Raw genomic sequence first — 72,089 nt, 5'->3', positions numbered from 1 at the left:
CACCTTGTACCTGGAAAAGCCACAGGCATGCAACGCCAGCCCTTAAGAGCAGCTGTGGGGGCTGATCCCTGCAAAGACACCCTGCCTAAGGTCATGGGAGCCCACCCTTTGCCCCAGTATGTCTTGGATGAGAGACATGGAGTCAAAGGAGATTATTTTGGACCTTTAAAATTTAATGACTGTGCTGCTGAGTTTTGAACTTGCATGGGGCCTGTAGCCCCTTTCTTTTGGATGATTTCTCCCTTTTAGAATAGGAGCATTTACCCAATGCCTATACCTCCATTGTGTCTTGGAAGTAACTAACTTGTTTTTGATTTTACAGGCTCATAGGTGGAAGGGACTAGCCTTGTCTCAGATGAGGCTTCTTTGGACTTTTGAGTAAATGCTGGAATGAGTTGAGACTTTGGGGGACTGTCAGGAAGGCACTATTATATTTTTGCAGTGTGAGAATGACATGAGATTTGGGGGGGGCTGGGGGAATTATATGGTTTGGAGGTGGGGCCTGGTGGGAAGTGATTGGATCATGAGGGTGGTTTCTAATAGTTTAGTATCATCCCTTTAGTGCTGTTCTCATGAGAGAATTTTTACAAGATCTGGTTGTTTAAAGGTGTGTGGCACCTCTTCCCCTCACTCTCTTCCTCCTGCTATGGCCATGTGAGATGTGCCTGCTTCCCTTTCACCTTCTGCCACGATTGTAAGTTTCCTGAGGCTGCCTAACAACAGAAGCTGCTATGTCTCCTGCGCAGCCTGCAGGAGCATGAGAAAACTTAACCTCTTTTTCTTATCAATTACCCAGTCTCATGTATTTCTGTATAGCAGTGCAAGCATGAACTAATATAGGTATATTGTTTTGTGGGCAGTTGTAGAAATACTGGCAAGAGCTAATAGTGGGTCTAACAAGATAATGACACTGGGGGTGAACAGAAAAGAATGGATTTTGAAAATACTAAGAATCAGACAGATTTGCCACTTAATGTGTGATGTTGGACAAGTTACTTACTGTTTCTTCCTTTGCTTATAAACATTTATGCCTCATGCCTATAATCTCAGAACTTTATGTGGCTTAGGCTGGAGGATCATTTGAACCCAGAAGTTTGAGAATAGACTGCAACATACAGAGATCTCCATCTCTACCAAAAATTAAAAAAAAATTAGCAGGGCATAGTGGTATATGCCTGTTGTCCCAGTTAGTTGGAAGGCTGAGATGGGAGGATCACTTTAGCCCAGGAAGTTGAAGCTACAGTGAGCTGTGTTTCTGCCACTGCACTGCACTATAGCCTGGATGACAGAGGAAGGGCCTATCTGTCTCAAAAACTATTTTTCATCAATTTCTTCTTAGAACTAACAGAAAATTGGTTAGAATGTGCATAATTCATCCTGTGAAGCCCTCAGTGATTGTCTCTTTTCCTTCCAAGAAAGCCCCTCAATACCCACATGGTGATCTCCATAGCACAGTTCCCAGGTCTACCTGCCATGGTCAGTTCTCCATTCTCCAACATTATGTGGTCCTAATCTTTCTCCCAACTTCCTAGTCCTGATACATCCACTTAATTCTCAGATTCCAGGTGGATGTCACCAATGATAGCCTTATTTACTAGAATATGTGCTTGATAGTTCTAATTGCTTGAAGGATGCATTTAGCTATTAAAGTAAGGACAGTCACAAAAACCCCAACAGGCTTTAACCTCAGAGCATGTAACTTGAAGCTACACGCATAAGCAGTGTGGCCTATGGACATGGTAGCCATGCATCCAGGATCTCCTGCAAGAGTTTGGTCATGGGCCCTGGGTTTTACTGGTTCAGAAAATATGGTATCTTTGGGCAAAAATCGCTGTCTATTTATTTATTTATTTATTTATTTATTTATTTATTTAAGATGGAGTCTCACTCTGTCACCAGGCTGGAGTGCAGTGGCACGATCTTGGCTCACTGCAACCCCCACCTCCCTGGTTCAAGCAATTCTCCTGCCTCAGCTTCCTGAGTAGTTGGGATTACAGGCATGTGACACCACACCCAACTAATTTTTGTGTTTTTAGTAGAGACGGGGTTTCTCCATGTTGGCCAGGGTGGTCTCGATCTCCTGACCTTGTGATCTGCCCTCCTCAGCCTCTCAAGTGCTGGGATTACAAGTGTGAGCCACTGTGCCTGGCCCTGACCACTGTATATTTGAATCAGCTTTACTGTCCACCATAATTACCCTTTTCTTTCATTTCTTTTCAATTTTTTTCCTTTTTCTCACTTTTACCCTTCTGCTGTATATATGATTGCCTCTAATGACACCCCCAAGGACCTTGACTTTTTTAGTTTGGTTTCAGGGTGCTTTGAAACCAGTTATCCACCAAGGTAGGCTCTTTGTGTAAGTCAATCCCTTTCCTGAAGTATGGCATCCTTCCTTTCTTGTCTCTGTGCTTATTTATGCTGAGATTTTACCCATAAAACCTCTGTGTCTGAGTTGATTCTGCTGAGCTGAATTCCCATATTCTCCAAGGAGTGCTTTCATTTTGTACTCTAGCCTGAACTTGGCACTCTCCTTCCCTCTCTTCTCCCAATTTAAAATTGTCCTCACCATGGACAATATCCAGCCTGATATCTTTCTTGCTTTTCATTATTACTTGAGTTACTTCTCCTCTGGCTAATTGGCATTTGTCTTAAATCTGAAGGTCACCTATATTCCTGGTTTATCTCTAAGTAGAAGTCCAGGAAGAAAAATTGTAGAATTCACTCTAGTATCCTAGAATTCTGAATATTTAATTTTTCTTAATTTGTAAAGGTAGTTAAACAATGTATATTGGTGGAACAATTCAGTGTGATGTATTTTCTGTGGTTTGAATGTATTCCGTCCAAAATTCCGGTATTGTCATTGTGATAGTAATAAAGAATGGGGCATTTAAGAGATGATTAGGCTATGAAGGCTCCTCTCTCCTTACTGGAAGTAAGGGCCTTATGAAAGAGGTGTCATGCAACATTCCACTAGCTTGCTCTCCTGTCCGTATGCCATGAGAAAACATGAAGTTCCTCCTCTCTGGAGGATGCAGCCCTCACCAGACGACCAAATCTGTTGGTGCCTTGAATCTTGGACTTTCTGGAGCCTTGAATCTGGAAGTTGCCAGCTTCTGAAGCTGTGAGGAAATAAATTTCCATTCATTATAAATTATTCAGTCTCAGTTATTCTATCATAGCAACACAAAAAGTCTGTATTCATTCAGGGTCATAAAACATAGTACAGGATACTTTTTTCTTTCTTTCTAAAATACTTTGGTTTCAGAGAAGTTTTAGATTCCAGCAAAATTGAGCAGAAGGTACAGAGCTTTCTTATCTGTCCTCTGTCCTCACATTCCCCACCAGAATGGCACATTTGTTATAATTGATGAGCCCACTTTAGTATATCATAATCACCCATCGTTAACACTATGTTTCACGCTTGGTGTTTTACATTCTATAGGTTTTGGTGAGTATTTAGTGAAATGTATTCATCATTATCATACCGTACAGAGTATTTTCACTGCCCTAAAATATCCTTTGTGGTCCATCGATTTATCCCTCCCCATCCCCCACGACATCTGGCAACCAATGATTTTTTTTTTTTTTTTTTTTTTTTTTTTTTTTTTTTTACTTTCCCCATAGTTTTGCCGTTTCCAGAATGTCATATAGTTTGAATTATATAGTATGTAGGATTTTCATTTTGGCACTTTTTACTTAGTAATATGAATTTGAAATTACTCCTTGTGATTTTGTGGCTTGATAGCTCATTTCATTTTAGCACTGAATAATATTTCATTGTTTGGGTGTACCAGAGTTTAGCTATCCACTCACCTACTGTAGGATATCTTGGTTGCTTCCACACTTTGGCTATTATGAATACAGCTGCTATAAACATTTGTTTGCATGTTTTTGTGTGGACATAAATTTTCAACTCTTTTGGGTAAGTATCAAGAAGCACAATTGCTAGACTGTATAATAAGAATATGTTTAGTTCTGTAAGAAGCTGCCAAACTGTCTTCCAAAGTGGACGTCCATTTTGCATTCCCACAAGCAATAAATGAGTGTTCTTGTGGTTTTGGATTTTCATCGTTCTAATAGGTGTGCAGTGGTATCATGTTGTTTTAATTTGCATTTCCCTGATGACATATGATGTGGAGAATGCTTTCATATGCTTATTTGCAATGTGTATATCTTCTTTGGTGAGGTGTCTGTTTAGGTTTTTGACTCATTTTTTAGTCGGATTGTTTGTTTTCTTATTGAGTTTTAGGAGTTTATTGTATATTTGAATAACAGCTCTTTATGAGATGTGTTTTTTACAAATATTTCTCTCAGTATGTGATTTATCCTCTCATTCTCTTCACATTATCTTTCACAGAGCAGAAGTGTTTAATTTTAATGAAGCCCAGGTTATCAATTATTTCTTTCATAAATATGCCTTTGGTGTTGTACCTAAAAAGTAATTGCCAAACCCAAAGTCATCTAGATTTTCTCCTGTGTTATAATCTAGATGTTTTGTAGTCTTACATTTTACATTTAGGTCTGCAATCCATTTTGAGTTTTTGAAGGGTGTGATGTCTGTGTCTAGATTCAATTTTTTGCATGTGGATGTCCAGTTGTCCCACTACCATTTGTTGAAAATATTATCTTTTATCCATTGTATTGCCTTTGCTTCTTTGTCAAAGATCAGTTGACCATATTTATGTGAGTCTATTTCTAAACTTGCAGTTCTGTTTCATTGATTTATTTGCTCTTTCACCAACACTATACTGTCTTAATTGCTATGGTTTCATAATCAGCCTTAAGGTCATGTAGTATTAGTCTTCCAACTTTGTTGTTCTCCTTCAATATTGCTTTGGTGATTCTGGATCTCCTGTCTCTCCATATCAATGTTAAATTAATCAATGTCCATAAAACTAAATTGCTGAGGTTTTGCTTGGGTTTCCACTGCTGGGGTTTTGATTGGGAATCCATTGATAAGATTGGAAAGAACCAATATCTTGACAATATTGAGTGTTCTTATCTATGAACATGAAATATTTCTCCAATTTATTTGGTTCTTCATTGATTTCTTTCATCTGAGTTTGATAGTTTTCCTCTTTTAGATCTTGTATATATATTGTGTGATTTATACAGAAATATTTAATTTTGGGGGGCCACTTCAAATGGCATTGTGTTTTTAAATTTAAAATCCATTTTTTTATTGTTGGCATATAGTAACATATGACTTTTGTATATTGACCTTTGTATCCTGCAACTTTGCTGTAATCACTTATTAGTCCCAGGAGTTTTTGTTGATTCTTTTGGATTTCTTACATAGATGATCATGTCATCTGTGAACAAAGACAGCCTTATTTCTTTCTTTCCAATCTGTATACCTCTTCTTTTTTTTCTTCTCTTCTCTTTTCTCCCCTTCCCTCCCCACCTTCTCTTTTCTTCCTTGTTTTCATTATCTAGCACTTCCAGTATGATATTAAAAAGGAGCAGTGAGAAGGGGCATTCTTGCCCTGTTCTGATTGTGTGGGAAAACTTCTCATTTCTCACCAATATGCTGCTTTTTGTAGTGAAACTTAATGACAGCTAAACAAATAAAGTAAAAGCCTTCTTTCCGCAAACCTAGCTAAGACTGCTACTGCTTAGCCACATTAACCTTCCCTCTGTATCTTTTAGGTAAAGGGAAATCTTTGTGGAAAAAGATGGAACAGGAGCATAGTTATACAATTGCCTTCCTTAAGCCCCTTATTCATTTTCACAAATATTTATTGTTTGTACACTATGTACTAGGCACTGTTCAAGGCTCTGGAAACAGTAAACAACAAAAAAGTTACCTCTGCACTTCAGGGACTTACACTCTAAAAGGAAGTAATAGGCAATAAATAAGCTATTAATGGTCATTATAATAGTGGTAGAAGAAGCTACCAAGGTGTTATGAGAGAAAATAATGGGGTGTGGACTACATGAGATTGGATGAGCAGAGGTCTGAGAATATCATATGGACTGATTTGCAAAGAGCCACAGAAAGAGCTTTCTAGGTAGAGAGAATGGCTTGTGCAAAAGCCCTGAGATATGAAAGAACTTGACAAGTTCAAGAGACAGAAAGAGGTATGACATAGCCAAATGGAGGTAGGGAAGGGGAGAGTGGCATGGAGTAAAATTGGAGAAGCAACAAGCCAAAAACTGAAATGAGAATAGAAATGCCTAGGCAGGTAATTTGGAAACTGAATAAAAGAGTGAAGTTTCCTTTCATGAGAAGATGGACATAATCAATCACTGTTGCTCTCTTTACACAACCCTTGCCCTTTTCCTCCTAAACCTGAAACTGTCTTGTCACCGTTGGTTTGCCCCACCTGAAGAGTGGTATATGAGTTGCCTTGTCTAACTTAGACCTTCTTCCATTGGTTTTACTCAAGCAAATTCTCTGTTTTGGAGGCCATGGGAAGACACTTTTCATATGCAAATAGGGTAATTATTCAACAAAAGTGGCCTAATTTAGTGTACACAAATATGTTAAATATTATCCAGTCTCCCTTGGGGTATTTTGCGATCAAAACTTTCCCTTTGGTTTATATATTCATGCAGATTTGAAAGCAAACAATCTGGATGATTCTGATTCATTTACATTCAACTCATTACCATGTCATTCTTTTACAGTGGTTTGAAGCTTAAAAACCTTTTGTGACTTATTTACCTAAAAAAAATTTGTAAAAGTTCTTTTTAACTCTTTTTGTTCATAAGAACAGGAAATATTATAAACACAAAAACAGAAAAGACCAATTCCAGATTTCAGTTTGCAACATAAAAATTTATGATGCTGGTTTAAGTTTCAAATTAGCCAAATGGATTTACACATCTATGATAGAGTGAGAAAATCAGACTTTGTTCACATGAACAATGGGTGTCTTTTACGTAGAGTAGAAGACTACAGCATATCATTGAGAGGTTAGAGTTTCACTCTGCTTATTTCTTTAATTCAGTAAGCTGTTGAATTTCAGAAGTACCAGACCTTTAGAGAAAAAAAAGTCATCAAATTACATACTGACAGTGTTTGAAGAGACACTGTAAAAGGCCATTTTATTGGGTAAGGCCCCGCTGTTCGCACGTAACACAGAATTCACTAGATAGGGCTTAAACAAAATAAGAAACTAATTGGTTTAAGTGGCTGAAAAAGTCAGAGGTAGAGTGAGTTTCAGGTACGGGAGAATTTAGAGACTCAAACAATGTCATCAGAACATGTCAAATACACAGTGTCAAAGACAGACTTCTGTATCTTTCCACCTCTGATCTTTGGTTTCCTCTCTTGTCTTCATGTGATGGGAAAATGTTTTTAAGTAACTTGAGGCCATGTACTCCTAGTTTCCTGAGGCCTGATGGGGGATTAAAATGACATGCACATGCTCCTCTCTCAGTAATTATATCAAAACTCCTTAGGTGTCTGATTGGTTCAAGAGTTCATTTATGAGCCAATCACTGTGCTTGAAAGCTGTGGTTTTCTGATTGCTCAGGGCCAAGTTATGTGCTACCTGGTGGAACTAAGGGTTTGAGTGAGTTCTACTTGAAGCACTGGGAAAGAAACAGGGGAGGAGATATTGGAAAGGAAACTTGAGGTATCACCCCCAGAGGAAAAGACAACAAATATTGGATAGTAAAACAAACAACCCAACCAGCAAACAAAGTGAAACAAAAATGTCCGTTACACACCTACTGCACCTATTCCTCTGATATTTGAATCCCTTGATTGGTAAAGTGAAATTGCCACCTGGATGGACATCCTAGCTTTGTCATAAATTGCCTAGATGATGTGGCCAAATCCCTTCACTTCCCTGTGCCTCTGTATCATTTCTAAAAGGCAGGGATTGAACTCAATGCTCTCTCCAAGTTTTCTTCCAGCTCTAAAATGGTAATGATCCCAAGCTTGCCAAATGAGAATGGGAAGATTCCCCTGGCCTAAGATTTCATGGAAAAGAGAACGGAAGCAGGCCCAGGTGCAGGGCAGAAAAGGGAGCCAGCAGACCCTGGGCCATAGAGTGAAGGAAGCAAAAAGAATTCTCAGGGGAGCAAGGTCAACTCCAGGACAGGACATCTCTCTGCAAGCCGAGGAGCACCCTCCAGTCACCGCCGATTGCTTTGTGAGCAAGTGCACTGGAAAGTGGTGATAGTTGCTATAGAGAGGGATAAATAGACTGTTGTTTGGTGCAATAACTTGGTTTCCACCAGAAAGTTTCACACTCAAAATAAATATTATATATGGCTCCCATCAGCAGTTCCTAATACAGAAAGATAAACATGTATTTTCTGAGGTGTTACAAGTGTTATAATTCTACATATCCGTAATCTCTCATCTAGAGGCTTTGAAACCATATGTATTCTGGAATTCAATTTTTTTTAATTCTAAAAAGCAAATAGAAAACATGTATCATTTATGATATCAAAAGTGGGATACAGCATAGCACCCTTTAATCATATATATCAATATTACTATAGTAAAATGTATGAATATTTACATTGAGAAAGATTACAAATAGTTTCCTGTTAGTTCAGGTCATGTTGAATTTTTTCAAGAATTCAGTTTCCAGAGTTTTCTGGATTCTGGAGTAGTGGACAAAGGATCTGTAGGCACCAAAGGTGATTGAGATCATCTTGGATAAAATAAGAGAGATGGAATCTGGAATGTCAATGAATACGTTGAATTGTTTTTATTAAGGTACATGGAATTTACCTCCTTGTCTTTTTCCTCTGTGCAAGTCTATAGTAGGTGTTTAATAACTATTTGTGAAATTCATACTTTCTACCCATTTTTGGCTCACAGGTTGTGTTTTCATCTCACTGTCTCACTCTCTCTACTGAATGGTCACATCACATTCATGAATGGCCTCTATAGCGTTTGATGGGTAGAGTGCTCTTCCTGGGTCTTTTACTGATTTTCATCAAGTCACATTGTATCTCAATCTCTGGAGGGTCCTGCTTGATTTCTCTCTTGGGCTACTTTCCCTCCATCAGCTCCTTGTGTATTGGTGTTCCGCTAGTCTTGTTCCTCTGCATATTTTTCATTGGTAAACTGCGTAGATTACTCATTTAGGATTTTTGTGATAGATAACCCTAAGTGGGTAATCTGTCACCCAGGCTGGAGTGCAGTGGCACAATCTCAGCTCACTGCAACCTCTGCTCCCTGGGTTCAAGCGACTCTCCTGCCTCAGCCCCCTGAGTAGCTGGGATTACAGGCACATGCCGCCATGCCTGGCTAATTTTTGGAGTTTTAGTAGACAGGGTTTCACTGTGTTGATCAGGCTGGTCACGAACTCCTGACCTCATGATTCACCTGCCTCGGCCTCCCGAAGTGCTGGGATTACAGATGTGGGCCACCGTGTCCAGCCGCTTATGTGCCCAGTCTTCTTTAGTCGGAACCGCTGGAATGATGCTAAGATCAGGAGTTATGGTTGACAAGATGTTTCCCAAATCAAATGTGCTAATGACTTACAGATCAAATTTATTATGTTCCCCTCCTTCTCTTTTTCTGCTCCGCTCCCCATTATCTCACAGACACACACACACACACACACACACACACACACACACACACACAGCATACCTCAGTGAAAACTATCACTGTCTATTCAGGTCCCCAAGGCAGATTCCTGAGTTATGAAGTTTTATCTATTGCACAGTACCTAGCTTATATCTGTCTTATGTATTTCGTTTTCTCCATCATTTACTCTGTGACTATCTTAATTCTGAACTTCATCATCCTTTGCATGAATTACTCAGTGGCCTCGTAACTCACTTTCCTGTTTCTAGTTAACACTCTCTATAATTCATTATCTCCATTACTTATTACAGACACTTTTCTCAAAAATCTAATCAAGTCATCACTCTGCTTCAAGTCTGTGACTTTCCTCACCCTCAAGATCAAGTCCAAACTCCATTATTTGATACTACACTCCAGGTCACCTGGCCTCTAATTTCTAGACTCACTTTTGGTTTCCATTCTGTGTCCCAGTCATAGGAAATTATTTATAACTCTCCAAACATGCTCAAACCATTTTGTCTTGTTTCTTTGCACATGGTATCCTCATTTTCTAAAACTGCTTATCCTCTCAAATAACTAATTAATTTATATTTATGATTCAGACTCAGCTTAGACACCTGCTTCTCCAGGAAGTTTCCAGCTGATCGTGCCCAAATGGAATCAGTATCCTCCTCTGCACACCTATAGCACTCTGTTTATAATCCGATTATAAATACTTGATGATGTTGATTTTCTTTCATAAGATTGCTGGCTTTATGTCAGCAGAGGCCAAGAAGTTTATATCCTCATTGTTTAGAATAATGTCGGATCCATTTTTGTCAATAAACTTTTGTTGAATGGAGGAATAAATGAGTACACACACACACACACACATTCACACTCCCCTTTGTTTTTATTTCCCTAAAGTTTGGATATTGGCTCATTAATGCTAAGAAATGCTGTTCTGATTGTTGTGATTCAAATTACTAGCGTGTCATTCAGATTAAGTAAAGTTATAAGCAGTAATAAACAGTCTCTAATTTAGAGGTCATATGGCCTCAACTCATTACACGGGCCCCAGGCAAGACAAGCCTACCATGTGCCTGGAATCCTGGAACATTTATAATATTTGATGACCAGCAGAACTTTAGATATAAAGACCTTAAATTTGTTTTATCACATTTAAAACTTTACATTTATGAGAAAAAAATACACTGTTTAACATCACAGGTTGATTTTTAAAAAGCAACTTCTAGATGAATATGAATTTGATTTTTCTTCTCCTTCCATATCAGCATGTGAAGGCCTGACTCTCTGAGCCTCTAAATCTTAAACACTCACCCTGACCTCCATGTGTCCCATCACCAAGGGAATCATTCCTTCCTCTACCTGCTGTCCTTGCCCTGGCCTTCATCTCTTCATGTCTGGAATATAGCACTAGCTTGCTGACTGTTCTGTCTCTCCTCCTTCATTCTGCTCCTACACATTGCAGCTTGAATAATCCCATTAAAATATCCTTAGGGTTTCAGTGTTGCACCAGAGGTTACAGAATAAAATATTAAGCCTATAGCTTATCACCCAAGGCCTGTTATAATTTGTTCCCCACCTCCACTGTGACCTCATTTTCTCCTTATCTCCATGTGAAAGTCTTTGGCTCATGCAAAGAGCACCTCCTTGAGCCTTTGCTTTCTTATCTGTACTGGTTAAATAATGACAGTCCCTGTCTCACAGCCTTGTCACGAAGACTGAATAAAACAATATATAAAAAGCCCTGATCACACAGTCCTAACATACAGTCAGCCCTTGATATTATTGTGACACGCTGTTAAAAATACATTTTACCCTTTTCTGGCATTCCCATTATAAATTCCTTGTTAATTAGGAGTGCCTGTGCAGTATTCCAATATCATTCTTTGTTGTTTAGGATTCTCTGAGAATAAAGAGTTTACTAACAACACACAGATACCAATCATTCATACTGAAAAAATAAATAAATGGCTATAACCAAGTTCTTTTCAATAAATTATTCCAGTTCTTATCCAAGTGATGGCATGCTTTTCTAGTCCTTAGTCTTGCTAGGTTTCACTTTGACTACCAACAGTTAAGCACCCCCTCAAAGGTGTTATTATCCTGAAGATCAAACAATCTGCCTTTTTAGCTGCTAGAGAGTCCCTTCATGGGCTAGCTCCATTACACCTTTGACATAAGAAATTGCAAAAATCTTTAGTTACCTCTGGGGCGGGATGGTGTATTATAAAACTATGCTTTGTAGTATTAAGGGTGGTCAGAGGATGTCACACCCAGCCACTGGTGTACCTGCTGAGAACATGGATGGGGGCTGGTATACTTGTTGATTCCTTATAAATGCACCCTGATTTAAATTTCTGGAAATTGGGCTGTAAAAATGATTCAGTACTGTATAAAGAGTACTGGACTTGGAATCTGAAAACCTGGCTTCTGAGATCTGTGTAGAACTAATGGTGTGACCCTTTAGCGTCAGTTTATTTCTTGGTAGAATATGAATAAATTAATATCTGTTTCCTTAGAAGACTGTTGTAAAATAACAAATCATGTTTGTGAAAGTGTTTTGTTAAAACCGATAATTTTATTTCTGCATCAAATTTACACATATAAAATGCAAGACAATATGCAAATAACCTAAGAATAACTTTTGGTACATTTCTGATATTTGCTGAAAATATATATATATATATTTTAAGAACCAAATTCGGTTCCTAAGAGGTAACTGCTACACATACTTAGAATCAACTGCAACTAGTAATGAGAACATTTTTTTGCTATTGTTTTTCATTATTTATGGTATTCACATTCCTAAAGGGAAGGAAAGTATGTGTAAGAAGATTTTATATAAAGAAAGAAATTTGAGAAAGAGGACTGTCTGGGGGGCCAAAAACCTCCAAAGTTGAATTTTTACCTTTTAATGTTGAAAACTGGCATGTTAGGTAAAAGTCAGAATTATTGGACTTATATTTGTATTACCAGAGCAAAGTAAAGGCTTAGCTACTCTTTGGAGGGAAGTCACTGGTTAGTATCCGGCTAGTTTGGTCAAAATAATGACAAAAACAGCAGCAGCAGCTCCTGCTTCATTTCTTACTTCTCAGTAAGATCAGAGCAATGATCATTTTGCCGGGGGAAAAACTGACCCAGAAATTATGAGACTTGCACCAAATCTTGTCATTGAGCCAAACTATAAAACAAGTTCTACCTGGCTCTAAACCCTGTGTTCCTTTTAAAGAACCACCTGATAAAGCTGGTTGTGAGAAAAACTGTGACTTCAATCAAGAAGGCAAAGACAAAAATAGAAAGTTTACTATAAGATGTAGCCTTCTTTCTTTTATTTTGCTCCTTGCATGGAATGTCTGATGGCCTTAAGCCCGTGTTGTTATTAATAACTCAATCACTGCTAAGGTTTTTTACTGAAAAGTGAAAAAGCTATGCCCAACCTCAGTAGAAGAAGCCAAGTTTTGAAATGGAGCCCAGTTTACATGTTCCGAAATTGTATTTTGATTAACAGAAGTATATTGCAAGGTGTTGAAAAATAACTTTTAATTATAACACAGTGAGTGTCTCAAGGACATGAAAGACACTGATGTTTTCAGTCTGATCCATCCTCAACCTCCTGCTTCATGGAAACTTGCATTCTGATTATATTGATCTGTGCTTTTAATTTAATTCTGATTACATTTATTGCCATCTGTGCTTTTAATGATTAAGCTTTGGCTAGTGCCTTAAAAGGGGCCATAGCTCTCTGCTATTATTTAGAACAGCATGTTATATATGGCTTTAAAATTTGGGTTTTCACATTACCCTGAGGAGAAGGGACTCAAGGGTACCTCATATTAAAATGGAAAATCTTTTCGAAGTTTCCCACCATCAGCAGCTGCCTATGGTCTCTAAAATGTACTCTGACTGCCCTCTCCTGGTTGGATGTAAGAATAGCAAGAAGAGCAGTTAGGAACATTGCTTTTTAATTGCATGCTCTTTGACGAATCTGAATTTAATAGAAATGGAAATTACCTAGTGATCAAAAGAGAAAAACAATAGTGCAGAAAAAGAATTCTCAGATGTGACTCTGCAGTGCCAACATAAATCCTGACTCAACAGATTCCATGAAAAAGCACCCCAATGTTGGACTAAAATCTTGCTTTAGGACCATTTGGTCAGTAGGGTTGTCCCACAGTTATCTATTATGAGTGGCCAGATCTCATGCAAGTTCTGGATAGGTTTGGTTTCAGCCTCATAAACAGTAGGTCAGAACCCAGTGGAAGCTGGGGGGCATCAATGTTGCATTTGTTTTAATTCATTTACGTATTTTGTAGCCTGGTGCCCTGTAGGGTGTCTCAGTGGCAGATAAAGAGACTGATATCGGGCTGAAGTGCAAAAACGGAGGTAGAAATTCATGGAAAATGTTCTGTTTTTCCTTGTAAAACACTCCAGCATTTCTCCAGCATTTATCTACCAAATTCATGGCTGTGATAAAACCTAAAATGTATACATCTACTCAACTCCTTACCTCTGGTTCAGAATTCTGATGTTTAAAAATGCTTTGGATACCAGTATTTCCTGGCCTTTTGGACCAGATTTCTTGGGTTTGAAATGTGTCTGTGCTGCAAGCTGTGTTACCTTCCATAAGTCCCTTAATCTCTGTGTCTTCTGTGGACAGCAAGCCACCCAGGCGCTGAGGCAAGAGACCGAGGACATGAGCTGTTCCAGTATAATAAAATATAAAACAAGAATAGTTATACCAGATATAGATCTTAGATATGATTATATATGAATATCATTAATCATTAGTTTATAGCAATTACTCTTTATTCCAATATTATAATAATCCTCGTTCTATAATCATAACCCAGGAAAAACCAGGCCATACAGAGATAGGAGCTGAGAGGACACAGTGAGGAGTGACCAGAAGACAAGAGTGCGAGCCTTCTGGTATGCCCAGACAAGGCCACCAGAAGGGCTCCTTGGTCTAGCGGTGATGCCAGCATCTGGGAAGATGCCCGTTGCCAGGCAGACCATGGCCTAGCGGTAGCGAAAAGTGTCAAGGAAAAACACCCGCTACTTAGCAGACCGGGAAAGGGAGTCTCCTTTTCCCCGGGGGGGTTTAGAGAAGACTCTGTTCCTCCACCTCTTGTGGAGGCCCTGATATCAGTCAGGCTCGCCCGCAGTTATCCGGATGCCTAACTGTCTCCCTGTGATGCTGTGCTTCAACGGTCACGCTCCTAGTCCACCTTCATGTTCCATCCTGTACACCTGGCTCTGCCTTCTAGATAGCAGTAGTAAATTAGTGAAAGTACTAAAAGTCTCTAATATGCAGAAATAATGGCGTAAGCTGTCTTTCTCTTTGTCTCCTCTCTCTCTCTGCCTCAGCTGCCAGGCAGAGAAGGGTCCCCTGTCCAGTGGACACGTGACCCACGTGACCTTACCTATCATTGGAGATGACTCACACTCTTTACCCTGCCCCTTTTGCTTTGTATCCAATAAATAACAGCACAGCCAGACATTCGGGGCCACTACCAGTCTCCGCGCGTTGGTGGTAGTGGTCCCCCGGGCCCAGCTGCCTTTTCTTTTATCTCTTTGTCTTGTGTCTTTATTTCTACACTCTCTCGTCACCGCACACAGGGAGAAGCCCACCGACCCTGTGGGGCTGGACCCTACAGTCTTCAGTTTCCACATCTGTAAAATGGTGATCATGAAAGCATGTGTTGGATTATTGTGAAGATTAAATGTGATACATTTAAAATTCTTAGATAAGCAACTAACACAGAATAAATGCTCAATAAATGATAGCTGCTTATGTTATTCTATAGTCAAAAGAGGGGTAGGATCAGTAACTTGTTAAAACCTCCATTCAGCAGAGGAACCATAAAAACGTTCCTTGCCACCAACATATCTAGTGTCTAATAGAGATTCGATGTGTCTAGTAGAATTACATTGACCTCAAAACACTCTATAGATCTTTGTTCCTCTCCTGATATCTACTGTATATACCTTCTTACCTAACTGTGACCCACGCAACACACAAATGGAGATTTTTTTTTCTGCTGCTGTTTTGAAGTAGAAGAAATTCTTCATTTAAAATATCTTCAGGCCAAGTATCCAATGAATAGCTCAAAATGTCAGAAGGGACTTGAATTTTTATAGGTTAATGGGAAATTTTCTGAAAGGGATTATATAGCTATTCCTTTTATCCAATGATGGACAGGAAGAAAATCTTCACTATTGAGGTGGTAGGGAAACACAAATTCACAATGGCCAGGCAATGGTAAGTACCGCTTGAGTACTCCACTCACTACAGAGCTCCAACAGGTGCTTGCCTTCCATTTAGCATCATTCCAGCGGTTCCAACTAAAGAAGACTGGGCACATAATTATGCTATATCAGATATGCACCTTTGCTCTTAAATTTGTTAGCAAAAATGGAAAAGGAATAGGAATTTCTGACCATTCTTTATTTCAGAAATAAAGAGATAGTTGTGAACTAGAATGTTGCCAGGTTAGAATACCGGGTCACAGAATACCTGGTAGCAGATTAGTAGATTATGAGAGTAAGTTGGCGGAGAGAAAGGAAGGTAAACTTAAAAATAGGACCTGCTACCTCTAAGTGTCCGTGAATAAACTGCTGTATGCTTCTGAAACGAAGCATTAGAATTCTCAGACTAGAGTGATCTAGCCAAGACCGTTGGATAAACTCTTCCAGGACAGTTGGGAAAACTTCAGCATTCATAGTCCTTAAGTTAAAAAAAAAAAAAAAAAAAGTAGTGTGTAGGTAAAGAAAGAAATAATGAGAAATAGCTGTGCACGTGCAATTTGGTTTAAAGTGGCCTCAAGTCTCATAGGACAAAGCACATACTCCTCACCATGACACAGAAGCGTCTTCATCATGGGCTCTTGCTAACAACTGTAGAGTCATCCCTACATCCGTCACCATCTTACCCTCCACGCTACAGCTGAATCGAACCACTTTCCTTCCTGAACACATCATCTCTTTTTCTTTTGAGCCTTTCTGAGTCATTCTGTCTGGAATGCCCTTTCCTTCTTTTCTTGATTGACTCTAATTTATCCATCAGATCTCATACATGTCATTCCTTACGCCAAGACCTAGTTAATTAGCCTTTCGCTGTGCTTCCAATAGCATCTTATGTTTATATCTAAAATGAACTTGCTCGATGTTAATTTTATGTTTATTTGTAAGTCTCTCTCCTTAGGGACAGTTGTTGGGTCTTATTCACCATTATAGCCCCATCTCTTGTACAATGCCTAGCCTAAAATATATTCTCAATGTATATTTTGAACAAGTGAAAGGATTCTCTTACTTTCTCTAAGAATCATGCAGAACTTCCACTTGAGAAGTTCTCCGAGTGGCGTTTTCACTTTAGTGGTGTGGTAAGCTTTGGATATTGCTTTAATGAAATGTTAAAGAGTCTAAAAGCTCTCTGGTCAACCACCAACCTAGAACTCTTTTCTTTTTTAAAAAAATTCTCACCAGTGTGTAATTTATCATTATTTGTATACATCAGCTGCCCCAAAGCAAGCTGACATTTAGCTTTAAATACAAACTGCTGGTATACTAAAGCATGTTATATTCCAAAAACATTTGTGCCAAATATGTGATTGCTGAATTTAGAACAGTAGACAATATGAGGAGCTTTGACTCACATGGTTCTTGAAACTTCATGGGGGTCTTTCACATTCATTGTCCCATTAAACTCTCACAATGGTCCCTTCCAAGTGGGGATTGTATTTTCCCATCTTACAGAGAAGAAGGATATTATGATTGCTTTGTAGTTTTCCCAGGCTTATCCAGTAAATAAGTGGGTGCCAGAGTTGACAGCCCTAAACTTGGATCTTTAAAGTTTTAAACTTGGATCTTTCATCTGAACTCCAGACTTTTACATCCAACTACCTTCTCAACATGGATATGTAAGGAATCTCAAACTTACAAACAAACTTGACATGTTTGTTACAGTTTGAATTGTGTCCCCCAGAAAGGTATATGGAAGTCCAAACTCATGGGACCCAGGAATGACCTTATTTGTAAATAGAATCTTTGCAGATGCAATTAAGTTAAAATGCAGTCATTAGGATGAGCCCTAATCCAATTTGACTGGTGTCTACATAAGAAGAAGAGACAGAGACATGCAGAGAGAATGCCAGGTGACAATTGAGGCAGAGATTGGAGTGATGCAGCTGCAAGCCAAGAAATGCCAAGGATTGCAGGCCATACCCAGAAGCTAAGAAGTGAGAGAGGATTCTATAAGAGTCTCAGAGGGAGCAAGATCCTGTTGACATCTTGATTTTAGACTTCTACACTCCAGAACTGTGAGAAAATACATTTCTGTTGTCATAAGGTACCAGATTGTGGTGTTCTGTTAAGGCAACCCTAAAAAAACAAATGCAATGTTCAAAACTTAATGCCCGATTCTCCTCCAAAACATGTTCTTTATGTGCAAAGTGACTCCCAAATGCAGAAGGAGCTGAGAAATCAAAGAACAAGACAGACAAATCCAGTTTGTCAGTAGAGGATGATTTACTAGGGATGTTATGAACAGAAGTGTACTCTTGGACAGCAGTAAAACAGGCAGACCTCCACATCATGACTCCCCAGACCTAGGGCTTGTGTACTATAGAGAAAGGGTGTACATGCTCAATAGAGACACTTAAAGACAACCTTCCAGAAGAGGCAAGAATGCTATGTGAATCATAGCCTATAGTTTGTGTGATAACATCAAGTTGGTTTTGATCTAGAATAGAATTTATGGAGAATACTATGGACAGTAAATAAAGTAGGAATCAGGAGGCATTTCCAGAACTGGGGCAACTCAAAATGTCAACATGGTGGATTAGTATCCAAGATGGGGTCACCTTTGCCTGCACACACCTCCTGCCATAGTCTCTTGTAAAGCAGTAAATGGTAACTTCATCCTTGGTCTTAATCTTGTTTTCTCTCTTTTGCTCACACTCCATACTCAATCTATCAGTGCATTCAATTAGCTTTACCTTCACAACATATCGACACTCTAAGCACTTATCACCACCTCCACTGCTGATACTGAGGTCTCACCCATCATCATCTCTCACCTGGTCTATATCAGTAGCCTCTTCATGAAGGTCCCTGTTCCTCCTTTTGTTCTCCTACCATCTATTGTCAACCCAGCAGCCAGCACTGTCCTTTTAAAACATGTCAGATTATACCATACCTTTGCTCAAAACTCTGAAATGGCTCCCCGCATCTCTCAGAAAAATGTAGGGTCCTATCATCTGAGGTCAAGGTTTTATGTGAGCTGCATCCAACCGCATAGCTTCCTGCCTCATCTCACACCACTCCTTTTCCTACTCACTTATTTCCAGATATACTACCTTCTTTGCTAAACTTGACCACATTACCATGCTCTCAAGTCAGTCCTTCTAAAGGATTCTTCCTTTTCCTAGACACCTACATGACTCCCTCCCTCAACTTCAGAATTCAGCTCCTTGCTTCCAAGTTAGGCTTCCTTTTCTAGCTTATTTAAACTTGCAACTCCCCCTTCCCTGGCACATCCACACTCTTGACCTCACTTTGCTTTTTTCCTTAGCACTCATGAGTATCTAATACTTCATGTATGTACTTTGCAATTATGTCTTGCCTCTCTCCTTACACCAAAATGGGAGCCCTGTGAAGACAGGGACATAATTTTCTTCACTGTCTGTCTCTGGAGCATATAGAACACATAGCACACATAGGAGTTCAATAAATATTTGCTGAATGAAGTGGATGAATGAAAGACCTCTTTTTATTATTATTATTATACTTTAAGTTTTAGGGTACATGTGCACAATGTGCAGGTTTGTTACATATGTATACATCTGCCAGGTTGGTGTGCTGCACCCATTAACTCTTCATTTAACATTAGGTATATCTCCTAATGCTATCCCTCCCCCCTCCCCCTACCCCACAACAGTCCCTGGTGTGTGATATTCCCCTTCCTGTGTCCATGTGTTCTCATTGTTCAATTCCCACCTATGAGTAAGAACATGCAGTGTTTGGTTTTTTGGCCTTGTAATAGTTTGCTGAGAATGATGGTTACCAGCTTCATCCATGTCCCTACAAAGGACATAAACTCATAATTTTTTCTGGCTGCATAGTGTTCCATGGTGCATATGTGCCACATTTTCTTAATGCAGCCTATCATTGTTGGACATCTGGGTTGGTTCCAAGTCTTTTCTATTGTGAATAGTGCTGCAATAAACATACGTGTGCATGTGTCTTTATAGCAGCATGATTTATAATCCTTTGGGTATATACCCAGTAATGGGATGGCTGGGTGAAATGGTAATTCTAGTTCTAGATCCCTGTAGAATCGCCACACTGACTTCCACAATGGTTGAACTAGTTTACAGTCCCACCAACAGTGTAAAAGTGTTCCTATTTCTCCACATCCTCTCCAGCACCTGTTTCCTGACTTTGTAATGATGGCCATTCTAACTGGTGTGAGATGGTATCTCATTGTGGTTTTGATTTGCATTTCTCTGATGGCCAGTGATAATGAGCATTTTTTCATGTGTTTTTTGGCTGCATAAATGTCTTCTTTTGAGGAGTGCCTGTTCATATCCTTTGCCCACTTTTTGATGGGGTTGTTTGTTTTTTTCTTGTAAATTTGTTTGAGTTCATTGTAGATTCTGGATATTAGCCCTTTGTCAGATGAGTAGATTGCAAAAATTTTCTCCCATTTTGTAGGTTGCCTGTTCACTCTGATGGTGGTTTCTTTTGCTGTGCAGAAGCTCTTTAGTTTATTTAGATCCCATTTGTCAATTTTGGCTTTTGTTGCCATTGCTTTTGGTGTTTTAGACATGAAGTCCTTGCCCATGCCTATGTCATGAATGTTATTGCCTAGGTTTTCTTCTAGGGTTTTTATGGTTTTAGGTCTAACATGTAAGTCTTTAATCCATCTTGAATTAATTTTTGTATAAGGTGTAAGGAAGGGATCCAGTTTCAGCTTTCTACATATGGCTAGCCAGTTTTCCCAGCACCATTTATTAAACAGGGAATCCTTTCCCCATTGCTTGTTTTTGTTGGATTTGTCAAAGATTAGATAGTTGTAGATATGTGGCATTATTTCTGAGGACTCTGTTCTGTTCCATTGGTCTATATCTCTGTTTTGGTACCAGTACCATGCTGTTTTGGTTACTGTAGCCTTGTAGTATAGTTTGAAGTCAGGTAGCGTGATGCTTCCAGCTTTGCTCTTTTGGCTTAGGATTGACTTGGCAACGTGGGCTCTTTTTTTGGTTCCATATGAACTTTAAAGTAGTTTTTTTCCAATTCTGTGAAGAAAGTCATGGGTAGCTTGATGGGGATGGCATTGAATCTATAAATTACCTTGGGCAGTATGGCCATTTTCACGATATTGATTCTTCCAACCCATGAGCATGGAATGTTCTTCCATTTGTTTATATCCTCTTTTATTTCATTGAGCAGTGGTTTGTAGTTCTCCTTGAAGAGGTCCTTCACATCCCTTGTAAGTTGGATTCCTAGGTATTTTATTCTCTTTGAAGCAATTGTGAATGGGAGTTCACTCATGATTTGGCTCTGTTTGTCTGTTATTGGTGTATAAGAATGCTTGTGATTTTTGCACATTGATTTTGTATCCTGAGACTTTGCTGAAGTTGCTTATCAGCTTGAGATTTTGGGCTGAGACAGTGAAGTTTTCTAGATATACAATCATGTCATCTGCAAACAGGGACAATTTGACTTCCTCTTTTCCTAATTGAATACCCTTTATTTCCTCCTCCTGCCTGATTGCCCTGGCCAGAACTTCCAACACTATGTTGCATAGGAGTGATGAGAGAGGGCATCCCCGTCTTGTGCCGGTTTTCAAATGGAATGCTTCCAGTTTTTGTCCATTCAGTATGATATTGGCTGTGGGTTTGTCATAGACAGCTCTTATTATTTTGAGATACATCCTATCAATAACTAATTTATTGAGAGTTTTTAGCATGAAGGGTTGTTGAATTTTTCAATGGCCTTTTCTGCATCTACTGAGATAATCATGTGGTTTTTGTCTTTGGTTCTGTTTACGTGCTGGATTAAGTTTATTGATTTGTGTATGTTGAACCAGCCTTGCATCCCAGGGATGAAGCCCACTTGATCATGGTGGATAAGCTTTTTGATGTGTTGCTGGATTTGGTTTGCCAGTATTTTATTGAGGATTTTTGCATCAATGTTCATCAAGGATATTGGTCTAAAATTCTCTTTTTTTGTTGTGTCTCTGCCAGGCTTTGGTATCAGGATGATGCTGGCCTCATAAAATGAGTTAGGGAGGATTCCCTCTTTTTCTATTGATTGGAATAGTTTCAGAAGGAATGGTACCAGCTCCTCCTTGTACCTCTGGTAGAATTTGGCTGTGAATCCATCTGGTCCTGAATTTTTTTGGTTGGTAAGCTATTAATTATTGCCTCAATTTCAGAGCCTGTTATTGGTCTATTCAGAGATTCAACTTCCTTCTGGTTTAGTCTTGGGAGGGTGTATGTATCGAGGAATTTATCCATTTCTTCTAGATTTTCTAGTTTATTTGCATAGAGGTGTTTATAGTATTCTCTGATGGTAGTTTGTATTTCTGTGGGATCGGTGGTGATATCCCCTTTGTCATTTTTTGTTGCATCTATTTGATTCTTCTCTCTTTTCTTCTTTATTAGTCTTGCTGGTGGTCTATCACTTTTGTTGATCTTTTCAAAAAACCAGCTCCTGGATTCATTAATTTTTTGAAGGGTTTTTTGTGTCTCTATTTCCTTCAGTTCTGCTCTGATCTTAGTTATTTCTTGCCTTCTGCTAGCTTTTGAATGTGTTTGCTCTTGCTTCTCTAGTTCTTTTAATTGTGATATTAGAGTGTGAATGTTAGATCTTTCCTGCTTTCTCTTGTGGGCATTTAGTGCTATAAATTTCCCTCTACCCTCTGCTTTGAATGTGTCCCAGAGATTCTGGTATGTTGTGTCTTTGCTCTCGTTGGTTTCAAAGAACATCTTTATTTCTGTCTTCATTTCGTTATGTACCCAGTAGTCATTCAGGAGCAGGTTGTTCAGTTTCCGTGTAGTTGAGCAGTTTTGAGTGAGTTTCTTAATCCTGAGTTCTAGTTAGATTGCATTGTGGTCTGAGAGACAGTTTGTTATAATTTCTGTTCTTTTACATTTGCTGACGAGAGCTTTACTTCCAACTATGTGGTCAATTTTGGAATAGGTGTGGTGTGGTGCTGAAAAAAATGTATATTCTGTTGATTTGGGGTGGAGAGTTCTGTAGATGTCTATTAGGTCTGCTTGGTGCAGAGCTGAGTTCAATTCCTGGATATCCTTGTTAACTTTCTGTCTCGTTGATCTGTCTAATGTTGAGAGTGGGGTGTTAAAGTCTCCCATTATTATTGTGTGGGAGTCTAAGTCTCGTTGTAGGTCACTCAGGACTTGCTTTATGAATCTGGGTGCTCCTGTATTGGGTGCATATATATTTAGGATAGTTAGCTCTTCTTGTTGAATTGATCCCTTTACCATTATGTAATGGCCTTCTTTGTCTCTTTTGATCTTTGTTGGCTTAAAGTCTATTTTATCAGAGACTAGGATTGCAACCCCTGCCTTTTTTTGTTTTCCATTTGCTTGATAGATCTTCCTCCATCCCTTTATTTTGAGTCTATGTGTGTCTCTGCATGTGAGATGGGTTTCCTGAATACAGCACATGATGAGTCTTGACTCTTTATCCAATTTGCCAGTCTGTATCTTTTAATTGGAGCATTTAGCCCATTTACATTTAAGGTTAGTATTGTTAGGTCTGAATTTGATCCTGTCATTATGATGTTAGCTGGTTATTTTGCTCGTTAGTTGATGCAGTTTCTTCCTAGCCTCGATGGTCTTTACAATTTGGCATGTTTTTGCAGTGGCTGGTACCAGTTGTTCCTTTCCATGTTTAGTGCTTCCTTCAGGAGCTCTTTTAGGGCAGGCCTGGTGGTGACAAAATCACTCAGCATTTGCTTGTCTGTAAAGTATTTTATTTCTCCTTCACTTATGAAGCTTAGTTTGGCTGGATATGAAATTGTGGGTTGAAAATTCTTTAAGAATTTTGAATATGGGCCCCCACTCTCTTCTGGCTTGTAGAGTTTCTGCCAAGAGATCAGCTGTTAGTCTGATGGGCTTCCCTTTGTGGGTAACCCGACCTTTTTCTCTGGCTGCCCTTAACATTTTTTCCTTCGTTTCAGCCTTGGTGAATCTGACAATTATGTGTCTTGGGGTTGCTCTTCTTGAGGAGTATCTTTGTGGCATTCTCTATATTTCCTGAATTTGAATGTTGGCCTGCCTTGCTAGATTGGGGAAGTTTTCCTGGATAATGTCTTGCAGAGTGTTTTCCAACTTGGTTCCATTCTCCTCATCATTTTCAGGTACACCAATCAGATGTAGATTTGGTCTTTTCACATAGTCCCATATTTCTTGGAGGCTTTGTTTGTTTCTTTTTATTCTTTTTTCTCTAAACTTCTCTTCACCCTTCATTTCATTCATTTTGTCTTCCATTACTCATACCCTTTCTTCCAGGTGGTCACATTGGTTACTGAGGCTTGTGCATTCGTCACATAGTTCTCGTGCCGTGGATTTCAGCTCCATCAGGTCCTTTAAGGACTTCTCTGCATTGGTTATTCTAGTTATCCATTCATCTAATTTTTTTTTTCAAAGTTTTTAACTTCTTTGCCATTGGTTCGAACTTTCTCCTTTAGCTCAGTGTAGTTTGATCTTCTGAAGTCTTCCTCTCTCAAGTTGTCAAAGTCATTCTCCATCCACCTTTGTTCCATTGCTGGTGAGGAGCTGCATTCCTTTGGAGGAGGAGAGGCACTTTGATTTTTAGAGTTTCCGGTTTTTCGCTCTGTTTTTTCCCCATCTTTGTGGTTTTATCTACCTGTGGTCTTTGATGATGGTGACGTATAGATGGGTTTTTGGTGTGGATGTCCTTTCTGTTTGTTAGTTTTCCTTCTAACAGTCAGGACCCTCAGCTGCAGGTCTTTTGGAGTTTACTGGAGGTCCACTCCAGACCCTGTTTGCCTGGGTATCAGCAGCAGTGGCTGCAGAACAGCAGATATTGGTGAACTGCAAATGCTGTTGCCAGATCATTCCTCTGGAAGTTTTGTCTCAGGGGAGTACCTGGCCATGTGAGGTGTCAGTCCGCTCCTACTGGGGGGTGCCTCCCAGTTACACTACTCAGGGGTCAGGGACCCACTGGAGGAGGCAGTCTGCACGTTCTCAGATCTCAAGCTGCGTGCTGGGAGAACCACTACTCCCTTCAAAGCTGTCAGACAGGGACATTTAAGTCTGCAGAGGTTATTGCTGTCTTTTGATTGTGCCCTGCTCCCAGAGGTGGAGCCTACAGAGGCAGGCAGGCCTCCTTGAGCTCTGGTGGGCTCCACCCAGTTCGAGCTTCCTGGCTGCTTTGTTTACCTACTCAAGCCTGAGCAATGGTGGGCGCCCCTTCCCCAGCCTCACTGCTGCCTTGCAGTTTGACCTCAGACTGCTGTGCTAGCAATGAGCGAGGCTCCGTGGGCGTAGGACCCTCCGAGCCAGGTGTGGGATATAATTTCCTGGTGTACCGTTTTTTAAGCTCATTGGAAAAGCGCAGCATTAGAGTGGGAGTGACCCGATTTTCCAGGTGCTGTCTGTCACCCCTTTCTTTGACTAGGAAAGGGAATTCCCTGACCCTTTGCACTTCCTGGGTGAGGTGATGCTTCGCCCTGCTTCAGCTCACTCACAGTGCACTGCACCCACCGTCCTGCACCCACTGTCCAGCACTCCCCAGTGAGATGAACCTGGTACCTCAGTTGGAAATGCAGAAATCACCTGTCTTCTGTGTCGCTCACACTGGGAGCTGTAGACTGGAGCTGTTCCTATTCGGCCATCTTCGAAAGATCTTTTAAATAACAGTCTCCTACTTTTTCCATTATACCCAAATGAGAAAAAATATATAGTGCAAATGACTGATACGGTTTGGATGTGTGTCCCCTCCAAATCTCATGTTGAAATGTGATCCCCACTGTTAGTGGTGGGACCTAGTGGGAGATGTTTAGGTCATGGGGGTGGATCCCTCGTGAATGGCTTGGTGCCATCCCCTTGGTGGTGAGTGAGTTCTCACTCTATTAGTCACTATTACAGCTGGTTGTTTAAAGAGATTGGCACCTTCTCCTCTCTCTCTTTCTCTCCCTCTCTTATTGTGTGATACATCTGCTGCCCATTTGCCTTTCACGATGATTGTAAGCCTCCTGAGGCCCTCACCAGAAGTAGATGCTGGCACCATGCTTCTTGTACAGTCTGCAGAACCATGAGCCAAATAAAACTCTTTTCTTTATAAATTAACCAGATATTTCTTTAGAGCAATGCAAAATGGACAAACACAATGATGAAAGTACTCAGCTTTTTTAAAATGAGCAAGTATGCTCAATATTAATTTGCACTCCCCTAAATTACCCCACATGACATAGTTTAACAATTTAAATATCCATGTTTGATTTACCTGAAATGACCAATAGATTCAAAAGTGGAAGAGATTAAAAAAAACAGAAGGAAAGGAGGAGGACTTTTATCCGGACAAGAGTGTTATTAAAACATGAACAAATACCACAGGTAAATTTAGGACCGAATGGTTCCAGATAGTGTGCACTTGTTTGAAGGAGACTCATAGTAGTTTGTGGGAATCTCTTAACATTATTCCTCGAGTTTGTTTTAGCAAGTCATTTGGATTCCTTTTTCTATATTTGGAAACCAAATCTACTCAAATCCCTTTGGACTAAAAAAAATTATGGAACCTTAGTAAATTTTGCAATGATACTCTACATAGAGTAAAATAGTATTCTTTTGGGTTAATGGCAAGCACATTTATACATTTATATTAAGTTTTATAGTAAGAGTCAGTGGAACTGGTAAAGTAAAAAGCACAAATACTTTAATGGTAAATATCATCATCCTATTTCCACTCTACAGGGGAATGTCAACATGGAGGTGAACACTGGCCAATGTGAGGGAACAACACATTAAATTACAAATAAACAACAAAATCTAATGATTGGCTATACTGATGCCCTACAGAAGGATAACGAGCAATGGAGGTCCTTAACAAATAGTGAAAGCTAAATATAACAGCCAAGGGGCTTATTGTGTAGTTTATAAAGAGGACCCCTCTTTTGCAGTTAAAGAGCAACACAGCTAAAGAGCCCACTCAAGATCTGACAGGTTTATTGAACTTCAAAGATAGTAGAATGCTCTGCCAAGGCAAATATGTAATGCTAAATTCAGCAGCCTAGTAGGAAAAGCCTAGGAAAACATGAGATGGGACATTTGAGTGAATACCCTCAAATATTGAGGCTCTCCAGAATCCCCCGAACATTTAGAGCTGCAGAGGTGCCACTGCTCCCTCCTTTAATCCCTCCCTATTAATTGCTAGCACTTTCCCTACATAGCAGCCTCTCCCTCAGGAGTCAGCAGAAGGCTTTCTTTAGGATATGTCCTCACTGTTCTGCTGGCTGCCAGGCTGATAACTACAGTTAATCCTCAGATATCCCAGCTGAATTCATGCACGGTATGTTAAAGTATAAGGAGATTATACCCAAAGCAGTTGCAAAAGTTAACTAGCATGTTTTAGTAGGAGCCAGGGGAGTACCAATGAGATTGGATTTTAAGGATGCTTGATCAAGCAAAGCAGAACATAGGACTAGATAAGAAATAATTCTTTAATCCCAGAGGTTGAGGTAACTGAATTACAAAAGAATACACTGCAAGAAGGGATTGGAAAACTCAGCAAAGTTGGCATGTTGGGATAATATATTATGTGAAGGAACAATACTCTAAAAGATTTTATTCTATAGGAAGTCATAGAGGACACATAATTTACCAATGCTTTCAGGAAGGCTCTGGTGAGACGAATCAAGAAGATCATCCTAATATCAGTGATGGATCCCCTCCAAAGACCAGGAATGATGGTATAAAAGGTATTAACACAGCCTGCCTCATCAATAATGAAGGTAAGACCCCAAGATAAGAGTCTAGATGATGAGGCTTAACCACCCACTTCCAGGGGGCTGCACATTCTGGGAGAGATAGTCATAAAGCCTTGACCCCCAGGGATTTATGCAGATGTTTACTAGAACATGGCATTCTTAGGGGCAAGAACAAATGGACAGTGAATGAGGGTACTGCTTATTACACACAATAAAAGAGGCAAGAATAGATGAGCAGGAGGCTTTTGGCAAAGGCTCACATTTTCTTGGTCCGTTCACAAATCTGAACCAGTTTTAAGACCAGGAAACTATTGACTGATGAGGTGGATGGTTTGCCAAAGAAGAACCCTGCAACCCCAGGGCAATTGCATGCTATGATGATTCCCTTGGTCTTTCCCCAAAGAGATGTATGACAACTTATTCAAGTGATTGATATTGGGTCAAGGGGAGTTATAAGACATTTTGAAGGTTTTGGACACAATATCATTTCGCTGTTAGATTGGGTAGAAAGTTAATAAATAGAACACTGGTCAAAGTCCATCTTATGACAAACTTACTGAGTTTGTAAACTAAGCTTTGGTCATCTCCCTGGTCCCTAAATGTATAATTGGGTTTACCATACTTGGTAATTGGTGTAAACCTTGTATTGAATTTCTAGTCTGTATATTAAGAACTATCATACTGGGGAAGCCCAAGTAAAAGTTTCTGAAACTGTGCAGCCCCTCAGCCAATGTACTAAATAAAAAAAAATACTACATTTCAATGGAAGGGGGATGACAGAGAATAGTGCCATCACTAAGGATATTAATGATGCAGGGAAGTTTGTCTTTAATATCTCTCTGTTTAATTCAACAGTATGGCCCTTGCAGGAATCAGAAGCATCCTGGAGATTGACCATAGATAGAATACCACAAGCTCAACCAACTGGTGATCCTGACTACAGCTGTGATGCCAGATGAGGTATGTTATAATTCCCTAATTCACATTGAAAGTGTAACTATTAAATTTAAAATAAAAAACAAAGAAGACTAAGTCTGGGCAACTTAGTTATCCCACATTGGAAAAGTACATAATATCATATTATGGTATGGTGAAGGAATTTGTTCTATCTTAGTCAGAAAAGAGCATCAGAAACAGTTTACTATGTGGATCAGACAGCACTAAACATATTGTTCCCTCTGTACTTTCAAGTATTGTTTCCTCTGTACTTACAAAGGCCTGAATCATCACATTGGCCACATCTGACACTGACAGATTTGTACTGGGACTGGCATAATTCTCCTGTTGTATGTCATAATCTGAAGACCACCTGGATATAACTGTAAAACATGATATTGGTTCATTACATCAATAACATCAGGATAAGCAAGGGCAGAATGAAGAGCTTGGTAAAATGTACACTCCAGAGGGCATGAGATGAACACTCTGAAGATTCAAGCACCTGCTCTTTCTGTAAAAATTTTAGACATCTACTTGTCAGGGGCATATTGGGACCTCCCCTCCAAAGAAAAAGGTAAATGGTTGCATTTTGCTTTTTTAATTCCAAAATGGAAGTACCATGGTTTGCAGGTCTCACTGGGTTTTCTAAGGCAATATGTTTCATAGGAATATCCCTTTGGCTCATACATGGTTTGACATAAAAGGGAATCATCTTTGAGTGGTGTCTGGAACAGAAAAGAGCTGTGCAGCAGATCCAGGCTGTGACATAGCAGCTTGTCTTGGTGATTTCAGTTTACCATAACAAAATGCCACATAACTGGGTGGCTTAAATAACAGAAATTTATTTCCTCACAGTTCTGGAGGCTAGAAGTCCCAAATCCATTTCTGGCAGAGTCAATTCCTATTACGACCTCTTCCTGGCTTGCAGATGGCCATCCTCTTGGTCTGCCCTCACATGACAGAGTCAGAGAGAGTTGCTTTTCTAATAGGTCCACCAGTCCTATGGATTAGGGCCCAATCTTTATAAAATCATTTAGCTTTATCTTCTGAAGATCCTATGTCCAAATACAGTTACGTTGGAAATTAGGGCTTCAACATATGAATTCAGGTGGAGGGGTATGTAAAAACAGAATCACAATTTAGGCCCTAAATTGTGGGTTCTGCATCAAGGTCATGCCATTTAAAGTGGAAAATTAAATGCTTATTAGGAATAGCTTCTACATGCCATTGGGCCCTGGTAGAGACAGAGCACTGGACTATGGGATACCAAGTGACCAGCCACCCAGAGCTGCTCAATTGAGCTAGGTTTTGTTGGGCTACAATCAAGTCATAAATTTGGGTGAGCACAGTAGTTTATTACAAGTGGAGACATTAGAGTGGAAGGCATGAGTAAGCTGCATGAGCAGTTAGCTCAGACTTGCTTGTCAGCCAGCACCTCTCCCTCTAGCTCACACCTTTGCCTTTTATGGGGGCTTCCTTATGTGGGTACATGCTGAAAAATGCATGATAGAGTCATATCCAGGGGTGGTTTTGAAGAAAGTGTTGTGGAAAATATCTTAAAAATAAGTGGAGCTTAATCATCACCTTCCCTTGTTTTTTTGGAGCTTTTTTTTTTAATTGAAGTGAAATCCACATATAAAATTAACCATTTTAAAGTGTACAATTCGGTAGCATTTAGTACATTTACAATGTTGTGCAATCATCACCTCTACCTACATCTTAAATAGTTTCATCACCCCGAGAGGAAATTCAATACCCATTAAGCAGTCACTCTTCAATCCCTCCTCCTTCCAGCCCCTGGCAATTACTGATCTGCCTTCTGTCTAGATAGATTTATTGATTCTGTATATTTCATATAAATCATACAATGACCTTTTGTGTGTGTCTTCTTTCACTTAGCATAATGTTTTCTAGGTTCAGCTATGTTGTCGCATGTATCAGTACTTCATTTTTTTATGGCTGAATAACATTCCATGTTATGGATATAACACATTTGTTCATCCATTCATCCATTGATGGGATTTGGATTGTTTCCTCCTTTCAGGTATTGTGAATGGCCATTTGTGTATAGTATTTGCTTTATTTGCTTGAGTATCTGTTTTAAATTCTTTGGAATACATACCTAGGAGTGGAATTACTGGGTCATATAATTCTATTGTTTGCCTGCCAAAATATTTGGAGGAACTGTCAAATTATTTTCCACAGCAGCTGCACCATCTTACATTCTTATGAGCAATTTACAAGGCTTCCAACTTCTTTTCTTTAAAAAATTATAGCTAATCATCTTAGTGGGTGGTGAAGTGGTAATTATTGTTTTTGCGTTTTCTTGGTAGCTAATGTTGCTGAGCATCTATTCATGTGCTTTTTAGCTGTTTGTATATCTTCTTTGGAGAAATGTCCATTCAAGTGTTTTGCCAATTTTTAAATTGAGTTGTTTGACTTTTTTGTTGAGTTGTAAGAATTCTTTATGTATTCTGGATACTGGACCCTTATCAGATGTATTTGCAAATGTTTCCCATTGTGTAAGTTTTTACTTTCTTTGCAGCATCCTTTGATGTAAAAATAGTTTAAAATTTTGATGAAGACCAATTTATCTGTTTTTTTCTTTGATTGCTTATGCTTTTAGTGTCATACCTGAGAATCCATGGTCAAATCCAAGGTCATTGGGATTTACCCCTATGTTTTCTGAGTTTATCTGATGAAACTTTTGTGGAATAAAAGTGCTCTGAGGTGAGAGAATATATAGTCATGTGCAGTGGGCTTATGGAGTGCTTGCTCCAGAAGCATGAAATCACAGTCAACTTGCATCTAACCAGGGAGCTAGCCCCAAGACTGTGGTCATTGACCATATCACATAACGCACGATCCAGGACCAACCAGCCTGATTGTGTTGGAATAGCCTGCTAAAAGCACATTTGAGGCACCAGCACAGAGGCAATACCCATGACAGTGGGGTGCCATTTTCCTGAATGCTACATGCACATTGAACTTGAGACTTCTATAGAGTATTGTGTTCCCAAAAGGAAAAACTAATCGGCCTGGGAAAAGGGAGATGAAAACAGGAGTGGTCTCATTTACCATCACTCCCAGTGACTCACTATGGACTTTGTGCTTCCCATCCTTACAATTTGGGGTTCTGCTTGGTTACCATTCTGATCTCCAAAGGAGGCTTATTTTTATCTGGGGCAGAGCAAGGGTTTTACTGAACTTACAAGCTGTGGCTGCTGTTGAGGCATTTTGGAGTCTTTAAGCACCAAGCGAGCAGGAAAGAGTTGCCCTCTTTGCAGGGGTAATTGATCCTGATAAAAACGTACATAGGGCTGTTATTACACTATAGAAATAGGGATGAATATGTATGAAGCTCAGGTGATCCACATGGGCACCTTTGTGGTAATTCCTTGCCCAATTATGACTGTGGATGGACAAGTGCAGTGACCCCCACCTGAAAAAGTTACTGTTGTCTTGGATTCAGACCCTTCAAGAATGAGGGTGTGGGTCACACCACCAGATAACTCACCCAGACCTGCTAAAGGTAGGTGATGGCTGCTAAGAGAATTCAGAATGGATGGTTGGAGAGAGAGATGAATATCAGTTGTGGCCCCAAGACCAACTGCAGTGATGTGGCTGAGTTTGACCCACTAACCTTTCTTTTCTAAAAGTCTTCCCCTCAGGATGAGAGGCCCACTGAGGAGCTCCTAGGATATGCATGGAGAAGTGGATTGATTTGGTACAAGGGGTGAAAAGTGGCAGTTATGAAGTGTGCTATTTAGATCTCCAAAATATAACCATCCACAGGGAGTGCAGTTATCTGACAGCACCAGTTGCAGATGACCTCAGGATCTTCCTTCAGTGTCCAAGCCAATGAGCTGAGGCCATTCATTCTGGGCAGTCCACAGGCAATGACTGCACATGGTGTTGGTATGAGGGCTCATCGTTTCTAGTTAGTGTAAGACTCCTCCTCTATGGGCAGTCTTGGTGCTGGAGCTCACTGCTAAATTGGTTGAGACTTTCTCAGAATGAGCACAGTCTGAGGCTCTTCCTACCTAATCTTACTTCTCCTTTCATAAGGCAGAAAGATTTTTTTTCTTACTTGTGCTCTCTCTCCTCTTTATATTTTATAGGCATTATTTCCAACCAACATCTTGTACTTTGAACTGCATCTTGGCTTCTTCTTTCCAAAGGACCTCCTATCCCAGACTTGCATCATCATCACTGGTAGATGATAACTTAGGCTTGAATAAAGTAAGTGGCTCACCTCAGGTCCCACAAATGTTAAATGGACTATTTTTTCACAGTACTTATTCTCATACTGAATAATATCCATGAAATCATGCAATTGATGTGCAAGTTATAATTCCCTAATTCACATTGAAAGTATAACTATTAAATTTAAAATAAAAAACAAGACTAAGTCTGGCCAACTTAGTTATCCCACATTGGAAAAGTACATAATATCACATTTTTTGTTCTATGAAAGCATATTTGGCCAAGAGTTAATTTTTGAGATTTAGTCAAGGTAGTCATTCTGAAGAAATGGAATACCTATCATCTTACTGAGAAACCAATTTCAGTGTTTATGGCTGCCAGCCTCTGTTAGACACTTCATCTTAGTGTCTAACATAGACACTTCCATCAAAACAGTAAAGGAGATAGTCCGGTTTTATGCCCTCCAAGCCAATATTCTATTCCTATGATCTCTAAAATGGAGTATGTGCACTTAAACAAATATGCAAGATAATTAGAGTGACAAAGGAAATATTTTAACTCTATGAGCATAAAATTAAACTTTTACTAATAGGTTGGTGCAAAAGGATTGCAGCTTTTGCCATTACATTCAATAGCAAAAACCACAATTACTTTTGAACCAACCAAATACTTAAATAGGTAGACACCAGTTCATATATTCCACATGCATAAAGTATGTACACTCAAAAATGGAGACAATTGTTAAAACCTGCTGTCTAAAATTAACAAAACACAAACTTTACATTCTAGTGGAGAGGAGGACAAATATAATACATTAATGCTATATGCATATACACCATACATATGTCCTAAGTGCCATGGAGAAAAATGTAGAAAAGGAGAACAGTGAGTGCTAGTGTGAGATTCAAGATTAAATGTGGTTCTGAGGTAGGACCTCACTGTGAAGGTGATGACTAAGCAAAGACCCAAAGAGGGTGCGAAAGCCAGCTCTGTAGGTAACTTGAGAAAAGAGTGCTCCAGAGAGAGGAACTAGGATTGTCCTTTTGCTAAGGGCGCAGCCTAATAAAAGTGTAACTAACATCCTTTTTTATTACAAAGTCGGACATTCAATAAAATCACGAGTCCTTGGTTATGACAAAAATGTTCTAAGATATGACATTTACCATAAATAATTATGTTGTTAAACATTCTGCTAAAACTGCTCTGGGTGAAGAAAAGACCACATTTTTGGATATGGATGTAAAATCTGGGTGAACTGAGGCAAACAGAAATTAAGAGTCTGCACTTTGGAGTCAGACTGTTGGGGTTTAAATCCCAGCTTTCTCACTTGCTAGGCAGGCAGCACTGGATGTTTCTTAAGGTTTGTGTTTTAGTCTCCAAGCCTTTAAAATGGGATAAGAGTATACACCCCATAGGGTTATGAGGAGGAATAAATATTTGAAAAAATGCTGGAAACATACAAAACATGGTATAAATGCTTTTAAAATAAACCAGAATTCTCTCTTTTTAGCATGGATAGCGTTTTTTTGTGAGACAGGGTCTCACTCTGTCACCCAGGCTGGAGCCTCAACCTCCTGGGCTAAAGCAATCCTCCCACCTCAGTTTCCCAAGTAGCTGGGACTAGAGGCACGTGCCACATGCGCCCAGCTAATTTTTAAATTTTTTCGTAGAGATGAGGTCTCACTATATTGCCCAGGTTGGTCCTGAATTCCTAGTCTCAAGTGATCCTCCTGCCTCGGCTTCCCAAAGTGTTGGGAATATAGGCATAAGTCATCACACTCGGCAAAATGGAATTCTCATTTAAATTTCCTTTGCAACGTTACTTCCAAAGACTTACCTCTTTCACCTTCATCAAAGAAAAAAGACTTAACAGACAATTCCTGAGAGACTTTTACACAGAAATGTTTAAAATAGAACTTTTTATACATTATAAGTCTAGAAGCTCTGTCAAATTTATATCAAATCTTTAACTGAATTTCAAAGTGAATGGTGTAATAGATGACCACAAAGATTATCAAATGAATACTTTATTAGAGACATAACACATATAAAATAAATTTCTTTTCATCATGGAGTTACCAGATTTTAAAACCAACCAACACTTTCTCATTTTTACAGCTAAGACATGTTAAATTCTTAAATGCCATAATTTTTGTTCAACTGCTTTGTCATTCAACCCACAAATCTAGAATGCGATTAATCTACAAATCTGCGTATTCACAGATGTGTCTTAGGCTTGGTTTGTAACAATCTAGAAGCAATCTGTTTACAAAAGTGCCACCAAAGTATTTTAAATCAATTTAATGCCACCAAACATAAGCCTGCCAAACCTGGGAAACAAAAATAAAATCTCACAACTAAATTCTAGCAGACTAAATGATTCCAACTAGAATGGACCGTACATCCATATGGCACATTTATGACTTTGTAATATGTAATTCATAATACAGGTTTAGGTGTGTGGTATGGAGCTAGGAAAACCAAGGAAGTGTAGGATATTATAGAAAAGATCTGATGTAAGTATAAAGTCATATGCCTGATTTCCTCAAGCCTTTTGTTTTTCCTCATGTCTTCTGTCTTTATATTTTTATCACAAACCAAGATCTAACAGGGTTCTTTCTAGAGGATTATTAGATAAGTAACACTTGATCATTAAGCACTGATCATGCCACTCATTCACAGTTGTTCTATGTTCCATGAACTCTAATAGCCCAACTTATACATGGCACTCCAAGGGGGTGCTTCAGCCAGAAAGTTAAGGGCTGAAAGAGTAGAACAATACAAAAGCCCTAGTGTGGTGGGAACTGTGGCCTCACTCTTACTTGTTTTTCCATTCAAAACAGTTTGGCACCTTTCCATGACCAGGATCTCTACAGGTAGGTTAAAATACTTTTCTGTGCTATTCAGCCAGAAATAGTTTTTGTGCTGGCTATGATTTTAAAACAGATTTTGTCTGTCACCAGTGCAAAAACAATACAGATGTCTGGGCTAATACAAAAACACGTAAGAATCTACAACTTTATATTTAATACTCTATTCAAATTTAACTCAAAGTAATGCAAAATAATTAGAAGTAAAAACTTAATTCTTCTGAGAGCTCTATTGGGAAAAGCTTCATATATCCACACACAAATATGGGTATATTCATGCACAGGGCAAACAACTGTATTCTGAAGCATAAATAAACTCAAAGTAAGACATCAGTAGCTAGATACCAGTTCCAGTTCCAGTATTGGTTAATGGTCTCTGGGGATCCCATTTTAAGCACTCTCAGATGAGGATCTTGCTCAGTTGTTAGACTATCATTAGTTTGATTAAGCAACTGAAGTTTACTTCATAAATTACTTTTCCCTATATCCAGGACTCTGCCTGAGACAGTTTGAGAAATTTTATACATTCCTCCAAAGGTAAGTATTTGACTATTAACACAAAGGCAATGTGATTATTGCATAATGAGACTAAATATTATGTGGCTTGTCTATTAGGTTTATAAGTTTTCATGATCAGTTCAAGAAAATGCAGAACATATATAACTAATGTTTTACACCAGTGGTCGACAAACTATGGCCCACAGGTTAAACCCAGCCTCCCCTTGTTTTTATAAATAAGTTTTATTAGAACATAACATAACCACACTCATTCATTTCTGTATTGTGTATAGCTGCTTTCACGCTATAACAGCAGAACTGAATAGTTGTGACAGAGACTGTATGGACCATGAAGCATAAATATTTACCATCTGGCCCATTCTAAAAAAAAGTGTGCCAATTCCTGGTTTACACTAAAATATAGAGTCCAGTGGGAAGCCTATTTGAAATGTGTTTTTTTAGGGGCTGTAATTACCAATTAAAATTAAGGTTCAGGTGACTCAGCAACCAAACAAAAGGGATACTAATTTTTTATGAACAATATATTTGTATTTTATGGACATAAAAGGAAACTTTCAGGAGGAAAATAGGGAAAAGGGAAAAAGGAAGAGAAGGGGAGAGATGTAAAATAAAAGGCCATTTCTTTAATATCATAATAAAATTAACATTCCATCCATGAAATAAACCAAAACTTGAGCTTAGAGTCTCTCTCTACTAAACACATTACTTTTGGAATGTTTTTGCATCTGGACAAAATGGTATCCAAATTGATCAGACATATAAAGTAGACAAATGAAACTAACACACGACTGCCAGTTTCTAAGGAGTGTTACGGTCGCCATCTTCGTAAAGCCAGACCCAAACTGCAACCATAACAAGCTGTCGTCATAAAGGCAAAAATCTAAGAAAAAAGAAACAAAAATTCACATGAGATTTACAACACTGACTTATAAACACTGTCCTAAAGAACAACCATATGAAGTTCGACCAATCTACCTAAAGATACTTCAACAACACTTACAAAAATTTTATATTTTTTTGATGATTTGTACAACTGTTTTATTCCCTCGTACGATTACCCAACCCCCTTCCTTTAAACATTTTAGCCCCTAATAATTTTCTCATTTGTGGACAACTTTACACTGAACATTTGTTCAATATGTTCACATTCTGGGCTCACTTATTAAGTATTTGTGAATCCCTAGGCACTGTATTTAAAAATTCAGCATGAAGTTCTGTTCATGTAGTGGCTTCACAGCCAAGGAAGCCAGCAACTATCAGAACCTGAGGATGCATCAGATAATTTCGGTGATGATGGAAGGTAACTTTAAAACTCAACTAAGACAAGTGGAAATGAATTATCAGGTTGGCTTGCTCTTGTATGGGAGACAGTCCCAACAATGATCTCTAACAACAAAAATAATATATTATTTCCTCAAATTATCTACACAAAATGACAAATTCACTCCAATATATGAATTAAAGATGATTTAAAAAACTTAATAAATACCCCAAGGAATATATTTCATCTGCCTATCATCTACTGCAATGGCTGGCATATTTGCCTCCCTTACTCACCTGCACTTTCCTTAATGGCAGGAACTGCAACTTATTCACCCCATCCTCAACACCCAGCAACATTACTTGATAAATTGTAGGCCCACAGTAAGTATTCATTGAATAGAAATAAATTGCAAGCAGCTATCGAATACTAAAGAACAAAACTGGGAAATCTCCCTTACCATCTCTGAAAGTAATCAGAAGCAAAAAACACAACTCTTTTTGCAAAGTAGACATTGCTGTGCAAAGCCAAGCAGTCCTACTGGCTCGCTATGATCTTACATGAACATCAACCTCTTCGTGCTACAGTTTAATCACCCACAACACTGGGGGTGATCATGGCACTTTGCTTACAGGGTTATTGTACAGATAAATAGCTATCATACATTTAATGCCAATGGCTAGCATTGAAGAAAACTATTGTTGCCTGAGGAGTTTCTTGGAGGCCTTGACAGTAGAGTGGAAGTGCTGGTGAATGGTACTCATTGAATACTTACTGAGGCTGCTACGTTTATGTTATACTGGTTATCACTCAGGAGCGGCTGCCCGGTCATGGTTGTATTGCAATGTAAATCATGCAGGGATGTGGCTGCTGCTTCCAATAAAAAGGCTCCAAAATAGAAGACAAATACTGTAAAATGGTAGGCAAAATCCTAAAAGAGGAGAGAAAAGACATCTGCAATTAAAAAAAAATATTTTTCTGTTCCTTATTTTAAATGATGAAGTTTAGGTTAGCAAGATCAAAACATTTAATTAAACAATCTTAACTACATTCACTGTTTATCTTAGCTGCTTTAGAAATGTCAGGCTATTAGAATCCAAGTGAAAATCAACTGACCCATCTTAATTGGCACATTGGTAAACCCTTCCATATACTGAATTTTATAATAATATGTAATTGTAATTTGGATTAAGATGCCATAGAGATCAATGTTAATTAGGATAATATAAAAAAGCCATAACATATGCTGTCTTTAAAATTCAAGTAAAATAGCATTTAACATCTTTTTATTATGGTTATGATAGGTATACATTACATAATTATTTTTGAGCAATTATTTTTATCATTAGAGATTTTCCACTGAAAGATACAGAAGACTAATAGAATTCAATAACATATATTCATATATTTCATTAAAAACTACTAACATATATACTTCCACGAAAAGTATAAGAACTTGTTTATTAGGTTTTTTTGTATGTTGCTGACTTTCATGTGAAGCATAACACTATTACAGTTCATATTGTCTTACCTGAATTAACATACTATCAACACATCACTGTTTATTTTTAATAGCTCCCACATATCAGGTACCTTATGTGCATTATTACTCATCCTTATAACCACCATTTATTATCTCCATTTTACAAAGAATTTCTTCTTTCTTTTCAGTTAAATGACTGTTTAAAGCCACATAAATACTAACTTTTGGAGGCAGAAAAACATGTAGTGTGTCTGGTCCCAAAGTCCAGTTTCTTTAGTTTTCAAAAAAAATTATTTTAATTGACAAAAATCATACATATTTATCGTGTACATGTTTTGAAATATTTATACATTGTGGGATGGCTAAGTGGAGCTAATTTATATATACATAAATATATATATATAAATATATATAAAACCTCCCATAATTATCTTTTTGTGGTGAGAACATCTAAAATTTTTAGCATTTTTCTCTTTTTTTTTTTTTTTTTTTTTTTGAGACGGAGTCTTGCTCTGTTGCCCAGGCTGGAGTGCAGTGGCGCAATCTCGGCTCACTGCAAGCTCCGCCTCCCGGGTTCACGCCATTCTCCTGCCTCAGCCTCTCCGAGTAGCTGGGACGACAGGCACCCGCCACCACGCCCAGCTAATTTTTTGTATTTTTAGTAGAGACGGGGTTTCACCGTGGTCTCGATCTCCTGACCTTGTGATCCGCCCGCCTCGGCCTCCCAAAGTGCTGGGATTACAAGCGTGAGCCACCGTGCCCGGCCAAATTTTTAGCATTTTTCAAGAATACAATACACTGTTATTAACTGTAGTCACCATGCTGTACAACAGATCTCTTGAACTCATTTCTCCTAACTGAAATTCTGTATTCTTTGACCAACATTTCCCCAGTCCCCCATCACCCCATACCCTGGTAATCACCATTCTATTCTCTACTTCTGTGAATTCAACTGTTTAAGATTTCACATATAAGTGAGATCATGTGGTATTGGTCTTTCCATGCCTGGCTTATTTCACATAACACAATGTTCATCTATATTGTAAATGACAGGATTTCTGCCTTTTTAAAGGCAATTAGTATTGTGAATATATACTGCATTTTCTTTATCCATTCATCTACTGGCCCTTAGGTTGATTCCATATCTTTGGGTTTTGAATAATGGTGTATTGAAAATGAGAATGCAGATATCTGATTTCATTTCCTTTGGATATATACCCAGGCGTGGGATTGCTGGATCATATGGTAGTTCTATTTTTAACTTTTTGAGGAACTTACACACTGTTCTCTATAACGACTGTACTAATTTACATTCCTACCAACAGTGTGCAAGGGTTCCCTTTGAAGTCTACCTTCTTTCCTATCAAACCTGTTATTGATTTCTATTACTGTTACAGCAGTATTACAAAGGAGAGCATTGCACTGCCTTTGTAAATTCCCATACAGCAAATGATACTGTTTACAGAGATTGTTCTCACATCTGGCCAGGCACAGTGGCTCATGCCTGTAATCCCAGCACTTTGGGAGGCTGAGGCGGGTGGATCATGAGGTCAGGAGATAGAGACCATCCTGGCTAACACGGTGAAACCCCGTCTTTACTAAAAACACAAAACAATTAGCTGGGTGTGGTAGCGGACACCTGTAGTCCCAGCTACTTGGGAGGCTGAGGCAGCAGAATGGCATGAACCTGGGAGGCGGAGCTTGCAGTGAGCCAAGATCGCACCACTGCACTCCAGCCTGGGCGACATAGCAAGACTCTGTCTCAAAAAAAAAAAAAAGTTCTCACATCTAAAATACTCTGCTAGGACAAATTTAACCATGGGTAAGAACTACAAAGGTGTGCTTTCTATTAAATAACTGTCATTTGTAAACTGATTGATTCACAAATGCCTTCAAAAGATTTAAGAAAAGTGTTACATACTGGCCACTTGTTTATAGGAGAGATGCTCAAATACATGTGGTTATTCAACAAATATTAGTTGATGAAGGTCAAACCCCAAATTGAAATGTCACCATTTTTAATGGCTGAATGAAATGATGCTAGATCTTAGTAAGAAAAATTAAGAGAAAATTTGTCTGAGATCATTAGGCACTCATTTAACTTACTGAGGTGAATCATCAGAAATAGTTTATCTTTAAATAAAGAGATTTGGTGACAGGACCTGCAACTCTTCATGTGATCTGATCCCTTGATTTCTCTACCATTACATACCTTTTTCAATGTCATCCACATTCACCTCATTGTGGTCCCTAGGAAGCATGTTATAGCTCAAGGATGCTACTCTTTACACATGGTATTGTCTCTGCCAGAAAGGATTCTGCCCACAAGCAATTACTGCTTGCCCCTTCCCCCTCTCTCTCTCTATTCCTGCCAATTTTGCTTCTTCCTCCCTTCTTTTCAGAAGTATCTGAATTAAATTGTGGTTTCAAGGCTTTCCTGTCCAATCCTATTTCTTCCCCTTTCATCTTTTATAGGTGTTACTTCCCAATACACTTCTTGCACTTCTCACTCCATATGCTTGGGTCATCCTATCCAGCCAGGGTCATATATACTCTTGGGAGAAAATACATAGTGTGGAATTTATGGCAATGCCAGTGTGAAAATCACTATGGAGGTTCCTGGAGTTTTAGAGCCTCTAGTAACCTGCACTGGAGAGTGACAAGTCTTTGAAAAGCAGCTCCTGGTACTAGACCTGGTAGAGAAGAAACACTTGATCATGAGACACCAGTGGCCAGGCATCCAGAACTGCTTAATTTGAATTGGGTCCCATGGAAGCCACTAACTCAAAAAGTCAGGTGGGCTAGCAGCTGTCTCGTTGTGCTAGGAAGGGCACATATGATATTGACCTGAGCAAGACCAGTTAACAAGAGGTAACTGCATGAGCAGGTAGCCTAGGCTCTTAGGCTCTCATATTACCCACCAGAGTGGAACTGCTCTCCTTCCTCAGTTCATACCTATGGCCACAGGGAAGAGGGGTTTCCTTATGCCCACCTGAAGGAGAAAAAAACCCTGGGCTTTGTTTTTAGAAGAGTTGGCTCCTGTGTGGTTGCAAGGTGGAAAGGGGCAGCAGCTGTACTATATGTGCATTATAGCCACATTCAGAGTTGGCTTTGAAAGACAGTGGTTAGGGACTATTTTCCCAATGGGTAGAGCTGAGTGATGATGCATGTCATACACTTTGCTCAGAAAGAAAAGTGGCCCATGGCTGGGTGTGGTGGCTCGTGTCTGTAATCCCAGCACTTTGGGAGGCCGAGGTGGTGGATCACTTGAGGTCAGGAGTTCAAGACCAGCCTAGCCAACATGGCAAAAGCCCATCTCTACTAAAAATACAAAAATTAGCTGGGCACGGTGGTGCATGCCCGTAATCCCAGTTACTTGGAAGGCTGAGGCAGAAGAATTGCTTGAATCCAGGAGGCGGAGGTTGTAATGAGCAGAGATCCTGCCACTGCACTCCAGCGTGGGCGACAGAGCAAGACTCCATCTCAAAAAGAGGAAAGAAAAGAGGCCCACAGTGAGAATATACATAGACTGATGATCAATAGCAAATAGCCTACTGTACTTGTCAGGGCCATGGGATAAAACAGATCAAAGCTTCAGGGACAAGGAAGGGATACGGGATTAGGCATAGTATGTGGAGATCTTTCTGTTACTTGGTAATGCTTACCAGAAGCATCGCTTTGGAATGCTACATAGCCAAAAAGGACCCTTCCAGTTGATGTTAGCAATCCTTTGTCATCAATCGCCCCATACCTGGCATTATGGGCACACAAACAGAGTACCCATGGTCAGAGAAAGTGGCCATGGAAAGGCCCAAGAGCATGGCCTCCTTATTGCCAAAGCTGATCTACCCACTGCTTCCTCTGAATGTTGAGCTGCCAGCAACAGAGACCAATTCTGAGCTCCTGATAAGGGATTATCCTCAAGGGGACCAACCAGTCACCTGTAGTAAATGAATGCAAACTGAGCTCCTACCTTCCTGGAGGGCAAAATATTTCACTCTCACAAAAACAGACACCCATAATCGTTATTCTCACTAAACTAGAATTACCTAGGGCATCGATTTATGAATTTGCTTTTCTGACTCTCTGAGCTTGAGCCACTGGCTATATCCAAGGATTTACAGACTGCATTCACTCACAGGCATTCACGCAGTCTCTGATCAAGGAAACCACTTCTCAGCAAAGCAGGAGTGGAAATGGGTGCCTACCCATGGGCTGCACACATACTGCACCACCTAGAAGCTGCTGGCCTGGCCTGATAGCATAAAGGAATAGCTGGCTGAAGGCACAGCTTGGAGGCATTAATGAGGATGGGGGTCATCCTTTAGGATGCAGTAGATAAACTGAAGAAGAGTTTCCTACATGTTATTGTGTCCCCATTGGAAGAATGTAAACTTAGTAAAAGCGAGTTTCTCCACTTGTCATCGCTTCTAATAACCTGCTGAAATCCTTTATGATTTATGTCCCCACAACTCTAGGTTTTTCATAGTCAGGGGTCCTTGTCCCCAAAGGGGTACTCTTGACAGAGGATACAGCAATGGTCCCATTGAGCTACAAGCTATGGCTACTCTCTGGCCACTTTGGACTCTTTTGTCCCGGGACAAAAAGGCAGGAAGAGGAGTTACCATCTTGACAAAGGTAGTTGCCACTAAACATCAAGAGAAGGCAGAGCTGCTGGAAGTCAGGATGGCAGTAAGGAGCATGTATTGCCCTAGTGTATGTGCCATAGGAGGGCGAGAGGAATTATATGTAGACCTCAGGTCATCTGCTTGAGGTCTTCTTGGAAGTCTCTCTGCCAATTGTGACTAAAACAAGTGTAGCAATGCTGGCCTGAAGCAGATGTGGTTGCCAGGTGCCCTGACTCAGGAATGAGATTTGGATTCACCACCAGGAAACCACTGAGACCACCAGACAGGAAAGCTGAGAAGAGGAATGTAAAATGGTCAGTGGAAGAAGAAGAGTACCAGTTGGCCTTGAGACCAACTCCAACGAACGGAGATGTCATGTATCCCTCTAACCTCTCTAAGTCTTTCTTCAGGAAGAAAGGCACACTGGAACCCCAGAGGAGCGACTCCACAGATGCGTATGGAGAAATGGATCTGCAGTATGAGAGGAGAGACTGGAGCATCTAGTTGTGCACTGCACACATTTTCCATCAAGAAGGAACTTGGTTTAGCTGTGAGGCATGCAGGTAGCTGACAGCCTCCAGCTTTAGTGGATTTGAGATCTGCTACAATGCATGAGCCAAGGCCACATTCTTCCTGGATATCCCCCAACCCCACTAATGACAGCACAGTGGAGGTACTAGTGCTTGGCCACTTGTGCCCAACACAAAACTCTCAAAGGACAGGCTGTGCTCTGATGTTCTGTATGGATTTGGTCAAGACTTTGTGGAGTATATAATTCTGGGTCTTCTTCCTGATCTTACTTCCTCCTTAATTTTCTTTTACAAGTGTTATCTCCCCTTCCCCTTAAACAAACAACAACAACAACAAAATGCACAAAAAGCCCAAACCAAAACTCTTGTACTTCTCAGTCCATCTTAGAGTCTGCTTCCCAGTGAAGCTGAGATGACACGTATGTTGTTTTGGCATGCTAGGATTTTCCTTTTTGGCTATTAACATAACAATGCATTAATTTTGTAACAATTTCTTTACTTACATTGTCTACTACAACAAAATCTTTGAGAGCAATTGCTAGATCTGTCTTTTTTCACAATTGTATTCCCAGGGCCTAGTATAGGGCCAACTACTCAGTAAATATTCCCAACCCCTGGGGGACTGTACTTGTGTTTGTATTTGGCCATCCTGAGTGTACTATTCCAATTTGTGCCAGGTGTGGGATGTGCATTGGATGTGTGTTAAGAAGGTCTTCCACAAGGCTCACTCATTGCATATGACAGCCCAGATCATTTCTGCTAAGCCAGTGGTTCTGAAATGTTAGCCTGCATCAGAACCACCTGAAGAGCTTGTTTAAACAGAAACAACTGAGTCCTACTCCCAGAGTTTCTGACTTAGAAGGTCAGGGTGGAACCTGAGAATGTCCATTTCTGACACATTTCCAGATGCTGCTGCTCTTCTGGCCAGGACCACCATTTGTGAATCTCTGCCCTAGGCCCCTGGCCTCCACTATTAGCAGATGAGCCCAGCCTCTTTCTTAATTGCCTTCATGTGCTCTTGCTGTTTCACCAATCTTATCAATGCTCACATACCCCAGAGCACTGCCCACTCTGTGTTTGCCTTTCCTCAGCCTCAAGCATAGCTTCCACCCCACGCCCCTGCAAGTGACTATATCTCACATTCTTGTCTTAAGCCCATGCTTTGCTCTTCGGTTCAGGGTCAAACTTCCATCTACTAGTTAGAAAAAAGCTGCATTGTGTATAGGGGGATCCTCGTTTACATTAGCAGCAGCAAGAAAAATGGATGACAACCACTTTGAACCTGTTTTCTCATTTGTAAAAATGAGAACAAGAATACTTATCACCCATAAAGAATTGTCATTCAGGTCAAATAAGCAAATGAATATGGGGCCAGAAAATATAGCTGAGGACATGCAAGATATTAAGCAGTGGATGGAGCTGAAGGCCGTTATTCTAAGTGAAGTAACTCACTTACTTGAAAACCAAATATTGTATGTTCTCAGTTGTAAGTGGGAACCAAGCCATGGGCATGCAAAGGCATACAGAGTGGTATAATGGACATTGGAGACTCAGGAGTGGGTGAGAAGAGGGGAAGGAGGGATAACAAACTACATATTGGGTACAATGTATACTACTCAGGGGGCTGTTACACTAACATCTCAGATTTCACCACTATGCAATTCATTCATGTAATAAAAAACCACATGTACCCTACAAGCTATTAAAATAAAAAAACTCTTAAAAAAGCAATATATTAAGTGATGTCCATAACAGGCAAATGATCAAATGTGTGCCAGTTATACTTTGGGGGAATAAAGGAAAACATGTTTAATTGCATAGGATTTTTAAATAGCTCTATTTTTCTAAAATGTATCTTTCCTTAGTACCCTTCCCCTACAAAGGGGACTATAAATTTAGAATCTTCTGTTTAAAGTTCCACAAAAATGGTATTTTTTCTCTCCAGAAAAACAGAAAAGCTATTTCAAAACCAAAGTCTCCTTATTTTCCCGGAATAGAATGAGGCAAGTATTTAGTACTTTATATCTCTTATTAGATATTACATTTTTATTTCACAGCTAGAAAGCTCAGGAAAAACTGCTGAAGCTATCTATCATGAATGTAAATTTAATTTCTTAGTCAATAAAACCCAGAAGAAATAGTAAACTCAATATCCTACAACAAATACATTTAGTAAATAAGTTCTTTATCAAAATGCATTCTTGCTTCCTTCAAGCATGGTATAAAGTGGTAATAAACTATCATCACAGGAGAAAACAACTATTTTTGAGCCAGTAACGTCTAACAGTTCCAGAATGCAACAATTAAAAATTGTTACCAACTTGTGACAATTCCATTATATACATGGCTAAAAAGTTTTCCTGGGAGAGGGTACAAAGTATGTTACCAAACCTATCAAAAGCAAGCCATGCAATAAAAAATGACTGAATAATAAAAGATACACAAAAGAAGAAAAAAAGAGAAACCCTTTCAAAATAGGGAAAACATTTAATAAATTCCTTGAAGACAAGAGTTGGCTCTTAGAAAGCACGCCTACCATACAATCAACCCTGTGCACTGCTATTACCATTTTGCCTCAGTAACAGTGGACTACTCCAGCTAAAAGACCACAGGTAACCTTTGCAGCTGACCTGTGAAACAAAGATTTCCAATTTCAGCTGTCACTTTCATAGAGTAGCACAATTAAAACAACAGAAACGCTTGACATTTAATTTTCTGAACATCAGATATAATGCTACAAATGGGTGGGAAATGCAAACTTCGGAAAACAAATTAATAAGGACATGAATGACTGTACTCAATACCAAATATATTATTACCATTTTACAGAGGAAGAAATTAAAATTGAGAGAGGTTAACAATTGTGCCCAAAGCTACACAGCTACTAAGCAAACCAGATCTATGCTCAAAGCCCATGCAGGACTGTAACCATGGTACTCCACTTCCTTCTTAGCTTTATACTAAGCTATGCCATTTGCTCCAGGGCTGGCTTAAAGGCCAGCCACATTCCCTACACTTCACCACTAATAACATTTAGGATTACAGTTCCTCTTATGCCCTATAAATAAAACAAGAACAGATATTTAACATCTGCACTAAAGCTGTGGAATAATATGCTGTTATACTTGAAAGGAATATATATAAAGCCTGACTGAAAGTCTGATGTAAGCTTCTAAACACCAAAGTGTGATCATAACCTAATGGGGGTTCTTCCTGAACTTCCCTGAAGCACTGTGATCCACTGAGTCATTCTAAAACAGTCTTAGAGAATAAATGGCTGCAAGCATGAAAGACAAACTCTATATACTAAACAAAAAGTTGATCTAATTTAATGGTGTCATAATTTTAAAAATTGTGTTGATTGCAAATTCTTTTTTTTTTTTTTTTTGAGAAACAAGGTCTTGCTCTGTCTCCTTGGCTGGAGTGCGGTGGTGTGATCATGGCTCACTGCAGCCTCGACCTCCTGGGCTCAAGTGATCCTCCTGCCTCAACTTCCTGAGTATCTGGGACTACAGGAGTGCAATACCATGTCCAGCTATTTTTTGTAGTTTTTGTAGAGACAGGGTTACACTATGTTTCCCAGGCTGGCCTTGAGCTCCTGGTCTCAAGTGATCCTCCTGCCTCAGCTTCCCAAAGTCCTGGGACTATAGGCATGAGCCACCGTACTTGGTCACAAATTTTTTTTTTTTTTTTTTGAGATGGAGTCTTGCTCTGTCACCCAGGCTGGAGTGGCACAATCTAGGCTCACTGCAACCTCTGCCTCCCAGGTTCAAGCAATTCTTCTGCCTCTGCCTCCCAACCAGCTGGGACTACAGGCACACTCCACCATGTCCAGGGTAATTTTTGTATTTTTAGTAGAGTCGGGGTGTCACCATGTTGGCCAGGCTGGTCTCAAACTCCTGACCTCATGATTCACCTGCCTCGGCCTCCCAAAGTGCTGGGATTACAGGTATGAGCTACCATGCCCGGCCACAAATTCATTTTAAAAAACTCACCAATTTGGGACAGACATTTATTATCAATATGAAACATGCCCTTTTCTAAGTATTTGTTTTCTGAAAAAAAAAATACATATTTAAATATCTGAGGCAGAAATTAATGGAAAATTTCAAGATGTGACAATCTTTAGTTCCCAAAGACATTTGTTCAATTGTTTGATAATTGTAATGCAATTCATTTGCCGTATGAAATGAAACAGTTTTTGAGTAAGAGTCATCTAAGTTGTAGGAGTAACAGAATTATTTCTCAGCTCTATCAACACAGAGATTTCACAAACTGGGGCCCTGTTGTCCATCAAGGCAGCCACACAACACCACAACACCACAGCACCACAGCAGTTTCTGTGGTTGGACCGCTTCTCTCCCATTAGAGGCAACAGGCAGAACTGGGACTCTGGCATTTCAGAATAGAATAGGATACAGGTTTCTCCCATCCCACAACAGACTTAAAATAAAAAGTCCTTACCAGGAAGTTCCAGTTAGCATCAATTTGAGTCACCATGCCAGAGAGGAACATGCCCAGAAAGAGAAGCGAAAAGAAAAATGCCGTCACGGACACAAACATGACCCATCCTTGTAGTAGAGGTAGAGGAACATTGGAGGAGGCAACCAAAATCCAGACAAGACCCCCGAACAGCTGAAAGAGAAAAAGAGGGTAATTGGTTTGCTTAAAAGATACCTTTCATACAACAGAATTAAACATGCTTGTATTACCCTCAGTGTTGCCTTCATTTTCCTCCCAGACCCCTGCACATATTCCAGCAACCCCACCCCTTTGATTTTCCCTTTATTATGTAAGATGCCTTCTTTCCTCAGGTGCAAGACCAATCCTCCTGCTTGGAGAACTGATCCAACTCCACACCTGTATCTTCAGGCTGGACTCTCTTCTTCAACCCATGTATATGTCCGGTATTCCCTCATCATTGACAAATACCTTCCTTTGACTTACTGATTCTCTGACTACCACCTTTTCAATGAAGGTATTTTTTCAGTCAACCATTTTAACAAATTCATCTTTGCTTGGTCTCCACTTCCTCTCCTTGAAGTTGCTCTTCACATCACTATAAACCAGCTTTTGATCTCATTGCTTCTTACAGAGTTAGTAAAAAAAATGGCTAGAATAATAGTTGCAGCTGTTGTATATAGTGGTAAACAATAAAAACTACCATCATTTATTGAGTATCTACTATGTGTTCGACATAGGAATAAGTACTTCACATATCTGTGGATCTAAGTATCAATAAATATCTACTACAGCTCAGGCATTATGCCAGGTGCTGGGAATCAAATGGTAAACAGGTTACACTTGGTTTCTGTCACCACAGAACTCACAGTCTATTAGAGGAAAGAGACAAGTAAGCAAGCAATTAAAAAGCTGCTTCATAAATGTCACAATTGGGCAAATACTGGGCACTGCAGGTCTACACAGCAAGGGCTATAAATCCAGATTTGAAAATACTTCCTAGAAGCAACAATCCCAAAGCACAGGGCTATGGGGTAAAGCAGAGGAAGGAAAGGGGGGTTCCAGGGTGGGAGCTGAGAGGAGCCCCGCACAGGTGAAGAACAAAGCTCAGCAAGACAGGAGGGGCATGTGCTGGTGGGGAATGGAGAGAAGTGCACTGGAGACTGAGCGAGGAGGTGCTAAAGCTCGGGCTGAGGAACTGAACTTCACCTAAGGGTGATGACAAAGCCAAGATCATCTTGAGCAGAAACTAGCATGGTCAAGATTTGCCTTTAGAAATTTCTCTCTGGCTAGAAAGTGAGAATGGACTGGGGAGGAAAGGGTGGATGGTGGGGGAGCACATCTCTGTTTCTCAGCTCTATCAACACAGAGATTTCACAAACATTGGGTAACACAGGAGACTGTTACACCAACAGAGTGTAAGAATCAGAACACTGAGGACAGAGAGAAAGGAATGGATTAGAGTGAAATTTAGAAGCAGACATGATAATAGTTGGTAACTGATCAGATGTGGGACACAACAGAAAAAGGACAGATAAAGAAAATACCCAAATTTCTGGCACAGGCCACTAGGCTTGAGAGAACACCACAGGAGAAATGGTGTGAAGATAATAAGTTTTACGCATCTATCACCATTGGTCTCCTCCATACTACCATGCATTCTTTGCATGGCATTCCAAGCCATTTGTGGTCTGACATGTCTTTTTCATCCTTGTCTCTTGCCACTACGCCCCTCACATTTTGTATTGGGGGAGAAAAAAAATCCACAGTTCCAAGACAAAGATCTTTCACATCAGAGTGGCCTGTTACTTGCATGCCGTGAATGTCATTCCCTCCCTATGAGTACTTGAGATTCTCCCACTCATATCTAATCTTGAGCACATCATTTACAACATTTTTACTGAGATCCACCCCTGCTCAGTTATGCCTCCCTCCTCTGGGCAACCTCCCTACTGGGCTTTGTTACATCAGTGAGATACACTGTAATTAAATCCCTTTGGCTCTCCATCTGCACTACCAGGCCTTCTTGGCAGCATACTGCTTTAAATGTCTCTGCATCCCAAGCCATTTATTAATCTACACAGTAATCCTCTCCTAACCATCAGTCAGGTACTATGCTAGATTTGGCAGCACAAAACCTTAGGCTACACACCTGCCCTGAAGACACCTCAAGCAAGTGAGAATCAATCTCTCTCTCTCACACACACACACACACACACACACACAGGGAGAAGTGACAGAGGATGCTCTCAATTATTTGCTTAGTAAACAAGCTAGTGCTCATATGAGAACAGTTTGAGCTCCAACTATTAAAAATCAATACTCATCTGTACATTGCATTTAAGTATCTAGATATCCAAATTACTCCACAAGTCACTGGAAGTTAAAAACACAAGTTTTAATTTAAGCTTCAAGAAAAGGCCCAATCATATAATTTGTTACTACTTTGAAGAAACATTTTTGAAAGCATAAATGATCACTTGATCAATGATAATCAAATCAGCAGTCTAAAAATATGTATAGTTGTGGTGTATACCTCAAGTCCTAACGTCAAATCAAAAATTAACAATTGATCCAGAAAGTGTTATGAAATAAATCTAATGAATATCAATGCATCTTAAACATTCAACTACCACCTTATCAGTGCCTATAAAAGAAAAATCTTGTTCCTAATAAAATATTTACCTTTACATACTATTAAATAAATATCTGAAGGTGATAAGAATGTCTTCAGTGGATCAATCTTTCCTTTTTTTCCACTTTCTTCTTTCTGGTAGTCTTTTCTTACTCTCCCACAAAGAATAACCTACATAACTTTAAATACAGTTTAAGAAATATACATTATTAAGCTGGGAGCAGTGGCTCACGCTTGTAATCCCAGCACTTTGGGCGGCCGAGGTGGGCGGATCACGAGGTCAGGAGATCGAGACCACGGTGAAACCCCGTCTCTACTAAAAAATACAAAAAAATTAGCTGGGTGTGGTGGCGGGCACCTGTAGTCCCAGCTACTCGGAGAGGCTGAGGCAGGAGAATGGCGTGAACCCGGGAGGCGGAGCTTGCAGTGAGCCGAGATTGCGCCACCGCACTCCAGCCTGGGCGACAGAGTGAGACTCCGTCTCAAAAAAAGAAAAAAAAATATACATTATTATTATCTTTTCTGAGTTATTTCCTGAGAACCTATGTGCAAATATAAAGGATAATAAAAAGCATTTGGCCACTGTTTGTTAGGGACAGGCAGAGCCAAATAGACAAACATAATAATATGAGTTAGGGATTATGATACATTCACACCTCTAAAGAGGAGGCTATATGATCCTTTGGAATTAAACACAGCATTTACTAAACCCAGACTGGACCTCAAACAGGCCAGCCCTGAACCTACTGCTAGGTACTATAGAAGAACACTCAAGAAAAAACAAAAAAGGCAAGGTTCCGTCTCCAGGAGCTTGAAATAAGGAAGAAATAGACACCATTAAACTGAGTCAGGAGCAGATTGTGGTGGGTGCTATAAAAAGAGCTCAACACAGTGTGGTCTGAGAGGCTGGGAGAAGAGAAGAAATATAATGGGAAGAATCTGGAAAGGTAGGCAGGGGAGGCAGGCTTCAGAGTAAGCTTTCAAGACAGACCAAGGCTTTGACAGCAGAGGCTATACTGTAAAACAGCATAGATTAACCGTTCTTATCGCACTCAAAATTACAGCCCTTCAAACACCTCAAAGGCTTGGAAGGGAAACTAAATGCTGCATGAACAGGAGTCAGATTCACCTCCTCACTTGTGGGGTATGTGCTGCATGGAAAGGAGAGAGGGAAGGAGTGTATGAATGCCCCCCCTCTCTCACTCACGTAAATACATGTGATACATCCCTAGAGCTGAGATTCTGTGAAATCTAGGCTTCCTTTGGAAGAGAGAGGATGGGCCAGAGAACATAATTGAGCTCACTTTGGAGGGCCACCATCCTCATTTTGAGACTGTCATACTGGTGTATGGATCACTCTGGCCTTGACGCAGTTATTATTCCCTACTTTGTGATTTCCTTTTGACGAAAGCTACGTTTCTTCTTGAGCTTCCCAAATTGGCTCCAACTTAAAAAACTGAACTTAAAAAATTGAGATGACCAATGCTCAGTATAGTCACTTCATCTAATTCCGGGCATTAGTGAACTTAGTGTTTGCAAAACGGTGTAATTATCAGCATTCCTGTTTAGTAGAGATGACTCTGGAGGTGGCCGTATTTTTAGAAGTAAAAAGCAGAACACAAAAATGGTTAAATCTGACAGAGAACAGATGATAAATACCATGGCAACTGCAGAGTACACACTGTGAAGAAAGGTATTCAGAACTATTATATGTTTCGCCCATGTTGTTATCATCTTGGATCTGAATCCACATTCTGACCCCTTCTCTACTACTGCCTTCCACTGCTTTCTAGTGTTCTAAAAAATCCAATAATTATGTATAAAATAGCCAAATGCACCTCAATTTGAAATGTCTTTAGGAAACTAAGTCAGTGCTTATGACTTCACACCTCAAGCTCTAACAAAAACACTACCTTTGCTTCCAGGCAATACAAAGGTAAAAACCTCCTAGGAGTAGGTATCAGCCTTTCCCGGCAACTCAGTTACCTTTTATCTTCTTAACCCCACTTTAGGTGTACTGGGTACATACCAGAAGTACTCAAATACATTCTGAGTTGCAGTTATTAAATGGCTACACATTCCTACAACAACTGATCTTCTTTCTGGTTTAACATACATTTGTTGTTTGCTTGTTCTCTGCAGATCAGAAAGGTATGACTTGGCTGAATCCCTCCCATAAGAAAACCACAGAAGTATTTATCCGCAAATCACACTAAACTGAACCCTCAGGGTTTGATGTTAAAACATGTTTTCACTAGAAACTGTGGAATGGGAAAAATACATAGTCCCATGGGAAAACATGGTCTTGAGCAAGTAGCAACTCTTGCAATTCTGGGTGCATGAATTACAGACTTCTTAACTCATCCCCTATTTGGATGGTCTTATGTTCCCAAAGGATTCCTTTTGCAAATGCCCTTTTTCTTTTCAAATGTCACTTATTTCCTAATTATCTGCTTTTAAACATACCCTCTGACAGCTAAAAATTTTTTCAAACCAATTTGACACCTCCATCTTAGTACACCCACAAAGTAAACAGGCTAATTTCTACTGTGACCTATTTTCAATTAATCTTTGGAATGAGAACAGGAAAAGGTAAGTGAATTTGAAAGGATAAAGACTGGCTAAACTACCCATAAGGGAAAACATTATTTAGAACTTTCTGTATTAAGCTCCCTCCTTCTAATTCTATTATCTCTATACTGGATATTTCATTATTCTACTGCAGTGAGAATGAACACCCAGTGAACATAGAGGAAAAGCAAAAAAATATTTGTCTTCCAGTCTGGCTTGTAGAGTTAGAGTAAGAGGTTGAAGCTAATGGTGATAGCAGAAATATTACTTAACATTTACTGAGCTCTTATGTTATAAGCACTGTTATGAGGGTTTTATTAGTGCCAATTTAATCCTCACAAACCTTGAAAGACAATATTATTATTCCTACTTTATAGATAAGTTAATTGAGGTACAAACCATTAATAACTTGTCCCTAGTTATATAGTTAATAAGTGTTGGACCTGAAATTTGAACTTGGCAATTGGCTTCCAGAACTTATGATTTTTAACATTCTGCTATTCTGCCCCTCTCATGGTTTAGTGTTCATTCTAAAGCAGGGTTTCTACCCATATTCCATATGATTTCCTAAAATCATATAAAACTGGGTGGACAAGTACATATGCACTTTTCTGAGGACACAGTCCACACCTTTCATCAGAATCACAAAGGGGCATGTGGCCCCCCCACCCAGAAGTTCAGAACACTTTATCTACTTGTAACCCCTTCTATTTTAATGGATGTTTACTTATGGGGTGCTGCACAGGAAACATCATGGTTATAGAAGTGTTCAGTATGTTCAGAAATTTATCAGCTAGAAAAAAAGATTATCTACAATTAGCTACATTTTACATACAATTCACATTTTGAAAGATTTCTTTAAACTAGAAACATACTTCAGCCAACAGATACAATATAACTGGTAGATGTATTTACAAAGCAGCCCACAAAAGTGTGGATTCATTCACAATGCGACTGTAGATCACTGGTACCACTATGAGGCATACTGCTGCCCACCTCCCCAAGTTCATCATCTTCCCTGTAATGCTTCTTTTCCTACCACCCTCTCTCTTTGCACTCCAGCCTCTACCCCTCATCCCCTGAGCATAGAGAAATGATCACACTTGACCATGTTTCTGCCCAGCATGCTGCCAGTAAAAATTCTGCTGGATAACTAAACTCCAGTTACCATGTTCTCTAGAAAGACTTCCCTGGCCAGGTGCCATCCCTCAGTGCTTCCACGGTTACCGACGCATGTATTCTCCACAGCAATTACAACTGGGTCAAAATCATGGATCCACATGCCCGTTTCACCCACTAGACTGTGACGTCAGAGTCGGTGACACTGCCTTCAACATCTCTGTATGCTCATTACCCAGGATGGTGCTTTCTACAGAAGGTCCTCAACCCACCCTCCTTGAAATGAACAGAAACCAACCAGCATGTGTAATGAATGGTTCCAGAAGAGAATGCTCCAGGACTGCAGCTTGGGATGCTAGGAACACACTCCTGTCTGGATCCCAGCTCACTCCCTGGTTCATGGTGGATGTCCAAAAATAGGCATGAAAATGAGTGAAGCGAGAATATGTACTTCACAATTCTCAGGTTATTATTGGTGACACCCACCACCTAGTACCAGATCTCAGGAGGCTGAGATGGAAAGTTATGGGAAACTTTGTACCTCTTGCCAGTTGAATTCATGACACCCAATTTTAAATCATTTTTGGCCCCAAATTTGCCCACATGACCTATTTCTATTGTAACTGCCACTGGAACTTTTGACCAGGGTAAATCTTGTGCCTTCTCCCAGTGCCTCCTGCTCCCCTCATCAATCCCCATCTGTCCTCTAACCATGCTGACTTCCGTCCAAACTGCTTCTGGACTGGCCCTGGCATAGGCCTGCATTAGAGATGCAAGGCAGCAAGGTGTTTATTTATTTAATTAGGAAAACAGAACAAATTCTGGGATGTAATGAGAAATGACATACACATAAGAGGCTTATGACCAAAATACGTTAATACTCATTGCAAAAGAAGTTCTACTTTTTAGCTTTACATTTGAAGGCTTTAAAAATATGTCTGAGAGTGCTATAGAGAGAGAAACTTTCTTCCTCCCTATGTGACCTAAAACTCCAATTCAGCTGCTTAAATAGCCGACACTGACCCTAAAATGGATAGCTCGTATTACAGAGGAGAAATATGTTCTGGTACTTTTTATTCTTCTTTATAATAATTCCTCTTGATTTTGAAAATTCTCTTTTCATGTTTGCAGGCAACTAGTTAACACTTTTAGGTTAAAATTGTTCCTGTGTGCCAATGCCCTGATATTGGCCAGACCCATATAAATCACTGCCTCTTTCCTTTCTTTTTACCTTCCTCCTTCTCATAGCTATTATAAAAAAGTTGAGATTGTCATACATGTTGTCTATAAAAGGATGTGGTCCTCTCATATAAAATAGAATGCTTAGGAAATTCAAGTCAAAGTGCAGAGGCCTGGAGAAGAATTATGGCAGTTTACATGTTGGGCAAAATTTAAGAGGGCATCTACTCCCAAGCTGCACTTCTCCACTCCAGCCAATGTCTCCAGACTATTTTCACATACTGCTTAGTTTGTACTATAGAGCAAACATGTAGCATTTGTTAAGTACTGCATGTGCATGATACTGGGTATGCCAACCTGGTTCCTGTCCTTTGTCATTACAGGGTCATTTCTATTCCGCCATATCATTGCAAATACACCACGTCCACAGCTCCTACCACTACGTACAACATTTCTATCAGGCTCTATGAAACAAATCTCTTCTCCGTGACTTTTTCCTTTGGAGCTCAAGGTGAATCTTTTCAGCTACTTGGTTTAAAGTTTTCCATATTTCAGTTCTTTGTATTTTTTTTTAAAGGACTGCCAGTTGGAGCAAATAATTGTTGATAATAATCTCTGGCAGGGGCATTGGTTTATTTTCCCTTATGAAACCTTAAAGGTTATTTATTTATTCATTTATTATTTTTGGGATGTAGTTTCACTCTTATTTCCCAGGCTGGAGGGCGATGGTGCAATCTTGGCTCATTGCAACCTCTGCCTCCCAGGTTCAAGCAGTTCTCCTGCCACGGCCTCCCAAGTAGCTGGGATTACAGTCGTGTGCCACCACACCCGGCTAATTTTGTATTTTTAGTAGAGATGGGGGTTTCATCATGTTGGTCAGGCTGGTCTCCAACTCCTGACCTCAGGTGATCCACCTGCTTCGGCCTCCCAAAGTGCTGGGATTACAGGCATGAGCCACTGCGCCCAGCCTAAAGGTTATTTTAATGTGGATGAAGATTTTTAATCCAGAGGCAAAGGAAAAAAAATACAGTTTTAAAACCCATTTAGGAGACAACTATGTCCATGGACAGCTCCCTCTTGCACACTGCAAATAAACAATGTCCCTTCACAGTCAAAATTTATTTTCCAGGCAATAAACTCTATACATCAGAACATATAAATGTTCCTAGTCCAAAGACAAAGCTTTCAGTTGAAAATAACCTGAAGTCCCTTTCACAGATTTACCTGCATGACTGAACCTGTCTCCCCTAAAGCCCCTCCCTCACAATCATCCTTTCATTAACATTTGTTTTTCTGGCATAATTCCTCTGAGTTACATCTTGAAGTTTAGTCTAGGTATCATTTTGGGGCAAGTCAAACTTTACATACTTAGTTGACTTCCCAAACCTCAAACCTCTCTCTTTTCTTCTCCATCCTTCTTTCATTGGTTCTATTTCAGGTTCTTTTCATCCCTTATCTAAACTATTGCAATAAGCCCCCTAACTGCTCTTCCTGCCTTCAGTCTCTCTGTTTTACAACAAAACTTCATCACTCAAAGGTTTCTAAGACACAAGCTGGATCAAGTTTATCTCTGTCCTTCACAGCTTTCCATCAGACAATAAATCCAATGCCTTGGCCTAGCATTTCTCAGCAAACCAGAACCTGAGTCCTACCTGCTGTTTTTCCTTCTTCTGCCACTGCCCACCAAAATCTCACAACTGACAGAACATTCTTGCCATTGTCCTTCTTGTCTCTGTGTTTGTACATGTCCTTGTTTCTACCTGGAATTCTCTTTCCCATTTTCTAATGGCTCATTATTGAAGGCTAACCTCAAATGTCCCCACCTCATTAAAGCTGCCTGTTCTGGCCTCTCCAGAAGTCAGATGTACAATATCCTGCTTTTCCACAATACTTTTTATAAACCTATATTAGCACTTCATACACAGCACGGTAATTCTTTCTTGACTTTATATTCCACCAAACAGTAATTTCTTTTAAGGGCAGGAGCTATGTTAGTTACTCTATTTTCAGGACATAAAAGAAGGCTTGATGCATCCTATGTTCTTAATTATAAGCTGAGTAAACGAAAATTACTATGGCACCCAAAACACTGCAGTTAGAAGCATGTGAGTAAGAATCCTAGAGTATTTCCCACAAAGATAAATGTGAATGAATAACTTGGGGAATATAACTAGTTTCTTAAACACTAAAACTGCAAAATAAAACACAATGAATTCAAAGATTATCTGTATTCTTTTTTGTGATTAACACTATTAAAAATTCAATTTTTCTTGCGCATTTTACAAGATAAGCTCATTGAGAGCAGGGACCCTAAATATCTTGTTCAGCCCAATAGTGCAGATGATCCAATGTTATTTTTTAAAGTAGATAGTCCCACCTGGAAAATGCTTTAGCTGCAGTTCACTTCTCACACTTAATTCTTTCTTCCCTGAATGGTAGTTACTTTTGTGAATATACTCTCAACTAGGTTGTAGGTCTTTCCGGTGAGGAAGGGTTTAAACATCTTTGTTCCCAGAGGAGTGCCTTGCACATAGTAGGTATTCAGTAAATACCTGATGAGTGACTTTTATAAAATATTCACTCAAAAAACTGTGAGATTTTGAAAATGAGAATTTTGAAGGTGATGTCTTCCATTCTAAGCTAAAAGGCTTAGCTTTGCAATATTAACTTAGTATTAAACTCTGTGGCAAGCATACATTGGTAAGTATTGCTAAGGCCAAAACCAAAGAGCTGACAATTAGGTATCCAGGTGTGGAACACACCTATCTCCCTATCTCAAAAAAAAAAAAAAAAAAAAAAAAAAATCACTATGCTTGTGAGCTTGTAATATTCTCCACTTAAGAAGCCAGTGCTATAATGCTTTTCCTGGTGCTCGTAGGCTGGCACTATTTATATATTTTGTAATATCTCCCCAACAAATGGCTTATATCTGACAGGCTGTGAATAGAATACCTTAAGGGGAATTGGGAATGAATACTTTGAGCCAAGTTAAATGGTTAGTGTGAGAACCGAACTCCAAGAGCATGGTGTCAACAGTGTAGTCAACTGTTGATAGCCCAGTCCTCCTTTGTCAGGTACAATTTTCACATGGTAAGTTTCAGAAGGCAATGGGACAGCAATGAAGAACTCTTAACGACAAACGAATTTGAACAGAACGTCAAAATTAAAATGGAGTTTGAGGATATCCAGAAACACTGGCAGAGGTTAAAATAATGGGTCCCCAGAATGGAGATCACTTAGCATTTAGGACAGTGCCTGGGAAATTCTCACATTTACTTTACAGGTTGAGGAATTTCTGAGGAGGAGCCATGGGAGATGGCCAATTTTAAAAGAATCAGAAAATTAGATGGAAATTGAGACATCTAGGAGCTAAGTTGCTTCAAAAGTGTTCACTTACCTTCTATCTGTACATCCATTTAAGATGAGTATTCTAAATATAGGGGTAACAAGGCAGCTTTGATCTCTGCTCTCTTAAATCATGTAAACCAATATCTCTAAACAGTCCTAAAGGATGAGAGCCGAGGAGCTATAGTTTGACTCTAGTGTGGTCTCTTGTTTTGTTTCTCTAAGGTCACCAATTTCATTGGAACATTTTGGTCATTTTTCAATGGGGTGGGGGAGATTGATATTCAAGTAAAGGAGATAAAGGGGGCCTAAAATGTAAACTTACTGAGTTGGCCATAAAAAGAGAGAAGCAAACTAATAAGCTTTTGGAAGTGATGCTGTTCTACCTAGCCAAGAGTGTGAGACATGTTTCAGGATGTAAGAAGCCAGAGGAAACGAGATTAAGAGGATTAGATTGGACACTTCTGTGAGTGTGGGATCCCTCCTAGGTTGGGGAGTCGTGGTAGTTTTAGCAGATTGAGAGAATTCACATCTGTGAGAGCAGAGCTGTCTTCTCTGCAGTGCATCCCTGCCTGTATATCAGAATCTGAATTTTAGAATCACCAGGGAAGCTTTAAAAAATAACTAGTGAACTCTGGCACTCCCCCAGAGACTCTGATTTAATTAGTCTGGGCTGGCAACAGTATTTTAAAAAGCTGTTCAAGTTATTAAGTACAGCAAGAAATGAGAACTAACCACTGGGCTAGATTAAAAAAAGATATAATGGGGAGGGGGAGGGGGAAATTGACTAAGTCACTTTATACTCTTTTCCCTCAGAATTAGGCCTTGTTTCCTAAAAGTCTGACATGACTACAGGTTCTTGAGATGGTATTTGATTAGAGGGCATATGGATAAGTCTTCTTTGCATATACACATGTATATATATTTACATATACACATACATGTATCTTTACATACATACATATATTGAATAAACATTAGAAAAATATAACCAGAATATCAAATTTGAAATTTCATGTATATTATTGCTTAAGAAGAGGCAAAAGTACTGAAGTTTAGAAAGTATTTCAATGAACTGTCTGTAAATTCTAGTACAGGTGGAATGTGGATACGGCAAAAACTTCTCAAAGAGGTAGGCAAAAAACCGGAGCTTGCAGAACACGGAATAAAGTAGCCGAGAACCTAAGAAATCGTTCTTTGCAGATCTTCCAGTTCTAAACGTGTCTCCCTCCCACAGCAAGGCAGCCAGCCCAATGCCATCCGCTCTCCGCTCTTCCCACATGGATGCCTGCACCTCATCCCAAGCACTCAGATGCTTCTGAACCAGGCTCAAACTCAAACCAGCCTCGCAGTCAGAATCCCATTACTCATGACATAGCCTGCAACTCACTCACGTCTCGACCTCTTTCAGATTCAAATCTGGACTAAACTTAACTTAGGGTGGTGTGGGTACCTTAGCATAATAGAACAGTGCTCACAAGGTGTTCCAGCTCCACAAGCACAAAAGTGAAACCAAAGCGACCCAAATAAAGGTTATGCAAGCTCAAAGGCGAGGGTGAGGGGAGAGATGAAAATCCTAAACCAAGCAAACAATACCAGCCTGCCGGAAAGGCACTAACTCGCTAACATTTCACTTTTTATTTGCCATTCTCAGGCATGATGCAACCTCAGGTTGCCCAATTTATATTTGCACATTTTCTACTTGTCCACAAGGAGCTTCGAAAGTTTCCAACTCCATAAAATTCCATTTAAAAAGTTCAAGTGCTACCTTAAAAGGTTGCACGGCAGGCAGGTGACCCCACCTTTACTTGGGCCCAACAAAGAGTGCTAAAAAGGTTTGGAGTTGCGTAAGGAGGCCAGGAAGTGAGAAGGTGCAAAGGCAGCCACGTTTCCACCTTTCCCCCACCATTCTCACGCCCACTGGATTAGAAACTGCCCAGGGCATGGCACATAACTCACCTTTCTCCTTGCCCTGCCTCCTGCCCAGCTCCTGTTTCCAATCCAAAGGCCACTAATGATGGCAAGGGTGAGTGGGGAAAAAGCATGCTCAAGTCCTCAGCCCTCTTCCTCTTCCTGTTGCCTCCCGCCCCCACTTTCCACAGCGTGGCAGCCTCCAGGTCACCCAGTCATCGGCTACACCTTTGCACCACCCAACAAAATGGCAGGTTAGCAACAGGCGAGGCCGAGAGCCAGGAGCTCGCTCCGGCCAAGCGCGGCCCCTGGCCATGCCCTGGGTTTCTAAAGGAGCCTCTGAGCCTCAACACCTTTCTTTCCTCCACGTCCCCAATGTTCGGCCCTCCCGGGCCGCCTACTCGTCCTCCCTAGGCAATTTCCGTCGCCCGAGGTGGAGCAGGTGCCCACGTAACAGGTGCTAGGAGGGAGGGCCCGGGCGGCGGCGCGGGACTCGGAGAGGACCCCGGGAGGGAGCGCAGGACAAGGCCACGTCGAATAGAAGGAGGCCGGAGCGGACGCAGAGGAAGACAGCCCGGGGGACAAGGATGCCGCCGCCTGTCTTCGCTCCCCGCACGACCCTCGCTCCGGCGGCCCCACTTACAATCTCCAGGCAGACGAAGGCGCCCGAGTAGGTCCGCAGGATGTCGGGGCCGGCGGGCAGGGTAACCCGGGGCGCCGGGAAGGACACGGCGGGGTTCGGGGGCGGCGGGACTGACGCTCCGCCAGCCGACATGCTGCCTCTGCCGCTGCCGCTGCTGCGTCTCCGCGCGCCGCCGCCGCCGCCTGCCGCCTCCCGCCTCCCGCCTCCGCCTCCCGGGCTCCTGCAGCCGCCGCCGCCGCCGCCCCTCGACTCCGCGGGGTCCGGACGCGCCGCGAGGCAGGAGGCGTGGCCGTGGGGGGGGTCCTCGAGCCCCGCCCCGTCACGTGGGCCCAGGTGAGCGCCGCTCCGCCCTGGCGCCGGAGCCGCTCGGGATCACGTGCACAGGTGCGGCTATTGCAGCCGCCGGGCGCGGTCCTCCCAGCTCCGCCCACCTCACCTCCTGCTCCGCTGGCCAGCGCCAGTGCTCCGCGGGTGTCTCCATGAGCACCCCCATACCCCTGATCGCTATTTTTACCTTCTAGCCCTCCCCTTAGTTTGCACCTGTGCTCTCCACCTGTCTTCTCCCCAAGTCTCACAGCGCGCTCTCGCCCACTGTGCTCAATTTGACAGATACACAGGTCTTGGGGCTGTGACTCAGAAGGTAAAATCGAGGTCACCAGTCACACTTAAAAAGTGGGGTGCTTATGTTTTAAATGGGACTCGAGTGGGATTTTTTAAACGCCACTCGGGCAGCGTCGCGCGTGGGAGTCGGATGAGTCAGCTGCAGCAGCCGCTGGCGCGGGGTCCCTGCAGGTCACCGGAGGTGTCCTCGTTCACGAAACGGGGATATAAAATCCACTGGCATAGATGCTCACATTAGATCATATAACATGAAAAGAGTTTAGCGCACAGTAAGCTCCTTAAATGCTAGCTGATAAGATGACAGCTCTTTTCCTTACACAAGCGCGTATCACTGCTCAGTGGACACATGATGTTGCATGGGTTATATTTTTTCACGTATAACTTTTAATTATTGATTTCACTGGTATAAAACTACTTGCTTATTGCCTTTTAAGGGCTTAAGGGGATTTTTTTTTGAGGGGGTTCTATGTATGGTTCGAATTCCCTGCCCTAGATTATCCCCATTTATCTCCATTTTATCCTTGGTTTTAACGTCAACACTTTGTAAGTTCAACAGAGGAGATGAGCTTAATTTTCTCGTCTACTAAAGATGAGCAAATCTACACGCATCAGCACACACAGGTAGACCACGCTGGAAAAAAACATTGGCTAATCTCATCAGACATTCTCCAAGTTGAATCCTGACCTTACCTGTCGGGTTCAGTCTCTGAGGAACTGCATTTAGCACTATGCTCTGGTCAGCAGATTCTAGTTACTCTACTTCTCTATTATTTTAATAAGTGAAACTCATAGGTGTGGTTGTGGCGTCCAGGTAAAAACCACAAAACAGGGTGTGAGTGAAACCTTTTGTATATCCCTCCTCTGTCCACCTCTTAGTCACCACTTTCTGGTATTTGATGTGTGGTGTTTATTTAACAGGAAATTTTAAGTTTTCTGCATTGATTTGTTTGATCGATGAGCCCTTTCTGTGTTCAGACTCTGATTGGCAGGGGATGATCTGTTTTATTTTCTGCCTAAGAATTCTCAGTAAGCACTTAAAAAATGTTCAGAGACTTCAAAGAAGTAATCATGGAGATGATCAGCAACTACACTATGCCCAAAATTTTTTAGTGAATGAACTTAATATGTCCTTGGAGTTTCTAGAAGGGCTAATGATTCAGAAGAGCCTCAAGTGAGCTTATTTTAGCATTGCCACCTAGGAGAACACTTTCAACTGGGTCTCTTACTGCGCCCTGCTTGCTGTACTGCATATCCTCAGCCATCTTTGCTTTGCCTCTCCTTCCTGCTTCTACAGTGACCAGTGGCATGAAAAAGGTTGTCAATGAGCCCTCTGTTATTGTAACATATTATCTGCTTGAAAAAGAACACTTTTTATTTATTTTTTTTTTTTGAGACAGAGTTTCACTCTGTCTCCTAGGCTGAAGTACAATAGTGTGATCTTGGTTCACTGCAATCTCTGCCTCCCGGAATCAAGCGATTCTCCCGCCTCAGCCTCCTGAGTAGCTGGGAATACAGGCACATGCCACCACACCGGGCTAATTTTAGTATTTTTAGTAGAGACAGGGTTTCACTATGTTAGCCAGGCTGGTCTCAAACTCCTGACCTGGTGATCCGCCCTCCTCAGCCTCCCAAAGTGCTGGGATTACAGGCGTGAGCCACTGTTCCTGGCTGAAAGAGAACTCTTTTCTAGAACGCTTTTTTCTCTTATGATCGCTACCAACACCTGTTTGTTCTTGATAATACCAGTTTCCTTCTAGTGAAGGCAACACCTCTAAAATCAAAGGAAGAAAATGCACTTAGCTCCACTCCACCCCACTTCTCTGGCTCTTCCTCCAGGACACTAACCATGAGCTCTTAACAGTTTCAACTTTCTGCTCTTTTCCCATCCTGTTCTGGTGGTTCCTGACTTCCAGCATAACTTTAACTCTGCTCATAGACTTCCTTTGAACTCCATTTTTATGGAATGTCAACATTCGTATTATAATATTTTCAATGATCTTGACTCAAAACGACTTGCTACCATCAATAAATTCTCACCTTATTGTTGGGAATTTTTTTGCTGCCATTCTCTTGGACACCGACATTCTGATGACTGTCTCCTATTGGTTTCTCTCTTTCATCCCCAATTCTTTGGCCTCCAGCCTTACCATCCTTTGTATTCTCTCATTGGCCCCATTCTAGCTTTTCTAGCTTCCCCACCCAGCCTGTGCTTATGGGAAGGCATTTTCGTGATGCTCGTATTGGTCCCACGTTGCTTCCCATCTTGTACTTGACTCTAAACTCACTCTTACCATTCCTTATTCTTCAGCTTGAGTTCAACCCACAACCTACATCTGCCCTCTCTGAATCATTCATCACACTGCCCAGGGTTGCTAAAAGAAGGTCATAATGAAGACTCTTCGTTCCACTACTAATTCATGTGATCTAATCTTGGCTGGGCCTTAGGGATTCCCAGTTGTCATTTTCCTTTTACCTCTCCCCGCCTCCCCCACTGCCACCCCCATGCCCAGCAATATTTCTCTCAGTTCTTATCCGATAGCTTTTGTTTTACCCATCTTTGTGCCTGTCACAAGTAGACTTATGTTCGGCGAATGAAAACAAATCTAGACTGTTCCACCCTTCCATAGTTTCTTTTCGCTTACAAGAAATTTTAGGACATCTAGCCAGTAATACTTGTTTCATTGAAAACACTGCCATCAATCCAGTTATCCAAGACAAACACCTGGGTGTTTCCTTTGGTACCTCCTTCTCATGACACATATTTAATCAGTCACCAGGTTCTGGCAGTTCTACCATTTTATTTTCTAGAATATATGCACTTTCCATTCCATTGTTCTGACTCACTATCCCTCTCACAGTGAATGCTCTTCTCAGAAGGAATATGCTTCTGACAGTGAATTTCCCTCTCTTATATTCTCTGCACTGCTATCTGAATGATCTCTAAACAGAAAATTTATTAGTCACCCCTGTACTTAAAATGCCTCCAATTCCTTACTTTTCTCAGGATCAATTACAGGTGCCCTGGAGTGCATTCAAGGTATTTCTGGCACGTGGCTTCTGATGAGCCCTCCCACCTCACCAGCCTTGTTGATCCACCTACATCTTCAATACCTCCTGCCTCCAACCTTTACACATTCTCCTCTCTTTCACAGGACATCCTTTCTTCTTACCACTCCCGTATCCTAAACCTATTTTCTGTTTATTTTGGGTCACAGGGACAGATATTTTTGGCAGCCTTTCTCTGCCCATTCAAGATTATGTAGGGCCCCTGTCACCCAGTGTGTTTCTATAACCTGCTGTGCTTAATCCACATAGAGAACGTATATTACTGAATTGAAATTGTGTTTTTACTTGTCTCCTATTCCTTGCTAGTGTTGTGTAACAGGATATTAAATTGAAAAGTTCAGTGGAGGCACCAGGAGATGGTAGATATCAGATACCAACATGAACTGTGAATCAGACCACCGGAAGTTTTAAAGTGGCCCGACTGTGATCTCCTTAGACAATCTATAAACCCCTTACTTCCATCAAGAATATGAAAAGCTCAGGAGTTAGAGGATTTGGAAAGATTTCTTTTTTGGCAGTGGAGTGGGGAGGCACCGTGCTGGGAATCACACTTCACTCTTCCCCTCCTCCATCCCCTTCTTCCTCACTGGAGGAAACAGCTGAGTTTTATTCACATTATGTAATAGAAACTCAAGTAAAATCAGCTGACCAAGTGAACGCTGCATCTAAATTTCTGTGCCTCGTCGTTGTTCCTGTGCTACTTCATGTTTCATAAGAAGTGTTTCTTTCCCTAGGCAAAGTTGAGCCCCATCTCAGCTTTTTATCATTTCCCCTTTGTATTTTTCTTAGGAAATTAATTCTTAATTTTCTTTTCTCTCTCCTCAGTGTTCAATTTTTGCTTTATACACAACCTTTCTCTTTGAATATGTGTTTCCCTTATCATCAAAAACAGCAACAAGTAATTCCAGTCCAAAATATAATAACCAGGACTAGATTAACCTTCCTTACACGAAACAGCTAAAATCCCAGAGGAAATATATGAAACAATAGTTTCAGACATTGCACTTCAGGTAACGCGGAACAGTGATCCATTGGAGATGGGAAAAAATGATGTGAGCCCTGCGATTTCCCCAGCTTGGGGAGAGTTTTCAGAGCACAGGGAGGGGAGACACTGGTGGAAGCTAGCAGTCTCCATGAGATGAGGTGGTGAAGCTGGGAATTTGAGGAGGCCAACCAAGCTAGAGTTCACAGAGTACTGGGAAGAAAAGAGCTGCATACAGATAAACACTGGGAGGCCAGCAAAGGTCCCCTTTATTAAATCTTCAACTGAGTGCTGATTAGCATACGAAGGTGACTAACTTACCCAAGGCCAGAGCAAAAACATTCCAAAGGAGCAGAGGAATAATCCCAGGGATTCATGCAGGACCAGGAATAGTTCATGTTTCCACCATTCAGAGTGGAAAATCTCCTAATTAATGGAGCACTGGATAGAATATTCAGAAGAGTATTGCCTCAGTACTGGGGCAAAGTCAACCTTAGGCAAAAAAAAAAAAAAAAAAAAAGAGACTGCTTTCATTCTGCTTTACAAAGCTTTATAAAAAGCATCAGAAGGGTCAAATAATTCAAATGAACCACAGAACAATGCTCAAGAATATTATAGGAATACAAAAATGTCCAGCAATCAAGATAAGTTTCACAGTGTCTGACAAACAATTAAAAATTGCCAGGCATACAAAGAAGCAGGAAATATGATACATAGTGAGGATATAATCATTCAATGTAAGCAGCCTCAGAAATCACATAGTCGATTGTGGTAGTAAAAGGAACATTAAGACAGTTGTTATGAATGTATTTTATGTTGAAAAATAGAGTAGATATTGAGTACATCACGTAGAAACACAGAAGACATTAAAAAAAAACCAAACAACTTCTAGATATGAAGACTGCAATGTCTGAGATGAAAGATAACCTGCAGAGGATTAACAGGTTAGACACTGCAGAAGAAAATTAGTTACCTTGAAGATATAGAAATAGAAACTGTTTAAAATTAAACACACAGAGGAAAAAATAGCTGAAAAAAAATGAACAGAGCATTAGCCAGCAGTATAACATTAAGTGGTTTTTGTTTGTTTGTTTGTTTTTTGTTTCGTTTTTGAGATGGAGTCTCACTCTGTTGCCCAGGCTGCAGTACAGTGGTGCAATCTCAGCTCACTGCAACCTCCACCTCCCAGGTTCTCAAGAAATTCTCCTGTCTCAGCCTCCCTGGTAGCTGGGATTACAGGCACCCACCACACCAGGCCTGGCTAATTTTTGTATTTTTAGTACAAACGGGGTTTCACCATGTTGGCCAGGTTGATCTGAAACTCCTGACCTCAAGTGATCCACCCGCCTCGGCCTCCCAAAGTGCTGGGATTACAGGCATGAGCCACTGTGCAGGGCCAAGTGTTTTAATATATTTTTATAATTAGAGTCTCAGAGAAGAGGAAGACACAGGAAAAATATGGCTGAGAGATTTCAAAATTGTTGTAATTTATACCTAGAGATTGAATTAACTCAATGAATCTTAAGAATTGAAAACATGAAATCAAAACCAAGGCACATCATAATCAAATTGCCTATAAGAAATAATAAAGAGAAAATCTTTAAGTATACCACAAAAAAAGACACATTACATTCAGAGGGATGAAGATAAGAATAGTAACAGACTTCTCATAGGAAACAATTTAGGCAAGCAGAGAGTAGACCATCTTTAAGCTGCTAAAAGAAAATAAACACTGTGACCTTAATTTTATACACAGGAAAAATGTCCTTTAAAATGAAAATGAAATATAGACTTTTTCAGATATGGAGAAGCAGAACAAATTTGATAGCAGCAGATAATGCGCTACAGGAAATGATAAAGTCTTTCAGGCAGACATAAATTGATGCCAGTTGGAAATCTGCATCAACACAAAGAAATAGAACGCCACAAAGGGTGAATATTTGGATAAATACAAGTCATTTTATAAATTTAAAAAATTTAAATTATTGTCATTGATTAAAGCAAAAATTATTAGTGTGTTTAACATTTATAATATATGTAAAAATAGAATATATGACGACAACACCACCAAGGTCTTGAGGGGGAAATGCCACATGTAGTGTTCTAAAATGTTTATACTCCATTTGAAGTGTGTAATAGTATGTGAGGTTAGACTGTGGAAAATTAAAGATGCATACCATAAACCCTAAATAAATTACAAAACAAGAAAGAAAGAGTTATAGCTAATAAGTCAACAAAGGAGATGTAAAGGATCACGGGAGATGTAAAATTAATCCAAAAGAAGTCATGCAAAGATGAAAAAGGAAGCAAAGAATCTATGAAACAAAGAGAAAATAGGAAGATGGTAAAATTAAACCAATAATTACATTAAATGCAAATTCCCTTCAAATCTTCAATTTAAAGGCAGAGATGATCAGATTTGATAAAAAGCAAGACACCACTATATACTATCTACAGAAAAACTTACTTTAAATATAAAGACAAATATATTAAAAGAGAAAGGAGGTAAATAGTTATCTCACGAAAAAAATAAGCAAAAGAAAGCCCGAGGGGCTATATTAATATCAGGCTGAATGGATTTTAATGCCAGAAAGTTATCAAAGATAAAGAATGTTATTTCATAATGATAAAAGTGTCAATCTATCAAGAGGGCTTAAAATTCCCAAATGTTAATAAACCTTACAACAATTTTAACAATAGATGGTGCAAAATAATAGGATGCAAGGAAAAGTATAGAAATCCACAATTACAATTAGAAATCTCATTGGTTCTTTTTCAATAATTGATAAAAAAATTAGAATATCAGTGACATTATAGAAGGCTTGATCAACACTATCAAACAACTCCCTCTCTTCAGCCTGGCTCCCCAGAGGCAGACCCTGAGATATGGATTAATGTGCAAGTGATTGATTAAAGAAGTACTCTTGTGCTGAGTCTGAAAAAACAAACAAACAAACAAACAAAATGGTAAGTAAAGCAGGACAAGGGAGAGGAAGCAAGGCAAGAGTATGATTTCAGGCAAAAGTCAGCCTAATCCTGCAGAAAAACTGGAATGTAAGTTACGACTCAGTGTTGCACAATCTGATGCAAGACTTTCTTATGTCTTCATGTCTTCACCTATCTATCACTGTCAAAGGCTAAGGAGGAAAGGGAAGGAGGAGCATAGACTCCAAACTCTTCCGGTTTTCTGCACATGCAGGCAATGCACCTCCAGGAGCTCAAAGTTGTCTTCCAAAAATGATCCCTAGGTGTTGACAATGGAATCCACACCAAAGTGGGAAGACAGGTGCACAGAAATGGTGTAAAGGGATTTGTTTTTTTTTGTTTTTTTTGTTTTTTTTTGTTTTTTTTTGAGACAGAGTCTCGCTCTGTTGCCCGGGCTGGAGTGCAGTGGCGCAATCTCGGCTCACTGCAAGCTCCGCCTCCCGGGTTCACGCCATTCTCCTGCCTCAGCCTCCGAGTAGCTGGGACTACAGGGATTTGAAGGAATCTGGGAAAGCAATGACATTATCTGCTTCTCTCCCTAATCTACACGCCTAACTTTGATTTCTCTCTCAAACTTCAGACCTCTACTTCTATTGTCTGATGGAATGCACATCTACTTTAAGCTCAGCATATGATACAGATTGGCTCTAAATCTCATCTTCAATTGTAGCTCCCATAATTCTCATGTGTTGTGGGAGGGACCCAGTGGGAGGTAATTGAATCATAGGGGTGGGTCTTTCCCATGCTGTTCTTGTGGTAGTGAATAAGTCTCATGAGATCTGATGGTTTTATAAAGGGGAGTTCCCCTACACAAGCTCTCTTCCCTGCCGCCACGTAAGACGTCCCTTTGCTCCTCCTTCGTCTTCTGCCATGATTGTGAGGCCTCCCCAGCCATGTGGAACTGTGAGTCAATTAAACCTCTTTCCTTTATAAATTACCCGGTCTCGGGTATGACTTTATTAGCAGCATGAGAACAGACTAATACAATATATCTTATAGGCAATTTTATCTTTCTCTATGAAATTTCACCTTTTACTTTTGTTTCTTCCTTCTGTTCTTGCTATTACCATATTCCCAGTTATTCGGTTTTTAATTTCATTTTACAAAACTACCTTTCTTCTATTGTACTTCCATATCCAGTGTTCAAATCTTTGCAATCTTACTTCTTTGATAACTCATACATCTGTCCTATTCATTTATTCCTACGACTTAATGCCCTATTATCTCTTCTTTTTTTTTCTCGAATATCTGATTTCATTGAGTCTAGTCTTTTTATCTGCTGGTAAATTTTAAATAGTTCTGTGACATTGACTTTATCAAAGCACAGCCTAGACACGTCATTTTCCTTCCTAATAGCTTTCGATGGCTGCCCATTGCATCCTAAGTAAATGAGAAACTGGACAACTTGTTATACCTCATAACTCTGTACATTCTGATTTCTGTGCCTTTGTTCATCCCTCCGTTTGTCCAGACTCCCTCCTTGAACTTTTGAATACCCAAATTTGATCTATGATTTAAGATCCTGCCTGAAAAGGACCTCTTTCAAAAGGCCCTCTGTTGTTTTCCCTTTTGATCTTTCTATCTTTCCAACATTCTATCTTACCTAATTATTCATTCATTACATAATTCATTAGCTCACACTCACACATACGTGTGTGTGTATATATATATAATATCAATACACACATATACATGGAAACTCACATATATACATATATATGTAAGTATAATGAATTAAAGTGATTATACACAGACATACATAGTACATAGACATACATATATAGACATATATAAATATACAGGGGCTCAACTTTGCCTAGGGAAACACTATACAGATATATACATACACATATACACATGGGCCATAGGTGCTGATAATGGACCTCAAGAGTTCGGCTCACATGAGTTTGCATGTATATATGTGTATATATAGACAGACATATGTATATGTCTGTCTGGGTATAATCACTTTAATTCATCATAACCTCTTTTCTATTGAGAATTTGTTTTTAAATTTCTGTTGAGAATTTTAGGGGTTTTTTTAGAAAGAGGATTTCACTCTGTCATCCAGGCTGGAGTGTGGTAGCATCATCATGGTTTACTGCAGTCTCAAACTCCTGTGGCCAAGCTATCCTCCTGCCTTAGCCATCTGAGTAGCTGGGACTATAGGCATGTGCCACCATGCCTGGCTAATTTTTAAATTTTTTGTAGAAACAGGGTCTTGCTATGTTGCACAGGCTGGTCTCAAACTTCTGGCGTGAAGTGATCCTCCTGCCTTGGCATCCCAAAGTGCTGAGATTACAGGCATGGGCCACTGTGTCTGGCCTGTGGAGGATTATGTTTGTGATCTTCCTTTGTATGCCCTATTGTCCCCTACTCTCTCCACCATTTAGGCACAGTGTTTTACACATATTAACTTATTTTTTCATTCAGCAAATTTATTTTGTGGTTATTATGTGACAAGTCTGTGCCAGGCACTAGAGATACAGTGGTGCATACAATAGGCAGAGGCCTAATCTTCATCAGGCTTACAGTGCAGTGGGAGACATAGTTATCAGTGAACTCAATATTTATTTAAAATTATGGTAAATGTTATAAAGGGCAAGGATGTTTCTTATCAGTCAGAGTTCTAAGTTGCAAGCAATAG

The 72,089-nt window shown here is 40.1% G+C and overlaps 1 protein-coding gene and 1 long non-coding RNA gene across 2 annotated transcripts; one reads left to right on the top strand and one right to left on the bottom strand.

Moving 5' to 3' along the window:
* Positions 1 to 27,342: 27,342 nt before the first annotated feature.
* On the top strand, positions 27,343 to 50,524 carry LOC129486749 (uncharacterized). Its single transcript, XR_008659074.2, has 3 exons — positions 27,343 to 27,512; positions 28,344 to 28,448; positions 48,739 to 50,524. It is a non-coding gene; the product is annotated as an uncharacterized lncRNA (long non-coding RNA).
* MAL2 (mal, T cell differentiation protein 2) lies at positions 34,645 to 62,056 on the bottom strand. Its single transcript, XM_055287116.2, has 4 exons — positions 61,789 to 62,056; positions 48,389 to 48,559; positions 38,059 to 38,214; positions 34,645 to 36,902 (listed from the first exon to the last, which is right to left on the bottom strand). Exons 1-4 carry the CDS (start codon positions 61,918 to 61,920, stop codon positions 36,831 to 36,833), a joined length of 531 nt encoding a protein of 176 aa, XP_055143091.1. The 5' UTR covers positions 61,921 to 62,056; the 3' UTR covers positions 34,645 to 36,830.
* Positions 62,057 to 72,089: the final 10,033 nt, after the last annotated feature.

The sequence above is a fragment of the Symphalangus syndactylus genome, chromosome 7, assembly GCF_028878055.3.
Source record: "Symphalangus syndactylus isolate Jambi chromosome 7, NHGRI_mSymSyn1-v2.1_pri, whole genome shotgun sequence".
NCBI classification, from domain to species: domain Eukaryota; kingdom Metazoa; phylum Chordata; class Mammalia; order Primates; family Hylobatidae; genus Symphalangus; species Symphalangus syndactylus.
This window is presented reverse-complemented; position numbering and strand designations above follow the sequence as displayed.

Excerpts from the sequence above, each read along its gene's own strand:
- MAL2 (XM_055287116.2), bottom strand. The coding sequence starts at position 61,920 with ATGTCGGCTGGCGGAGCGTCAGTCCCGCCGCCCCCGAACCCCGCCGTG. Across the intron at positions 38,215-48,388 it reads ATGCTAACTGGAACTTCCTG|GATTTTGCCTACCATTTTAC; the intron begins GTAAGGACTTTT and ends CTCCTCTTTTAG. Across the intron at positions 36,903-38,058 it reads ACATAAACGTAGCAGCCTCA|ATTTTTGCCTTTATGACGAC; the intron begins GTAAGTATTCAA and ends CTTTTTTCTTAG.